This window comes from Echiichthys vipera, assembly GCF_963691815.1.
Source record: "Echiichthys vipera genome assembly, chromosome: 19".
In the NCBI taxonomy this organism is placed as follows: domain Eukaryota; kingdom Metazoa; phylum Chordata; class Actinopteri; order Perciformes; family Trachinidae; genus Echiichthys; species Echiichthys vipera.
Genome location: NC_139844.1, coordinates 17,444,907 through 17,516,995, shown reverse-complemented (window position 1 = coordinate 17,516,995; position 72,089 = coordinate 17,444,907). Strand labels below are relative to the sequence as shown.

Sequence of the window (72,089 nt, the reverse complement as noted above, 5' to 3'; positions counted from 1 at the left end):
CCTTGAAGTATTCCTGAAGTGCTGTTACAAGTACAGTTAAGTACAGTTGTATAAGTTTCCTGTCTGTTACTACATCATTTCTACATGCACAGGTCACCAGTAGGGAAAAGATAATGGAGTGTTTTATGACATCCACTGTATAAAACAGTGGTGTTCAGAGAAATTCCAGGCCAATAAGCCTGAAATCTCATACACTACCTCTGAAAAAATACGTTTTATATCCAATTTCAGATTTTTATTAAATTCTCAAGCAGTGAATTGTTACAAATATATTCAACTGTGTGTAAAAACACTGCTGATCCACTTTCACGGAGCTATTAAAGGGTCGGATACAAACATGACACTGAGGAATCAGGTAATATAAAATTCTCTCAGTTTATCAGTTCCTCAGTTTATTGATGTCTGTCCTGAGTCAACGGGACACAAACGCATTTGTAACATCACATACACACTGTTGCTGTGTTCCTGTTTGGTAAAGCTGGGACATTGAAAGTAATGCAAAGCACAGAAATTATAATTGCTTCCAATTCCACATTTCCCGTCCCCCAGCACCACTTATCTACATACCCGTTCCCTCTATCCTCATCTGCTCTGAAGTTGCCTGACCTCCTCCGCCCACCTGTTCACCACTTTCCCCTGCACTAACCTGCAGTATTTATACGCCCCATTTCCACTCATTACCTGCCAATTTATCAAAGCTGCAATGGTAAATGGTAAATGGACTTGTACTTGTACTTATATAGCGCCTTTCTAATCATCTGACTACTCAAGGCGCCGCACAGTGTCTGTCACATTCAACCATTCACACAGACATTCACACTGATGGCAGTGGACATCTACATACCATCTAGTCTAACCATTCACACCACATTTACACACCCATGTGCAGCACGGGGAGCAATTCGGGGTTCGTGTCTTGCCCAAGGACACTTCGACATGTGGACCGGGGGGGGGGGGTGGGGATCGAACCACCAATCTCTCAAACAGAGGACGACCCACTCTGCCACCAAGCTACAGCCGCCCACCAGCTGCTCCTTCCTTGCATTGATTTTCTGCTTTTCAGCTTCTGTTACCAGGACTTTATCTGTCTGTATCACTTTATATACCTTAATCGTGTCAATAAACAATTTAACTCTTCCCATTCTGCATTTATTGTCTGCTTTTGCCTCCAATCCTGCAAGAATTGACAACATGTGTTTGTGACAAACACACTGAAAGAATAAGAAGTGAATACATATTAGGTCCTGATTCATCTTAGAGTCTGTATAAGTGTGCCAGTTTAATATCAGTGTCACGGTAAAACGTCAGACCTCTACTTCCATTAGTGGCCGTGGGTGGGTTCATGGGGGGGGGGGGGGGGGGGGGATCATGACCTTGTGGCTGCACTGGCATCTCCTACTGGTTGGTCAGGACACATGTTGACAGGGGGTTTGATTGTGGAGACGAAGTGAGCAAATGTTCATGCTATGTGTTTCTAATGTAGGGTAAAGTGCAGGGGGATTAAAAATTCTGCAAAATGGCCATTCCTCTTTAAGCACAAAATGTCTCTGTCTGCAGTGAGAAATGAGAATGATTCAAACTGCTTTAAAACCCACTGCATCAACGTCAAAAGGCGCACTGGTCATTACGAATCTCTTTCAGGTCATGAAATCTGACATCTGGGATGGAGGTTTTCGCCTTTCTTCAATGTCATGCTAATTAGCAGGATGTTCGATAGATTGCTCGGAGCCTGCAGAGAATCCACTTCTGCTAATACAGCTGCTCTAATTCATCGTGGAAAACACTGAAGTGTGATTTAGCACATTAAGCGTGCGATTAAGTGTGTGATTCAGCATTTTCCTTCACAATACATACAATTACTTGACACTTGATTACATAAAAACTCTTTAAGTGTGAGTCACATTGTCACAGCTCTGCCCGGCTCCGAAACGTAACAAAAAGAGGACAAGAGTGATTTCACTCAAGTGGCCGAACAGAGTGACTCAGTGAGGTCAGTGTGACATCAGAGAGAAAGAGAGATCTGCGCAGGAAAGACTGGAGGACAGAGCACATCAATTAGTATGGAGAGACATTAAACTCACTATCTGTGACTAATGTGTGTTTCATGATCCACAATTGAAAACATGATTTTGAAATGTGTCGGAAGCATTGATTATTAGGTGAAAAAATAAAATAAAAACATATACAACAAAACGACAACAACAAGAATATAAATAAGTAGGAACGTCACGATTCTCCAATTCCATTTGATTTGTTTTTGAGGTCACAATACGATTCAAGCTGTACAAAATAAAACAACAGTTAAATTCAGAACAAATTCATGCACCGAGCAGAGGATTACGTTTATTCTCAGGGTGCACTTTCTCCACCATCAGTGAGTCCGTGCTGGGATCGAGGCGGCCCTATCATCTTTTCTCAGCAATCAGGAGAAGCCATGAAAGGATGGATAATGCAATTGACGGAAAACCACAGTCCCCCTTTACGTCATCAGCCTGGGTGAGAGGAGGGACACAAAGGAGGCTCCATATTCATAAAACATTAACTGAGCACTTCATTCTGCCGGAGAGTAGCTGTGAATAAAGTAACAATGTCACATACAGTATATGTTACTGTGTGCAGGTTGGAACATTTGTTTGGTTAGTAGCAGAGGCTTCAAAAATATTCCTTCAGCTGAGTTAAGTGCATGACACTGCGGAGTAACATCATTTTACAACAGCAGGTCATTTATTGTTAATTCATTGTGACTCACCAGTTCAGCTGCTGTAGTTAAATTAAGGAGCCTGAGGTCTAACATAACCTTTACAATTATTAAATCAATATTATTATCTGTCTTCGTGATCTAGGCAATACAATGTGCGTAAACCATTTTTGAGTCCCTTGCAGGCAGCATTTGTGTGCACGTGTTGCTCATGTGTGTAATTGTTTGTGTGTGGCCAAAGGGTAAGAGGACAAAGGGGGCACCAGGTGGGGACAAAAAGAACAATCAATCAGTCGTCTTCATCTAATTCCAGATTAGGAGTAAAAAACAGTTAAAGTTTGAAAAATAACTCCTTTATATGAATCAGAGTGGTGGTGGTGGTTTTTTTTAGCTGCGCTCGCCACGTGGCTGTTGGTTGGTCTGCTGTCTACCACTTTGTAATCCATTCGGTAGTTGTTGAGATTTTCTGGACCAGTGACATTTTGTATAGACATTCATGGTCCCCAGAGGATGAAACATATTCACTTTCTCCTGTGCCACCATGAGGTCCACATTTGTGGTTTTGAGGAAAATATCCAAACAATTACGGGTTGAGAATTACCATATGAGACTGTCCTCCCCAAGAAATGATTCCATAGGTAGTTTGTACAAAGCAAGCAGCTTTTTAAAACCAAAAATATTGTGGCAGTTAGAGCGGCGTTGAAGTGTCCAAAGTTATATATATATATATATATATATATATATATATATATATATATATATATATATATATATATATATATATATATATATATGAAGAGCTCTTTTCCAAAACGAGATAAAAGCCAAATTAAAAAAAATGAGTTCGAGCCACTTTGCTGTATACAGAACCTTTTCACTGCTTCATCAGTGTTTCATGCCAAATCGCTATATTTCCTTGTTTAAAATGGTCTCAAGATGCAGTTCCTTTCCAAACCGTGACAAGCGGCAAACCTATTTTTAGCCTAAATGCGATACGTCCTCTCGACCAATAAGAATCCAGTGAGCGTTCTATGCGATCCAACATGGCGGCGCTCTGAAGTGGGAGAGTTTTTTCTTTCGTCCGTCCGTTCAACATGTTCAGACTGAGCCATAAACCATTTTGACAAGATACATTGAATATTAACCAAATGTGTGGGTCTAGGTAAAAAAATGTAATTATCCTGAAAACTATTAAAAAGGATATATAGCGTTTTGGAAAAGAGCTCCTCATATATATATATATATATATATATATATATATATATATATATATATATATACAGTAAATACTCAAGATGTTTGGGTTAACATGTCTAGTTTCGCCCCTTTGCATCACTCTTTGGCTCGAAATCATCTGAATGGGAACCAGATGTTTTCTGTCCTTTCTTTGTCTGTTCGCACTATGAAGGCTAACGCTTTGTGCCATCCAGGAGATTTCTCATTGTGGCTGAAGGATCTCACAAGTCCTCTAGAGACTTGGAAGGACGCTGTACTTTTTGTTATCAACTTTTTTATATGCAACAAGAATGGCGTTTTATCTTGACTTTTTCTACATTACATCTTCATATCATCATCTGCACCAAGATACCACAACGTCTAGCAGCCGTCTTAATTAGGCAAGGGCACAAAGGAGGGAGTAAAGGACGTCAAAGTCTGCGTATGGTGGAGGTCTGGGTGGGTTGATAAATCAAGCAAACACTGGACTTTGACCCAGAAGACTGCCGTCCGTGTCCTCAGCTCCTGTGGGTCGTATTAGAGGGTCGGAACAAACAACCTAAATGGTCATGTAGGTTGGAGGACTTGTATGGATTTCTTATAATATCCCCTCCGTTTGTAGTGTGTCATGTCCATCACCCAGCAGCAAATGTCGAGTGTCCATTGAAAATGACTGTTGCTTCGTCTAAAATCACCATCGGCTGCAGACTCTTAGTCTTCCTTTTGCCTCTGTGAGCTGCTGATCTTTATCTCTGTGTTAAATTGTAATACTTTTCCTTTTGATTTGCACTTCTTCCAGAAAACTCCCAAGAACAAAACAACTTATGGAGGCAGTTTTCTGTCGCTGATGCAACCACTGACCTGAATATTACGTGTCAGCTTAAACGAAGAATGATTGCTTTGGTGTACACTTTGAGTGTGAACAGGAACAATATGATGATAAGCATCTGGACTATGGATGAAAACATCTGAAGAGTGCTACTGTTATCTGGTCATAACTAAAGCTTTGGTCTTCACTGAACACATTAGGATCAAATGAGTTTAAGTGATTACAGATACTCTGCAATTCCTGTAGTTTATGTTGTTCTGGCACGACACTCTCTAATAAATATGTATCTTCATCCGCCACAGTAAAAAAGAAAAAGGAAAAAAAGGAGATTCTCATCTTTGGAAAACATCACAACATCGCTAAATCACTTCCTAACAATAACAAATGAAAGGGGGATTTCAATATGAAAGCAGACACCTTTAAATAGTCATCATTTTCTCCTTTGAAACCTATTTTTTTATCTGTGTCTGACAATAGCCTCCTTTGATGATCTGTATCTATTATTCAGCTATTCTTGGTTTTTGTTGTTTATTTATTTATTTATTTCTTCTCTCAGAGAGATTCCAAGAGTGCTTTTCAAAAGAATATGGATTTTAAACCCTCAATTAAACATGTTGACCGGTCTTTTACTCCATGTTTTCACTTCTCCTGTCAAATATTGGGTGGTTTGATTGGGACTGGTCTCTCTCTCTTATAAATAGATTTTGTCCTATTCCTTCACATCTGCACTGAATATCACCTGTGTTTTTCTGTACTCAATCACTCTGTGGGTTGAACAAAAGCTGTATTATCATTATTATTATAATAACAATAGTGTTAGTGAACCTGTACCTGCAGAGTTAAAGTGGGTGTATTGATGTGAAGCCAGTGCCCAGCTTATACACAATTTGTCAAACCTCGCACACACACACACACACACACACACACACACACACACACACACACACACACACACACACACCGTGGTCTGTGGTCAGCGTGAGCTCTACTGTATTTGTGAAATGCTGTTTCTGTCTTGTGAAGGTGGAGGTCGAGGCAGCTTTATCCTCTAGAGACACGAACAACCCAACTAAAGGAGATGAGGGGAAAGAGCGATGGCGCTGGAGGAGGTTCTGCTGGGTTTATGATACATCTGTCAGTTTGATGTAAAACACAACAGACTAGCTTTAACCCCAAGATGTCTGGCTGACACAGTTTTATGAATTTTGCTCGCTGAAGGCAGTTTTTGGTATTAAAAATCAAATTAGTTATATGTATGGTTTCTGTTTAAAGCTGCTCTAATCAGTATTTTTGTATTAAATTACTATGCATAGTATCTTAAAGGTCATCCATAGTTACAAACCCACAACAAATTATCACCCATCATTTTGATTTTAGCTTATTTCAGCTTGTTGTTTTAGTTAACGTCATTCGTTAATGTAATTTCCATCCAAAAATCTTTAAAAAGCAAAATTAAAAAACCCACATGTCACTCAGAGCCGCCATACCCTTAACTATAAACAACTTTAAGCCTTTATGTAATTTAAATGGGCAAGTTATATAAAAATTCACGCCTGTACAGTTGTCATGAATGGTAAAATTAACTCTAGAGACCACAACCATCGTCTGTACCCGGCTTCAAACGAGTTTATTTCAGGGCTTTTTAAAATGGAGGTTTATGAAGACTCACTCACTCTCAGAGCCAGCCTCAAGTGGCCATTTGAGGAACTGCAGTTTTTATGGCACTTTCGCTTTGGCTTCATTTTTCATCAATGATCAACGAAGGTTGCAGATTGGTAAACGAGCAACTGTTTGCCTACATGTTTGCCTGGCAACTTCAAATGTCATGGCAGTGTTGAGTTTACAGTTTAAACTGTAACATCGTCACAGTCTTATAGGAGTGTTCTCAACCTTTAACAGTTTACATCTTATTTTTTTAACATGAATGGTTTATATAGTTATTAAGCATATGACCTAAAAAATGTCTTTGTCATGTAATAAGAAAATGTTTATCGACATATTCAACAAAATATTGTTTCGTAGATACCTGAGCTGAGCTACAAAGTTCAATGCATAGAGCACTCTGCATTAAAACAAATGAGTTATATACTCCTCCATGCTGCAATACGGAGGAGTAGGTTAAGTCTTCCCTCAGGCAAGGCAATAATACCATGCCCGTGTGCTTGATGGATCTGCCAAGACGCCAATGGTATTGTAAATGAGGGCACGTAAGATTTCTGAAGTGGACTGTAATTAGTACTTGCTGCAGAGGAAGGAAGAGCAACCTTGCCGCTGCATGTTTTTCTTTATAAATCCTTCAGAGATGCATTGGAGATAAATATATTGTGCAAGACCTCATGGATGACCTGTTAGGGTTCAAATTCCCATTAAATAATTGGAAATTGCATTCTTACATTTTCGAGGTAGAAGCAAATGTTTGTCAGAAAAATGGCAAATCGTGAGTCTCTTTGACTTTTCAACTCTCCATGTCTAAACAAATGCTGCGAGTAAGTGACCACATAAAAGGCACCGCACAGACTGACTCATCCATTTGCTTTATGTGACCCCCTTCAATGATGAGGATGATCTCGGAAACTGTTGTCATCAGTGACAGTACCTCTCTGAGCCACTTCTTCTATAGTAGCTTCTTCGACCTTTTTACTTACTTTACTTCAAGTCTAGAATATCCCAGTGGCACACTCCGATAAAATAATCCATGATACCAAAGGGAGTAAAGTGATGAATGGAGCAGATTAAATCCAGTGTCTCCTCAAATTTATTATAGCTTTCAGCTAGACCTTGAAATATGTGTGTGTGTGTGTGTGTGTGTGTGTGTGTGTGTGTGTGTGTGTGTGTGTGTGTGTGTGTGTGTGTGTGTGTGTGTGTGTGTGTGTGTGTGTGTGTGTGTGTGCGTGTGCGTGTGCGTGTGCGTGTACAGTATGGAGGCGACTGAAAGAGACCAAAGTCTGATGGAAATTGTTGCATCTTGATGTAACTGCTCGGTGAAAGATAAACACAATCCGTCCTGAGACCGGTGAACGATGAGTCAAATACTCCAGAGCATTCAGTGCATCACAAACAGGTGATGTTTTCTGTGTTAAAGGAGAGCTGAAGCGAAATCATCAAGCGTAAAAAAAGTCATTTCTGGCACTGATCAGATGCTAAAAGTCAATCTGTCATGTATGTATGTTCTGTATTTTTGAATCAAGCACCTAAGCGACAAAATCACCCTTTCTTTATGTTGCTAATGAGGACTTGTCACCTTGTTTCTTTTAAGAATGTCATGACGTTAAAAAAAGACCTCAGCCTCTCAACACACAATTCTGAACAACCAAGAAGTGAAGAATCCGATTCATTCAGTGTTTTAACAAAGAAAGTTGGTAACACCTGTGAAGACCACATGAATAGTTCATTATTAGGGCATTCATTGTACTTTATAATGTATTTATCTTGCTACACATAATTCTTGCTGATGCACTATATCGACAGTCATGAAACATTATAGGTGTGATTTGAGTGCTGAAGGGGCAGGTAGAATGGTTTGATTAGCTGTAGCATTTATACAACTTTATAGAGTACACATTACACTGTATTCACAATTACAATGACTTTTTCCCCCCCCTGAAGAACAAGGTTTTTACTAATTATAGGAAAATTGAGCCAATGTTCAATCTTCACACTTCCAATGAATCACTTCCAATTAACTGCTGATGTAACAGAGAGTCTTCTAATTAGTGCTCAGTGCAAAATGTCACATTTGTTTACAGGCAATAACTATATACTTCTGTTTAATGTAGCAGTGCTTTTAAGGATATTTCCCCTTTTAATTAGTACCAAATAACATAGGTCTTTTCAGGAAACTTCCTAGGAAATCACTGGGAGATTATCATTAGTAAATTATTCTTTTATTAAAGCTACTTACCCCATGAATTGGAAGAGATCCATTAAGACTACCTGCAAATTAACACATTATGTGAAGATACACATGCGCACGCACACGCACACACACACACACACACACACACACACACACACACACACACACACACACACACACACACACACACACACACAGGGACACACATGCACGCACACACATGGGGGACAAATTAACGTACAAACCAAATATATAAGTATCAGGCCAACATAAATGGCAAGAACCGCTTTAATGATCTTTGGCAGAGAGTCTCTGGAACGCTAAACACCACTCTTATATATATATATATAAACAACTTGTCTTTCTGTTTCCACATAATCAATATTCCAGTCACTGTAGACAATGGAGTTTAAGATGTTTGTCATGGTGAGAGTGCTTTGTGTAAGTCCCTGTTCAATTCAGAAAATATAGAGCGAGCTTTCGGATCAAAGGAGTAACATGCTGTGTGTGAGTTCAGTCAGTTCACTGGGTAGGATTCTTCCCTCTCTCAACACACTCACACACACACACAGACACACACACACACACACACACACACACACACACACACACACACACAGACCCACAGACCCACAACTATAAAATATACTGTACATTCATAAAAGAGCTTCTTTCCCAGGAAACAGTCGTATTTCTCAGAGCCTACTTACATCCGGAGAGTCACAACCTACAACATCTTTATTCCAGGTCTGTGTAGAGCAACAGCTGCTTCACCCTTCACGATGGACATTTGCTCCTTAGTTACTCATGAATGGTCTCTAGGTAGACGCATGCAGTTAGCCTTTGAGCGCCTGTATTGCTAGTCAGGGGAAGTGAGCTGGATCAATCAGTCCAAACTCTATTTTTTTGTGCTCTATGTCATGCAGCCAACGCAGAGTTAAATACCTTCCCCCTCGTTCTTAAACCACCAGCACTTGTCTGTCGTGCATGCAGTCGACCTGTCGCATCACTCAGCCTCAGCTTTTAGCTTCGTGTCAACGTGTTGAAAATGTTGACCTTCCATTTTTGCACAATGAATAATTCAGCAAGATGAAATATTTTTAAAAGCTAAGAATCCAAGGTTCATTATGTTGTCACTGACATGAATTTCAAAAGTAATGAATAAAGAATAGGGACTGACAAATGAGGTAAAAATGTTTAATTTACCTTTGCAGCAGCAGGCTTTCATTTTGAGTTAAATGTCCCAAAATAAACATGCCTTTCCACTTATGGGACTGATTGACGTCTTCTTACAAAGGTGAAGTTGAACTCATATGCAATAAAAGCCACCCTTGTTCAAGTCTATAAACATATTTGTGTTCACTGTGAAATATTTAGCTCAGGCGAATTTACAATAGCGGTCAATGTGCAAAACCATTATTTCCTCTGTGCCATGTTGTAAATGTAAAAACATTGAATATATTGTTTATATTGCTTGTTATAATTTATTGTTTCATATTGATGCTTCTTTTATGTTTGCAATCCACTTTTCTGCTGTTATAAGGAAATGTCCCCCTTGTGGGACTAATAAAGGAATATCTTGTCTTAATTGGAGGATTTTCCTGCTATAAGCTAACTTCCCCTGGTATGAGCAGTAGTGTATGTCAGCTACGGTTAACTGAGGTTAGCAAGCTTCACATAGCTGCTGTGTTTGTAATATTAATGAACAGTTTGCTGACGTGAGAGCTTCTTCTTTTCCTGTGCTCCCGTTACAAATCTCAATAAAAGAAATGATGCCTGGAACTGATCCCATGTATCAAATTGAAGCGATTACATTCATATAGCTCTCAATTCTCTTTACTAAATAAACATCCTCCAATCTGAGAACTCTACTGGGAGTAGAGTAGAACTTCATCATGACTGAATGATCCTTCAAGTGGCAGCCATTAAAGGAACCACTGTAGACTGGTGTTAGGTTTAAGCAACCTAAAACACCCAAAACTTAACAAAAGAGAGAAAGACAAGAGTTATTTTACTTGCAAGGAGAACGGACAGAGATGTGTTCAGCTACAGTCTCCTACCGCTCTGAGGTAATCTCTGCCAAACCCCTTGATTTTATTGGCTTTTGGTGGTTACAATGTTTACAATGAATTACCATTCTTAAGGTGAGGGTCACATAGCTGCAACACAAGACATATGGAAAATTCATAGTCTTTATGACTTTACAACTCTAAAGAAGCCTTAAAACATGTCTTGTCATTAATCAGTTGAGCAGGGTCTGTGTTTTCACAGACCCCCCCTTTTGGTGACTCCTCAACAGTCACGCTTATCTGATTTCCTTGACCTGCATCCACTCAGCACGAATTGGCTATACACACACACCAAGTAATGTTAGTTTAAATGTAAAGATAATTGGAGTAAATATGGGATTACTTTATGTACAATTATTCTAACAACTGGTTAAACCCCAAACGCACCAACATTGTAGTCATGGGTCGAGCTCTTTCGGAGATTCCGTAATATGTCTCTTTGACACTTCAGTGGGGTAGCTCCTTCATTATCTCTAAGGCCTGCAGGTAATTAAGTTGTTACACGGTGCCACCATGTGGCCACACACTCACACAGTTTGTCATACAGCACACACCAATAGCAAAACTTTGTTACAAGGGTTTGTATGTAGAAATAGATGTGTATATATTGTTTTTATGTATATATTGCCCTGTCCTCTGTGTGATGTGCAGAGTGCTTTTGTAAAAGGCAGGAGGATGGCTGCTCAGGCGTTTTGAGTCACAGCAAGGCCTCTTTACAGTAAGTGTCAGAGAGTTCCCCCAGGCAGGGCAAAGTGATTTTGTGCAGTCACAGTACAGAAAGCTGGTTTAGGAAATGTATTTTAGATGGTTTTGGTTTTCTTTTGAATAGCTGTGAGATTATAGTTCCATAAAAACAAATAATTGGGCTTTTATATAGCATTTAGTTGTGTTTTCAGGAACGAGGAGACCATGCATACTGATAGTCGAGAGTATAAAGATGTAAAGAGCGGCTCGGCTACTGTAATAGGATCAGCACCCCTCATACTCCCACTCACATCAGCCTTCATTACGACTAGCTTTGGCCAGGATTATTGTGCCTGTAGGTGATGCTTATTTTGCTGCTGATGTGCATTGGCGTCTTGCTGATGCATGTAATTTATGTGCGTTCAAGTCCAATTTGTTTATCTATTCCTTCCCCTCCCAGATTGAGTTTTGAAAATTCTGAAATTATCTCTATTTCTATCATTTTTCTATAACATAATCAGGTTATTCTTCACAATATTCGGTCAAACTTTTGTAACCATGAAAATTCATTTTGGTATATATTGTCACAGCATTTGATTTGATTTCAAGTTGTCTACTCAAGTTATATTATGAATAAAATGCAAATTTTGAAAAAACACATTTTGTAGCATTTTCTCTTGTCTCTCTTTTACCAATAATTTTATTATCGCCTTCCTAATTGTCTGCCTCCCTCCATCCCTGTGTCGTCATGAATCCTCTTACAGGTGGATTATGGGACTAAGATGTCTACGCTGTGAGGGAGAAAGAGGGGAAGAGAGAGTGAGGGAGGAACAGAAGAAGAGCATAAGGCACACAGAGTGAAAGAGAGAGAGAGAGAGCGAGAGAACGATACAGGAGGAAATACAGAGAAGGAGAAGAAGAAAATGGAGAGGACCCCTTGGCCTAAAAAGGGCCGGGAATGGGGTAGAAGGTGGACTGTAACTGGGGTGAGTACACTACCATACATTTGCTACAAGAGGACTGTAACTAGAAAATGAAAAATCTTAAATGCTTTGAAGGACAATAGCATATTTTCTCATCATATTTGTGCAAGTGTTAATGTTATGGAGCAAGACTTAACAAGTTAGAATACATGAGCTATTACCTGCCTCCTAAATAAGCTTAATTAAGTCAAAACCTTAGTTTGGCTTTAAGAGCAGGTGACATGCAAGCTCATGCATGTGCATGTGCGTATGTGCATGTGTGTGGGTGTGTGTGTGCGTGTTTATACAGAAGACAAACTATGTTATAGACTGAGGGGATCATCTTCCTCTGAATTATCCGAAATGATCTCACTTCCCTGAGTATCTGTCCTTAGTTGTTCTGAGACAAATGTGTGTTAGAGATAGTGAGAAAAAAAACTTTGCTTCTTGATGGCTTAATGAAACAGACTGATTTTCTCAGTTTCTCTCATTGTAGGGAGAGCCAGCAGAGCCTCACATGGTGAAGCACACACTCCAGTGTCCCGTCCTCACTCTCACTGACAAGGCAGGGACAGATTAATCCGGGCGGCAGAAATGTCTCTCCTGTCCTTAACCAACCCTCCCGGCTGGAGCGTGTGCTCTGCTTTCTGTATCCTCATCGTGTTGCTCCCAGAGGCCAAAGCAGACGATCTGAACACTACCACTCAGCGCAATGGCGGGGGATCTCAGTGTGGGGAGTACACTAACCAGGTAATTACTGTCAACATCCTGAATAAAAGCCAAGGTGATGTTTCCTTCTTTTAATCCAGAGATGGGTCAGCTGAGCATCTCAGCTATGCTGGAATCAGAATCATATTTCAACTACAAATACATTTACAGAACTGAAAAAGTGAATCTATGAATGTAATGCTGTGTCAGAAATACATAATTAAACATGCAAGACAGCAGTGGTGCTCAGATCTTGCACTTAAGTAAATGTCCTGCATTCAAAATCCTACTTCAGTAAAAGTACAAAAATATTGCGAAAGTAAAAGTACTTGTTTTGCAGAAAACTGGCCCCTGTTAACAGATATATTACTATATATTAAATTGTTAAATGGTTATACTGAAGTAGCATTTTACAATGTAGTTGGTCAAGTTGCAGTTCAGTTTGGTAGTTTGGTTCAGTGATTCCCGACCCGGGCGAGGAGCCCCTCCGTAGGGTCACGAGACAAATCTGAAACAATCTGATAAACAAAGTGCTGCTACAAAAATTTGGACCTTTGTCTAATTTTTCTGGTGATATTTTGGATACCTCTTTGGACTTTAAGAGTTCATTTAAAATATTATGTCCATACTATAGTTTGTCAATGACAAGCTAATTTAACTGGTTTGCGTACAGCACATACTCTTGAGTAGTTTAATCCAAAGCATTGTTTATCCTGCATTTCATAAATTGATCATATGAGTTTGTGTAAAGTAAATAAGTAAAAAAGAAAAGACAAGAAAAGTTGAATAGCAGTGTAAAGTAAAAAGAAAATGGAAATAACCAGGTAATCAACAAATTATACTTAATTATATGCTTAGGTAAATGTACTTATTTACTTTAAACCATTCCATGGCACACACACACACACACATACAATAAATACCATAAAAAAAATGACAAAACACACTCTACTGCAACTAATCATGGGTCAATTACTTTTTTCCTTGGATCAAGTAATTAGGAAGTTTACAAAACGTCAAAAATAATGACAAATGACCACTAACTGGAGTCCAGAATTATGTCTTTTAAGATGAAGCTGTATTAATATGATCAATTAATGTTATTAATGTGGGGGTTGGTGATAGGGATACAGTCTGCTGTACATGCAGTTTATTATCATAATATCAATATCAGAAATGTTTCTTTTTTAGCCAATCCAGTGAATCAAATACTTGAAAAATCCAGGTATTTCAGTACAATGTTACCATTCAATCAAAGCCCTGTTTATAGACTTGTAACATTGCACACTGTCCTTATACACACGGATATCAAAGGGATGGCTATCCTAGTAGAAAAAGGAAATATCTCTAATGGTTGAGGAATTTATCAAGATATATATTGTGATATAATAACGTTATTATATCGTCCTCTCTATATATCTAATATAGGAGCATGAGACCTCTTTGCTTATGGCAGGACCCAATGTTCTGCTGTTAAACCTTGATTCTGACACATATACAATTTATTTATTGAATAAAAAATCACAGAAGTTTTTGTCATCGCACAGGTGATGGAGGACGGGATGTGTCGGCTGGTGGCCACGCTGCCTCAGCTGGATGAACAGAAATGTCCAGATATGTTTCGCTGCACAGACGAGGTTTCCTACTGGCTGCATGAGAACGAGGAGAGGAAGCAACAGATAGTGGCGCTGAAGGAGACCATCTCTGAGCTGCAGGAAGAGCTGAGGAACCACCGACACCGCATCAGAGTCCTCGAGCTGCAGGTGAGATCTCCATATCGACTTAGCAGCCCTGGGTCAACTATCAGCAACAATCCTTTCAACTGCTTTGAGCGCTCGCTTTAGTCCACCTGCAGCTCACTGGACAATGTGACTGCTCCCTTTTTACAGACATGTGACAGAACTCGCTCTTCTGCTCATTTGGAAAATCAACTCATTCTGTTCTTCTCTGTGTGTTTGCCTGGCACTAAAAATAACTTTTCAGAGCCAGACCTTTTGTTAAATATTAACTTCCTTTTTCTCATGTCCTCTGCTAAGGGCCTTTCGGTTGTGAGACAGTTGAGACAATAAGTGATCAAATAAATCTTTGATGTGATTTCATTTAATATGTACTTTAACGTGTCATCTGAAAAGAAGGAGTCAGTTTTCCTAAGCGTGTTCTTCTGAAATAGATCAAAGTCTGAAATTCTCTCACTATTATTAAAAAAATACTCTCCTGTGCTGTATTTTAATTGAGGAAACACATTTCTGCGCTGTAATGTGGTGCCTGGTCAAGCTGCCCCCCCCCCACCACCACCACCACCACGAACATGTCCTTGACCTTAGTCACTAACAGGATTAGCCTCCTACTCTTCCACGTGTTGCCTCATGCGTCTCAGGAAGTGAGCCTATACAAACAGAGGCTCTTAGCTGAACCGTCAGTGGCCAAAGGTGGTGGAGAGGGTTCATGTGTTGTGTGTTTTCTGCATGAGAACAGGGCAGGGGAAAAGGGCTCCAGGGTTTGTGGTAATGGGAGTTAGTGTTATCCTCCATATCCAGGCTCAGAATAGATCGCATCCTGAAGTGTCTGGCTTCACTTTCATAAGAGAGGGCTCGTCCTTTTTATCCAGAGAGAACCGGGAAAAGTTGCGTATTATACTCGTTTTCAGGTTCATACTTGTATTTTGTGTTTCTACTAGAACATATCTACATGCTTTAATGTTTAAAAACACTCTTTTTTTCTCATACTGTCAGTTTGAATATACCTGTATTCACCCTCTATCCTTCACTGACCGTCTCTTAAAGCCCCCCTCTCGAGTAAGCAGTCTGTTCTGATTGGTCAGTGTTTCTGGGTCTCGGGCATCTGTGCTCTCAGTGTCCCTGCACCGTCATTACAGCCGGGGAATGACTGTAACTTTCTACCTAGTATATATATAGTATATATAGTCCTGCTCATTTAAAGTCACAGTGTCTGAATACGGGCTGTGTGCATTTCTCAGCTGATTGTGTGTTTTTACACTTTCACAGTATTCATACAGCACCTCGACCTGCTTTATGACTTAAAAAAGTAATGTCACTTTTTAGGATACGGGGCCTTTAAAGCTGACAGAAAGAAATCTAAGATGTTGTTCACCATTTTAAAGGCTTTCATATGTTTTTGTATGTGTGCATGCTTCTGGGATTGGGTGTTTTCATGCATGGTGTCAGGGTGACGAGAGGAACCACTTGAACATGTCCTTGGAGCAGCGTTTTCACGAGTTGGAGCATCACTATGTTGAAGCCACCACCTTGCTGCACCTACAGGGCACTCTGATCCTGGATCTCCAGGTATATCCATCATAGTACAATTTCACTTTCAGTGATTTAGGAAACAAAGCCATCAGGATCTATTTGTGCATACAGCGTTTTCTGACATTTTCACTGTCTTATTGTATTGCTGTTTAGAACCAGCTCCATAATCTGACACTTTTGGTGGATAAAGCGAACAGAAACCCCGGGTGCTTGATCAACATTGTCCGCCCCAACCCGCTGATGAGTGCTCAAGAAGCTCTGCACCCAGGTACACTCTCTCAGAAACATACAATACATGCAGTTTCATGTGCTATGATTCCCCCAGCAGAGGGTGCCAGTGTCCCCTCGTTTATTTACTTTTTCTCAATCCTGTTTTACATTCCCCTCCCTCAGAGATTCAGCATGTGAGGAACTGTCCCATAGACTGTGCTTCCATCTACTACAATGGAGTGAGGAGATCAGGCCTCTATACAATAGTGCCATCACTGGCTGGCATGCCTGTGCAGGTCTATTGTGATATGGACACAGATGGTGAGTTTGTGACACAATCAGACAAGGATACGAAGTTGGCTAGGCTGTGACTGCCTTTCGGCTGAATCTCCTCCTTCTTCCTTCGGTCAGATTAGATATAACTTCTTCTGTCTACTCAGGTGGTGGCTGGACTGTGATCCAGCGGCGTGTTGACGGCTCGTTGAGCTTTGACCGCAGCTGGAGGGACTACAGGGATGGTTTTGGTGACCTGCACTCAGAATTCTGGCTTGGCAATAACCACATACATGACCTGAGCACCCAGGGAGACTACAGCCTCCGCATTGATCTGGAGGACTGGAGCAACAACCACAAACATGCTCTCTACCAGAGCTTCAGGTCTGTGAATTGAACAAGTGCACAACAGTTGACAATCACATGCACTTATGTGTATGTTACTGCAAAACATGCACAACCATCTCTACTTCTTGCGTGATGTCCCTACTGTTCTTCTGTATATGTGTGTGTGTGTGTGTAGTGTGGAAGATGAGGAGCATCAGTACCGTCTCCATGTGTCAGGCTTCAGTGGGACAGTGCTGGACTCTTTCAGCTGGTACCACGACAAGCAGGGTTTCAGCACCCCAGACAGCGGGAACATCTGTGCTGAGATCTCCCACGGTGGTTGGTGGTACAACCAGTGCTTCTATGCCAATCTTAATGGCGTATACTACAGAGTAAGTGTACACAGATAGCCATGACTTCACCTTATGCTTTTTAAAGTCATAGGAGTGTTTACTATATGTCCTGATCCTGCAGGGAGGCCATTACACCCCGAAAGGCCGGGGGCCGCTGGGACCTGATGGGATCGTTTGGTACTCCTGGAGAGACTCTGACTATTACTCCCTACGCAAAGTCAGCATGATGATCCGACCACGTGCTTTCCGAGGCCGCTTGTCACCATGACAGCGGTTAGGACGCAAGAAGAATCCCAGCAGTACTAATGGATAACATTGTGGTATTGATGATGACATCCAGGGATGTTTTTATTGACAGAGCTCATCAAGGAGCAACTGAATGTCACTTCAACAACGTCAACAACAATGGCCTCTCTTCTGCTATTTTTGGACCACTTTACTTGCAAATATGGTCGATACAATATCCTCAAAACTGTGGACTCATTTTCTGGTGCATATTTTTGAAAAGCTCTTTTTGGGGACATGAATATTTTTTCATTCAGTCACAGGGAAGTGAGTTCTTCCTTATTTTCTACTTATATTTTGTACCTTTAGTTCGATACTTTGACACTTAAAACTGTTAGCAACCCAGCCAAAAGGAAAAAAGGTACATTTGTATGATGTGTTGACAGAAGAGTGAAAGGGTCACAGAGTAGGTATTTGCTACTGGCAAGACGATCATGTGAGACTGTTTATTGAGTGTTCAGCAGATGATGTGTGCTTATTGCATATTTATGATTACTCTATTATCCAATTTTATTTGTTTTCAATTAATGCCAACTATGAGTTTTGTGTAAAATTATATTGAAATAAAGGGGTTTTAATACTAACAAGTCAGCATATAAGGACACTGAATCATATAATATACACATATATATATATATAACCCTCTGATTTAAAAAGTGCTACTGTATGTCTCACAGTATAGGGTCAGGCAGAGAAGATAAGGACTGTGTTTACATACATACATACTGTATGGATTACTTATTGTTATGGAATAAACACTATATTTACACATAATGTGACAATGACACTATTTCATATAAAGCAAATGTTCTGCAAGAGCACTCTTGTTAAAAACTGAGAACAGTTCTCACAGGTGGATTTAAGCGATAACTCTTATCACAGTATACTCGCTGTGTTATCTGTGGCATCCATCTGTAAGTGTTACTTACATTCAAATTACTTCACGCATGGATTTCCCCAGACCTTTGACCTATTGGCAGGTTTCTGTTAATCTAGCAGGCATGTGTTGAGCTGTGAGAAGAAGTAAAGTCTGTGGGCTAAGAGATACCGAAATAAAAAGCTGCAGGTTTGTGATCAGTTTAAATGTATGCAACTTGAAAAACAACCAAGTATGAGAATGTTTTCAGTTTTAAAAGATTTTGCAATAAAAATACTCAAACGTTTTTCCAAGTGCTCTGAATTGACGCTCTGAACACACTGGAACACATACACTCAAAAATAAGTGAGAACGCCTGTACTGTGTGGTGTATAAGATCTCTACTTTATGTGGCCTTCACATCCAGCTGCACCTGATGGGGGCCGAGAGCTGAATGCGGGGGTAAACGGGCTCTTTCACTTCCTCTGCTACAAGACTGCACAAACACACTCTTTGACCCTTTGCACAGGCTGCCGACTCATTCTCATTCCTATCCATCTCTACGCAAGAATCTGCTCAAGTGAATAAGGGCTTTACTGTGAGTGAGTCAGATAGTGCGTAGTGTGTTGTGTAGAGAACAGGGCACAGTTTCTTTCAAACAAACACACACACAAACTCTCATGAGTACAAATCATTGTTTAATAAATCAAACAGAATTTCTGCTTCTTTGAGTTACGCTGTATTGCAAATACTCCTATACATAAAATAGCATTTCAATGACAAGAAGCACCCGATAAGTCAGATAGAATATATATATATATATATATGTATATTTTTCATGTATCAAGTGATAAGACAACAGAGAGTGAACGAGATTAGAGACTGATTGAAAACTGGGCGGTGAAAAGCAAAAGCAAAACTGCATACATGACATGATCCATGGCTCCGTCTCAAACTCTCTTAATAATACAGATTCTTACAGCTAATATTTCTGCTACACCTTCATATATATTACCGTAATCCGATCAAAAGAAAGGACAAATGTTCTTCAGGAGGAGGAGATACATTCAGTGACTGGTGGTTTTAATAACCAACGTTTAAAATAACGAACCCCAACTTGAGTATTATTTATCCCAATATTTTGTTATTTCTGCTGAAATGTAAACTGCAGTGTCATTGTACACCAGCGTGCTGGGGGGGGGGGGGGCAACTAAGTCAACCATTTCTATTTTACTCAAAGGGGCAGGACAGGAAGGAGGTGGGGCTTCCTGTTAGCTCTTGAGGAAGTGCGGGATGAAAGGGGGCTAGGGGACTGCCAGCAGTGGACATACAGAAGACACACGCCCTTCTTCCCGGACTCGGATTCATAAACAGAATGCTCCGCTGCTTTTACCGAAAAATGTTAGGACTCTAAGTGTTAACGTTGCTAATAAAGGAGGCAAAAATTATTTAAATATTGGCTAAGAAAAGAACAGTAAAGCTCAGATTTGTTGCCAATGTCATTCAGAAATCAACCCCCCTGCTGTCCCTGTCGACAGAGAGGAGGATAGCTTTGGTTTTTTCGGGGTCAGTACGTCACAAAATCCTTTCCTTTACCATTTTAAAATGAGAAAAGAAAAAACGTCAGAGTATTGCTTTAAAATAAGTCGATATAATGTGAGCACAGGCACGTTGGCATCTATAGCTGTACAAAACTTGCATCACATTAGAGAAACTCTCATGCAATGTAGCAATTCATGGCGTTTCCTTCCTGTGTCACAAGCTGCAAACCTTGGACAAAGGAAAGGACATGTGTAACAAGTGTGTCTTGTTCAGCAATTATTGCCGGCCCTAAAGAAATTGAAAAAACCTTTTCAGCTGCTGCACATGCTCTTAACTGTTAATAAACTTCTGAGAGCGGCAGATGAAGGTAACAAGCGTGAGCTGGGACTGTCGGCATGAGCAGTAAAAGAAGAGATGAGGAAAGAGTGAGCGAAAGAGAGAAGTGAAATTTAAATTAAAGGGAGGGAAAAGAATGCAGTGTTAGCACGAATATTTTGGATGTTGAGCTGGTTGAACTCTTTTTGTCTTGTAGTGCGAGACTGAAGGACGTTGCTTTCACATGGTAGTGAACTGACTGTGTGCTTGTCTCAGCTTTGCAGCAATCTGTAGATTTGGGAGAAGAAAAACAAAACAAAAGCAGAGGCAGGTGAGAACTATGCAACTGCTCCCCAGGTAATAAAGCAACAAAAAAAAGATTGACTGTTACGGACTCCAGTAGTCAATAAAAATGCTTTACCGTCTCATAAAACTTGACTTGCTCTTCCAAGTACAACTGCATGACCCTGTTGTAGTCATAGATACGGTTGCTATGGAAGTGGTTCATCTCAGCTGAGGGAGACAAAGCAGGATATCAGATGTCAGGTCACGATAAACTCCACCACTTGAATGTTTGCGAGTGAGCGTGTTACCTTGTAATGCGTACGACATGGTGCTGACTCGTTTAGCCATGGTGACTTTGTCCTGAGGAGTAATTTTACTGGTGGCCACCAGCTTGTCGCCCTCCTTCACCTTGTCTATGGCTGCCTGCAGGATTTAAAAAAAAAGACCATTTATCACAACTGCATCCAGATAAGGTGCAGGAATTTTAAAGACGTGAAATTAAAGTTTTACATGTTTACTATAGTTTGTCTCTTCTGAACCTGGTCGCACCAGCTGATCATAAATCCTTTACTAAGTGTGTGTGAGGTTCACAACAACTACTATCTACTTTCTACACTAGTGATTCACTAGATTGAGTTGCATTATCGAGATTTGGGGAATGTCTTACCCAGTAAAGACTCTAATAATGTGTAAATAGGTTTACAGGATCTGTAGTGCTGCCCAATAAAGAGCAATCGTGAAGTCTCTGTAACATGATAAGCTGTAACATAACTTCTTAATATAACAGTTTTAAGAGCCAAATGATTAGAAAAAAAATCAAGAGAATTATATTCGGTTTAAAGTTAAAATAATTCAAGCGGTTTCTGCGCTTGGTAAAAACTAAAAACTAGCTTAAATTTACAGCGGGTGCAACCAGCTCCAGCTGCAGAAAAAGTGTCCACTTGAAGAAACTGCCTTTACACATTTAGTTTAGGGTGTATAAAATAGGAAATCCCATTGAATTGCTTATAATAAACCCTTGTCTAACTATTTCCCAGCGTACCTTATGGACTCCAATGGTGTCCGGGAAGCATCCAAGAAGACCCTTATATTCATTGTTGGTCTCCATGACAAAGTGGAGGTCTTTTTTGGGCTGTAAAGGGAGCACAGACAGATGGACAGACACAAACACAGATAAATGAGACCTAAAATCAAAAACAGGAAATAACAGATAGACAGACCTGAAAGTGATAAGACAGAACACAGGGAAACATTACGTCAACTTCCCAAAGTTGAATTATAACACAGCAGCCTTTCTGGAGAGATTCAAATGTATTTATTGTCTTAGACTTCATCCATGTCCAGACTATCACAGGAATACCTAAACTAAAGCCAACAAATCTATCTACAGCAGCACTGACAAAAGGTGTCTGGGGCAGCATAAGCTTACCAGATGAATCCTCCCTCTGGAAGCTGCTGGGACATCAAAAAAGGCCCAAGTTTGATTTTATTACACAGCACACCAAATCAGACTACAGAGATTGGTCAGAAAAGCCACAAAAAGAAGTAGTTCAAAACAAGATTTAGGAAATACTAGAGATAAGTTTGCCAGTGGCTTCTTCCTTTACAGATACAGACTTCACCAACAGGACGGTGGGTTAAAAGGGTCACTACAAGGCCACATCCAGGATGTGAACACTGACTGCAAACAGGAAATGTTAGGAGACGTTGTGAGAAATTATGATTATTTAGAGAGTGAACGCTCTGTCACACACAATGTGGTCGATAATAAGGTCTAAAATAAACTCAAAGACCTTTGAGGAAACGGATGCCTCAAGTTCTGCTCGGTTACCTTGTCCGTGAAGGAAAACAAGTACAGTATCAACCTTTGTTGAATTTTAAGGCATGAACAGTAAAGGTAAAGATTGTTGGTCGGTTGGTTGAAAGAAACACTAAAGGTTAGTAAATAATGGCACCTACCTGCTCAGCCACCAACTGAGCTATCTCCTCATATGTCTTGCCTGCTGCCGTCATGGCGTCAGTCAGAGTTGACTCGCCTACAGTAGAGAAGGGGTTAAATATTACATCACCGTTTTTCTTAATAGTATCTCTGAAATAATTTGTTTTCTAACAGTCTTCCATAGAATGAATGGCTGCACAGTGAATCACATCTACTTCTACCATTGCGATGAGTTTCGAAGGAGCCATTCATTGTGTTGATAGTTACATACTGTAACTCTCTACGCTATTACATAGGTTTATCCATTGCGCATGTGCAGTTGTGGTGATTTTTTTTGCACCCTCAAGCCCTGCGAGGGCCTCACTTATGGCTGAACCAACTGTATATAAGAGCGCCGTGACCTTAGTTCTGTTCCCAACGACCAGCATTTTCTTCAGCTAATGTTGGTGGAACAGGAACAATACATAACTATAGTTGTATTTCGTATAGGCTTTGCCCTCTACTCCACTTTTTTTGGGTTAAGGGCAACACGAAGGGCCGCAAGCAGGAAACCTACATCATTTCTGCCCAGCTGCTGCCGCTACAACTACTCGGTTGGCAGCCGGGCACAGAACCGGCAGGAGGATTGCAGGGTGACAGCTAGCCCAGCATGGACTGTGCCAAGCAAGCTTCTCAGCTGGGGCAAAGGTCCGACAATAGGACTTCTTGACTGCTTGTGGTGCTGATGAAACCCTTGTAGCAGAACTAAGGTCACGCAGTTTTTCTAAACAGTGGATGCAGAAGTGAGTGCCCATGCAGGGCACAAGGGCACAAATGAAAACTGTGCATGCGTGAGGGATAAACCCAATAATGTAGCTCAGAGGGCGGCCTATACAGTATAGAATAAGTGTTGTACCTTGGTATCCACTGCTGGTGAAAACAGAAGAGAGGTTTTGGAAGGCTTTGCCAATTCTCTGGTATTCTTTCGGCAAAGCTGTGAAGGGGAAGAAATTAAATATGAACACGTGGAAACACACAGACACATACACACATATACACTATGTGAATTCATTTAGTTTTAAGTTGACAAAATACTCAACACAATAACCCATTCCCTGATATAAACAGTAATTACAGCTCAGTGAGGGTGTGGCCCGTGTGCGGTTAATAATTATTTAGTGTCAGTGCAGTGTGTGTACGTACGGCCTGTACATCTCTTCCAGTGCTCGTTGCCCACTGTGAGGATTTCCTTCACGCCGTCATCCATGGCTTTGGAGAACCTGCTGAACTGCTCACATTTCTGCTCCCTGTAGACGAGGGATGCATTTTACATACAATAAAACGTACACAGGTAAAAAATAGTCAGCCACACAATTGATGTTGGTGCTTTTTTGGTTTAAAGAAAAGTTTAATTACACTCACACTTCGACAAGATCCAGATCTGAAGCTTCAGGCTCTATCGTGGAGAAGATCATCACTCCCACTGTCTCATCCTTCTCTGCTTTTCTCTTCCCCGTCTTCCAGTCCTGTAAAATTGAATCATTTTCATGAAGCAATAATAATTAAAATAAAATGCTGCTAAATAATTCCGTAATGAAGGATGAGGGCAGAAGAAGAGGAGGAATAGCACACCTTCTCATCTTTGTAGGTGAGGAAAGTCTGGAATACGTCACTGTTGGAAACAACCGGGTGCCTGCACATCCTGGTCATCCAGCCCTGCAACCGCTCCATACGCATCTTTATAAACTCTTCCTCAAATCGCCCTGGAATAGAGGGGAGGACACACTCAAAAGAGTTTATAATTACTTTGTCGTACGCAATGTTCAACTTTTTTTGGTCTCAGTCACTTACCTGTCACCTGCTTGTCTGGTAAGGAGGGGATGGGGATGGCTGACCCAAATTTGTCTAGAAGCCTCTCGTACAGCCAATCAAAGTGCTTGTATCTGTGATTCACTGGTCGGTTTGTAGTCTGCAAACGTTAAGCATTATTTTAACCATATTCCATCATATTTATTAAGAATGGTATCAGATGCAAGTGGATCCTTACGTTGGGTGTGATTTGGTACTCGATGTAGCTCTTGAGGCCGTACATCTTTGAGCCTTTCTTGGGATCAGCCACCACACAGTCCAGCTGAGTTTCTGGGTAAGACCACACAGGACCAACTTCTCCAACCTGAGCATAAAACACAAGGTTTAGACTCAACTCGTCATTTTATGGCATACACTCATATTCACACCAGCAAAAAGGAAACAATGCTACTGATTATACCGTACCATCTATTACTGCAATAATGTTATGATACAAAATATTATATGTAGTTCAGTTAGGCAGGTGACATTGATGTACTAAAACCACTGTTATAACAAGACATCTAATGATAAACTGTAAACGATTTGTATGATTTCTAGAGAGAACCTACATAGATTGGCAGCTTCTCTTTGCCCTTAGCGGGCTGCTTGCATAGGAGGTAGAGCTCTGGGCCAGATTTGGAGAATCCAGGAAACCTGCTCAAAGAGAAAAAAAGTTTTAAAATTCACCATGATGTTTTATTCTGGGAGTGACATAAACCAATTATCTTTTAAAGTTTGGCTGAAACACATTGTTCAGCAGAACATCTCAATCAAATTACAAACCATCTGTAAAAGTTAAAATCACAATAGTTTTCTCTTCTGACACAGTGATGTTCTGTATTGTTCTTAGTGATTGACAAATATTTTAAAACCAGGAAAGATTTTACTGCTCCTTCATTTTTCTATAAAACTCGAGAATTCAAAGACGCCTCGTAACTCACTTGTTGAGGGAGATTTTCATTGAAGACGCATGCGCTCCTCCTCTCTGATTTGCTCCGCCGTCGCCAGATTCTGATTCGGCATAACCAGTGGACTTTATGTCGTCCCACTCATCATCCCACTCATCATCCTCTGCTCCTGAGGACAGATACATGCACAAATGGTTGTGTTTTAGGTACAGAAAATACTGTGTTCAAAAACCTGCTGTATAATGTGCAAGTGTTTAGGAAGCAAACTGAAAATCTATCACCACTGGGGAAGATTAACTGATACAAAAAGCAGCTTCTGATCTATTTGAACTGTTACATAGTAGCAGGGATGGACATTAAAATAACATCGCTGCTGTGTTGGATATAGAGACTACTACATGAGTCTGAGTAGTAGATGATATAAAGGAATATTTCAGTGTAATGAAGGTTTCTTATTCTTATTTTATAAGTGGAAAAATACTGTTTGGTCTTACTGTGTGGTCCTAAACTTTAAGATTAGAAAGAGATTTTTACAGAGGTACCAGATGCAGTTGCACTATCTTGAGGGCATGCAACACTCGCCTATGAGCTATCAAAGACATTGCATTTCTGTAATTTATTGACATGCATTGCTAACAGACGTGTAAGCATATACACAACAGTTGCAAATAGTGCACACTTGCCATTGTTTTGATGTTTAGTTAAGTTTAGTTAAATGTGTTCGAATGAAAAACAGAGAGCATGCACTCTGGTGTAAAATCATTTCTTCCATCTGCAAGTACAGATGTGACACATAAATAGCCAATCATTTGAATCAGGTTCTAAACGGTGTCAATTCCCAATTTCTGTCCCTAAATGCAACTAAAAATAATAATACATCATTCGCATAGCAAGATTTTTTTCTACAGTCATGCGCTCTTAAAATGAGGCGTTTACACAGATACAGTACATAGGCTGTAAAACAAACAGAACTGGGAGTGTGACTAAGACATTGTTGTGTGAGGCAGATCTTAAAGTCTGAATGTGGCTTCAAGCTATTAGAGAAAATGTTCAGGTGTTAGGAAATCCTCATTGCTCCATCACATCTGTCCAACAAAGCCAAAATGATATAACTACATATCTGGTCAAAGGACATTTAAAATTCAGATTTTCTGACATTTGTTTTTATCATATAACATATTATAATGCCATACAAACATATATCAGAGAAAACAGCATGTAAAGTTTGAAAAACTACAAAACACATTATTTGGTTAAAGCTAGCTAATGAGACAGAGACAGCTGGCCTTAGCTAAAGCTAAATGTAACTACTCTTTTCTACCCGTTTCCTGTAACTGAAGAATCAATTTTGATGATGCAGCATCTTAGTAATTCAGTTTGTCTTTTCTCAACTTCATTCTGTCTTTGGTTTCTGCTTTCTGTCTTTTTTAGGACAGACCTTAGTGCTGTGAAACATTATGAAACTCATCCTTAAAACATCAATCACAGTTAAAGACTGAAAGATGTCAATGTTTTCACAGTGACTTCACAAATGCATATATCAGATGCACAATATAATACAGCTACACTCCTCAGGTCAGTCACAAGTGGAACTGTCACACATCACAATATTAAGTTAATACGGTGTTAATATCAAGATACAAATGCAATGCTGCACACACATGCTTTTAAGGAAGTCAATTATTTCCTCTAACTATTTGCTTGAAACTATTTGCTGAGCACTTACTGCCAGGCCAAACACACAAAAAATGAGGAAAAAGCTTCCACCAGGCAGGTGAAGCACGGGATACCTGTGTAATCGATAAGGTAAGGATACGGGTAGATGTCTTTGGCAAGAGAGAAAGAAAGGAAAAGTCTGTTAATTCTGCTCCTTGAAATTGTATTCAGTTCTCTTTCTACAATAACAACTGGAGAATTTAAAAAAAATTGGTCCATTTGTCCTTCTGAGTCATGAGTGAGGCTAACTTTCCATAGTCTGGTAAAATCAGAGTCATGACTTGATGGTCCTGTCCAAATGCTTGAGCGTCTGTGGAAGCACGAGCCAGGGAAAGGCGGCTGAGCTCACTCAGTAGTGGAGTGCGCTCTCGATATACTGAAAGAAAGCAACACCTGCTGTGTTGTGCACAATCTGCACCAAGGTGTGCTCCCATCTCAGCCACAGCAAAGTGTTTTTATTTCATGTTTTTTTTAACGTTTCATTTGTTTCTTTGAGATGGTCATTAGTGTGCTGAAGAGTCTTTTTAATGCAACTTCATTAAGCAACATTTGTATCTCTGCAGAACACTTGTTTGTTTCTGTTTGCTGTCCTTCGATATATGTTATTCTTATTAGGTACTTCCATTCCTTTTTCTTTCTTTTCTTCTGTTGTGGGAGTTTAACATGACTTGTCAAATGTTAGTGGCTGTTGGTTTGTGGTTTGCACACAGCACTTTAGTCTGCTGCCCTTATTTGACTTTAATGGGGCATTTCCCTATGCTATTTCCAAAGTGCCTGGCACACGCATCCAATTTAAGATCAAATGCGATTCATCAACATACTCAGGAGGGTAAGGACAGACCGGCTGTCAGCGCATGTTTCATGATTCCAACATAGGAATTTCCTATTTTCCTCTTATTGCTTTGTGCAAGAACAAATATACGAGAAGAATAAAAAAACATTCATGCATGAGACCCATTATGTCTGATCCTTTAGAAATCTTAGATTCAAATAAACTTAAATTCAGCTGTCATACATTCAGCAGCAAACGAGTTTAATAACTAAAAAAAGGAAACCAGAAGCACTTTAGAATTATCTTCATTTCCTAATGTAAAGTATCATGGGGTTTTGATACTGTAGCAGTACTGAGAAGTGTAAAAAACCACAAGAATGAAATTCACAATTTCTCACTGTACTGACAAATATGGTGTAAGGGCCAACCACAGGTGACAATTGAAAAGCTGTCCTTACCTGGACCCTGGTAAGCCTGAGGGTGGCCCTGTGATACGGAGCTCCAGGGGTCAGTAGGATTCTTCCCAGTCTGGGTGCCCTCTGGATTGGATGCCCAGTTGTTGTTGGAGCCCCCTGAGGGGTCCGCGTTCCACACCGACCAGGGATCATTACCGTTACTAGCCTGGAAGAGGCAGAGCGAGAAAATGTGAGGGATAAAAGATGGACCGATCAAGTTTGGAGAGGGAGAGACAGAACACAGAGTAGAGTCAAGTTTGGATTCTGTTAAATGAGAAGCTGACAGTAGTTTTCAAACAACATGCTTTTTTAAAAAAAACACATGATGCAGACCGGCCTCTAACAGATAATCAACTTGACAGAGACAGTGAAGTCTGCTGTCGGATGAATGTGTGTTTTAAAAGTACTTACAAGCTGAAAATGCAACGTCATGCTGTGCTAGCAAGGCAGACACTGTGGACCATCATGAATACTTGTGGGCTTAAGCATGCACTAGTGTCTGTGCCCCTAGGTTGCAGTTAGCTACATGCTAACCAAGTACTGAGCTGCCTGACCACAGAACTAGTCCAGTGTTACTTCTTTATGCCACATAATGCACACAGACATAAAGAGAAGTTACAAAAAATTGCTGCAATGACAAATGAACACAGCAGTTCAGTGAGGAACAACACTCCAACAGCACCATCACTGTACATAAATAGATAACATTTTATACAACAATTAGTCAAAATGGCATTGAACGAATTTTGAGGATTATTTCTGAGATTCTGATCATTGTGGAGTAAATGTTTGTGTTCTGGTCCGATGATTACTCAGTGTGATTCGTCAGTTATATGTGATATAACGAAGATCACTGACTCTGATCTCCAAGTATTTAAAGTTTCGCTGTGGTGCTGATTCATACAATTGAGATATAGGGCGTGGGAGTCGATTGGTTGGCATGTGAGTGTGCACTGTAGTGCAAGTTGCACGGAGAGAGCGGATCATGCTGTCTGCAGGCAGTAGGAGTAGGAGGGGGAATTTGCCAAAGTGGACCAATCAGAGAGGAGGGGGCTGGAGTCAGAGCATGGGTGAAGGTGGAAGGCTTGGTTTCATGCCACTGGCCTCATCCACCGCCCCTACGTGGCGGGTTACCTCGTCAGGGGATGAAAGGTAGGGGGAAACTGGGGTGTCGGGGGTGTCCGGCTGGGGACTTAAGCCCCCAGCATCCACCTTGAGGGGGAAAGAAGGTGATATCATCACAAAGCGCCAGCAGTGAAGGTTTACACTCAGCAAGGGATGGGTTAAAGTGAAGCTGGATATGGATGTGTTTGTGTGGGTGAAAAGAGAGAGGAAGAGAGGGAGAGAGAGAGAGGGAGAGAGCATGAGGGATAATGGCTGACACATTTCCTGCCTTGACTCAACCACTTACCGTGCCTAAATTTCTACTGATCCAGCAGTACGCTCATACTTGTGGAACTTCCTGCCTGCTTAATACAAAAGATTTCACTGAACTTATTTCCACTTGGTTCTATTTTACTAGAGCTAAAACGGTTACATGACCACGGCAGCTGCTCTCACTTCTGCATCTCTGGGGATCACACAGGCGGCACGGACGTCAGTAAAACTCCATCATCTTTCCCCTTCTGCTTTTTAGCAAACGTCACTCCATCACAAATACTTCTGAGGGGACGGATGGGAACATGGCAGGTGCTCTGGGCATGGCAATGTTATAGGTATTTACACTTACTTCTCCAGTTCTGGTCTTGGCTGCTTAGAGAAGTTAAGGCTGTGCATTAATCTACAACTATGACAATAGGGCACCAGTATGAAATTCATAAACCCAAACCTTAATTAGGAGAGTGCATTACCTGGTTTTGTGCAGGTGCTGCTGCAGGAGCAAAGGAATCAAAGATGGACAGGTCTGGAGATGCAACATTTCCTACACTTGGAGTAGGCGCTGCAGTTCCTGCTCCGGGGAACGATGGTTGCGGCTTACCAAACTACAAATGAAAAGATAAAAAGACAGAGTAAGAGACAGAAAACAATCCGGTTAAGAGAACAAATCCAGATATTCCAGTGTTATTTAATGACTTTTAAAGGTACATTCTTCTGTGGTAATGTGATCGTGTCTCCTTGGCATTCCCTGGCTTTGCAAACTGGGTTTCAATCTGCTCCACCACTTGTGAATATAAGACACTACACTTAATTCTTCTGGCTACTTTTGTAGCTCATCCTTTTGGGTTTGCAAATTTTATTTTAACCAGTAGAGTGCACTGAAATAGAGAGTAGTTGCTTGAGGAACCGGCCGTATCCTGATGTTTTCTATTAGATGTTACGTAACCTACAAGTCATCGATGGGTTTTTATGATTTGGAAAACAAGTCTTAACAGTCTGGACGAAGCTGGGGAGGTAACTTAAGGTCAGATAAACAGACGGATAACATCAATCTCTCTTGTAAACACAGACGCTACATTGTTACATGTTGTTCAGAGAGAGGCCAGACTGGTAAATAGACTTCACAGAATTTACTTTTAATCAAACTCTGTCTGTTTCTGAAGGTCTTCAGTGTGAATCATATCCCCATGATGAGGTCAGGGGTGCTGAACACACACACAAAAAAACCTGAATCAGCAAAACCCCCGAAGGAGGCACATCCTGTTGTGATTGTAGTTTCACACAAGAAATAGCAGCACCAGAGTTTATAGCACAAAACCTCATAATTTACTATAATGGCGCTTATCTAACAGCTAGAGGCATTGAGAGGTTGAAATGTTAAATATTTGGTTGTACTTTGATATAGAGAGCACATACATACTGTGCATCTGGACCTCAAAGCCTGAAGCAGAAGGCTTCTGTGGTGAAATCACCAAAGTGACTGTCCGTCTTACCTCGATGTAGTCTTCTGGCACCAGTCCAACATCCCCTCTGGAGTTCTGTGCTTCAATCCAGCCGCCTCCAATACTCTGAAAGAGAGAGAGAGGAAAAAAACAACACGCTAGGATAAACACATCAGGCTAGCAGAGAGTAGGCGTCTGCATCACATGCACACTAAAGACAAGTCTACTGGAAAAAATGAACAGAAAGGGTTTAAATCCATTGAACATTGTAACCTGATTATTTTATTTGTGATTCCTGCCGCCACAACAATACTTACTAATACGGTATGAAGTTTTTGAAATGCACATGCACTCCAGAGAAATCTAGCTGTGGTGCTGTAGCTGTGTTTCTCTTAATTTGTCATTGCAATTAAGGATAACAAGTTTTCCATCTCCATGATATTTAGCTGACAATAACCAGGTTTCCCAAGTATCTGTAAACACACTGAAGCTCCCAGGACAAATTCCTCCACTGTCAGTTTATTTAGAGAAGAAAAAAAAACACTGTTTTCCTGATACAGTCGGATCTGATTGGCTTAAGACCGACTCTGATTAGAAAACTATGTAGGTCAGCACACAGTGTGTGACCTTTGAACTGTTGGCGACTGGCAGTAATGACATCAGGTTTTCCTCCTTCCTCTGTACACGTTTGTGACACTCCTAGTTTATTACAACCTGCGATCATGTGAGTTGGGCCTCGGACTGCTGTTATTCAATAACGACACTGCAGACATACGTACACATACACTTACTGAAAAATATATATATTTTTTTTCTCTTCCACTGTCAGTGGTGATAATTATTTTAGAAGATGTACACAAAACAGTGACCATCAAAAAAACACAAATTAAAACATCATGTTAATAAGCTGATTAATAATAACAATGAGTACTTAAAATAGAGCAGTGGGCAGTGGGATCTTGCACTTGCCTAAACCCAGTGTCCACTGGGCAGAGGAAAGATGGGGACAGAAGGAAGGTAGAGACATACTGGGATAGATTTACCTGATTGGTGATAATAAGTGTCTCGCCTTCTTTCACCGACAACTCGTTGTTGCCAACCTCAGCAGTGAAGTCATATAAAACTTGTGCCTGAACAATCAAGAAGAAAAAAAAAAACACAAGACTTACTGCATGTTTGATGAACACTTTTATGATGAGAGCACATTTACATACATTTGCATCTAAACACTATGTACTCAAATATATTACTAACACACCAAATATCACCCTCAGGTTTTAAACTCTTGTGGAGTTAAGTGAAACAGGCCAAACTAGTTGTTCTGGGTATGTTATGATGACTCTTGACTAGGCACCAGTATCAACCAAAAACAAGTCCAGAACTATCACGTTACTTGATTTAGTTTAATACGGGAGCCTTCTCTCTGACCCACATCTGCGTTTCCCCCTTAGCCCCAGAAACACACACACACACACACACACACCACACACACACACACACACACACACACACACACACACACACACACGCACGCACGCACGCACGCAGGCAGGCACGCACAAGAGTGAGAGGTAACAGTGTGAAAAACTATTCTACAAATACCGTTTAAACAGTTGACGTCATCGCTGATTTGTAGGCCTACCTACTCTTTTATCTTCAGAAATTTGTCTATCCAAACTCTGTTGCATTGTTAGTTCTTGTGCATATTAAATAAAAGTCAGCCTGCCATGCGTCATCAACAGACTGTCTAACTTGTTCATTAACCATCTATTTGAGTAGACTACCACATCCCAGAAGTCAAGGAAGCAGAAATAAATAAATGTTTGTTTCTGAACAGCCTCAGTTATTATATTTCCATGTACATGTAGTAAAAAAACAGTTTGTTTCTGTTTGACAGCAACTGGGCCAAGGATGATTTAAACCTTCTTACCTTGGTGGCATGATGTATATTGCAGATATAATCATGCGCATGTATATACCCTCTTCAAACAAAGAGGGGTTTTGGGCTACTTATTGTTTCTTCACTTGGATGTTTGACCTTTGACAGTTGACCTTAAATCTTACTTTAACATGTGTACTAATCACGGTCCAAATATTCAACTTTAACAGCTGTGATGTGGAAACTGAAACCCTCCAGTGCACATGTACCGAGAGTGCAGTTGTCAGTGTAGTAGAAGACATTGTGTGTGGCAGTGAAACTTTTGAAATGAAGAATATTTGTATATTATTCGTAGATTCTGAAGACTAGACTCTTATGTTGTTGTTTTTTGTCTTTAATTTATATGTATCGTTTGGGTATTGTTTGGAGGGGGTATTTAACTTCAGTAGGTAGGAATCTTGAACCACAAATACATATTGTAATAAAAATAAGCCTCAGACCCATCTGCATTCCCTGTTTTTAATAGGCCTACTCATATGCTGCTAATACTATTAATAATAGCATTAACGCAATGTGTGTATTAATAATACTCCAACTGACTGTATTAATGATGATTATACACTGTAGTCTATGGCGAATATTAACTATAATCACTCCTACATCCTGTACTGAATGGACACAGCCACACGCACGCTAAAGACTACATTTCCCAGCATTCCTTCGGGGTAGAAATGACCCGCACTGGAAAGGTAGTAAAATGTCACAAGACACTTTCTTAATGAGGCACATTTTCCATGTAAAGCGAAAAAAACAAAACATTCGTGTCACATTAACAGCATACAAGTGTGTCGTACGCGTCCATTAAACGCTTCATAACCACAGTGTTAAAATGTTTTGACGTGTTTTTGAATGTTTATCGAGTGAAGTGTTCACTGTGTGCGATAAACTACAACTCTGCGCGAGCTACAGGACTACATTATTAGTGCAAAAATGCAGCTGTCAGGGGGAAGTGGAGAAGACCATACCCCGGGGTTAACGTTAAAACAGCCTGGGGAAGTTGTCAGACTTACCTTTAGCGCCATTGTCGAAGCATTGATCAATCATTACAAAAACAGGCCCTGCGGTTTTCGGGATTTCCAACCCTCAGCTGGACATTTTCCCCCTTTCGCTGCTCTCACGGCGAAAAAGCGAAGGCAAAACGGCAATTCCTCCCCACGCTACACAAACTTTAACACCTTACTAAAAACACTTTGTTGCTTAAAAACTCAAAAACCTGGAAGAAGACGGTAGGAATGGACTAGTTGGTTCAGTGTGGCTGCAAGTTTGAACCGCGCAGAGGGCTGCTGACAGCGCGGAGGGAGTGACCTGCATCATGGAGAGAAACCGGAAAGGTATCAGACACGGCCCTCCAAGACACGAGCAGCCGTAAAGATAGCAGAGGGATATGGGCTCACTTGAAGTCAAATATAAGCAATTAATGAAATATAAATGATATGCGTTGAAACCCGGTGTTAAAATGTCAAAGTCTTGAAAATAAAACTAAAATGTAGCAATAAGGGCAGGGCAAGTTTATGTCAACAACAGGGTGATTCAAAGTGCTTTACATAAAACATTATTAGCATCGGAAAGAAACACATATAAAATGACATTTGGGTTTAAAAAAATATGACATTCAGATACAACAATTATAAAAAATAAATACAAATGCAAACAAGCGAATAAAATCGTTTTTAAATGGAATAAACCAAGAACTTCAAAGGAGTAGAAGTTACAGTTACAGTGCAGTATAAGCAGTTAATACATTGTTTTGTTTACTGAGAGGCAGAGCCATAAGAATAATTGAATAATAATAATAAATGTAATTTTAATTTAATAAATAATATTAATAATACATTTAATAATAATAATAATAATAATAATAATAATAATACAATGCCTAATTACTATAATAATCAGTCAAATTGTACATATTCCGAGTAATTATTCTATTTTCCAAAATGGCCTACATAAACAATGCTCAGAGACACTTTAGGCTTAATTGGTTTCATTCCAGTGATGAGTCCAAGCAATGGTTGAAGATCTGGTGCAGGATTGTAATCTCAAAACAGCTATTGTGTTTACTGTTGTTGACAGCTCACAGCTGTCTCAACTGCTGAAAGACAGGGAGTGACCCTGAACTTATTTCTTATGCTGGAGTCGGCCTCTGCTGGGCTCCATGTGCTATTACATTACGGTAATATCAGTCTCTGTGGTCAGGGTTATACACGCAAGTTCTTGCTATCAAATCAAAACCTAAAAACAAAACAATAACAGCAATAATAATGTGAATATGAATAATAGTAATAATCACTATTTTCTTTTTTTCTACAAAACTGGGAAAGGCTATACTAAACAAACTCTAAATAAAAAGTGAAGTTTAGGAGGCAAAAGCTTGAGTAATAATGACATATCCTCGTCTATCATGAGCAAAATGAGCAGTCAACACCATGGCTGAGCATTTCTTCCTTGAGACTGCAGTGTACCAAGGACGAGTCTCCAAATTCTCCAGAATCCAGGGTTTCAAACATCACATACCTAAGGAACAAATCCCTTCAACCTCTGGCTGGAGCGTTCCTGTAACTCTGCAGGGCTCGAGGCCAGAGCAGCCTGTTTAAATTCAGGGTTTTTTTTAGGGGAAGACATAAAATATTAATCATATCAGAGTATTTTAGGAGAGGGGACTTAAAGTGCATTTGAAAGCATTTGACATTTTTATTTCAAGTTTTAACCTCAGTTACATTTCCAGTATGTGTGTAAGCATTGAAGGCAGTTGCACTGTAAGTTGAGGTTCAAAAGATGAAAGCAATTGCAATTATATGTGAAAGTGCCCTGTAAATAATTTCAAAGTGTTAGTTATGGGCAACAATAGTCAGTATTCAAGCTGTCAATGTCAGGGGCTGAAAGCAGATAAATGCCACAGATAGCAGAAGCTGACGTGTGCACTGTGAAGATATACAGTATATGAGAATATGAGTGTGCAGCGCTAAAGGTATTCAACGTGATCTTTAGCGATAGAATGCAACATTGACTTAGTGAAGAGGATCTGAAAGAATGCTCCCAGTCCTATTCACATTCCTATAAGATGAAATTGTTTTGGCTGGGATCAAGTGTTTGATGCATGAGTAGGTGAGAGAGAGAGAGAGAGAGAGAGAGAGAGAGAGAGAGAGAGAGAGAGAGAGAGAGAGAGAGAGAGAGAGAGAGAGAGAGAGAGAGAGAGAGAGAGAGAGAGAGAGAGAGAGAGAGAGAGAGAGAGAGAGAGAGAGAGAGAGAGAGAGAGAGAGAGAGAGAGAGAGTGACAACCACTCTGCTTTCATGCCTGCTCCTTCCTCGTCACCTCCTCATATATCAAAAACCTGAGTCTCATTTGTCTGTCAGTGTGATGGAACCAGTGGAGCAGGTTGATATCAATGAGAGAGGTCCTGAGAGGGGACATTGTAAGTAGGCGAAGTGTGCGGCCACCTGACTAGAGCCCACTGACAGAAGCAGAAAGTAAGTGTGTGATTTTATGAAAAGACTTGACATGGAGGCTGAAGAACTTGCACATTTCCCACTAATCCTTGAAGAAGTTATTTGATTTGTAATAATGTGACTGAGGCCAAAGTTAAAGTGATAGTCAGTGTATTTTTCTGTTCTAAGAGGCCAAATGCGAAATGACTAAGCATTTTTCACCTGTATCACTGGAGTTCATCCAGCAACGCAGGTGTGTCGGTAGGAGGACGGGAGGGTGGTTGGCAGTTGCACAGTCGGTGAGCTCAGTTTGAAGGTCTCCAACTTCACAGAGACATCATGCGCTCTCTGTTTCCTCTCCTCTCCTTGTTCTTGGTCTTGACAAAAGGAGCGCGGGCGTCGGACCCCACCGTGCCCTTCATGGAGTACCTGGACCAGAACCATTTGGTGTGCCTGAAGTGGGGCTTTGATAACCTGAGAGAAAACATCACATTCAAGCTGGCAGTCAACACAACAGGCTGGGTGAGCTTTGGCTTCAGTCCAAACGGAGGCATGAGGGGGTCAGACATCGTCATAGGGGGAGTTGGACCCAGTGGAAGCTACTTCACGGTAAGCAACCAGTTACACCCATATATCTGTCAATATTACAGGCAAAATGCCTTTTTCCATGTTCAGCAGCAAACACGACACAGTGTTTGCCCGATCTGCCTTTCTGCTGTATGAAAGTTGTGTCTTTTGTCCATTAGGACCGTCACGCCACAGGGAACTCAATGCCTGTAGTGGACGAGCAGCAGAGTTACACTCTCCTCTCTCTGAATGAAAGTGAAGGTCAAACCATCATGACCTTTCAGAGGTCCATCCAGTCCTGTGACCATAAAGACTTCCATATAATTGTAAGGCATTCAAATAATTTGTCTCCCAATTTCAGCACCTCAAGCAATGTTGCATTGGTAAAAATAACCATTGTTACAAAATTGCTTGAGAATTTAGTGATTTATCCATTACTGTATAGTGTATATGATGGTAGACTACACATGCTGCGTCTTTTACCGCCTGGAAAAGGTGACAACGTGAAACTGATACCTGAAAGCGTCTAAAAAAGAGGCGCTTGTGTGGCGCGATGGTGTCCCTCTCCTGAGCACGCCTTCACGTTGACAACAGCAACACATTGAAAACAATGGATTTGAGCTCTTACAAAAATGTGACATGTCCAGGCCAGGGGCTCTATTGCTGTTACGCCAGAAAAAGAATAATTAATCAGTTGATAGGGAGAATTTCATATTCCCCGAATCAGTTTGTATTCATCAATCAATCGATCAATCAATTATAATTTGTTCATTCCCAAGGGGAAATTATTTTACAAAAGAGGTTACGAAAGGGGTACATCACATGAGGGTGAGGGGGGGATAAAAAAAGCACTGCCCACACTGCGCTCCTGTGGGGATTTGGAAAAAAAAACCCAGTACATAAAACAGAAAACTCGGAACAGTTAACAGAAAAAGGTCAGTGAGGTTTCCCACGCAGACAGGCAGCCCGCCAACAGCCGTCACCTTCTGTATTATGGCGGACAGCTCTTATTTACAGGACTTTTGTTAGATTACTTCAGTGTCATTTCATCTTACCTAGACTCTAGGAGGAACACCCAAGGCCCAAGATTCCATTGGTGCCTTCAATCTGACGCTTTGCAGGCTGCAAGATACAGCTGCAGAGTTAAACGATAACACTCACAGTCACTTCCTTCATGTCGTGTTCATGCATTATAGCCAATGAGATGTAAGCACATCTCCTCGTGCTGTCTTGGTCCACCTTTGTTTGTCATGCTTTACTCCTTTGTACTGCTGATCGAATTATTCTGTAGGCCTCAGGTTTCCTGCTTGTATCCATGTAAACTGTGCCATATGATTGCTTTTGTTAGGTTCTTTTACCATACATTGAATTGGGTGTTTTCATACATGAAAACAATGACAACAAAAGAAAGAACACATGAAATGCTATACAGCTTTGGTAATAACACCGTGCAATCGCTGAACACGCCTCCATGAAAGCCCTCTCATGCCGCTTCTGTATTGTATCACACTTGTTGTCTAAAATTGTCATTTCTCATATAGGGTCAACCCATTAAACTGATCTACGCCTACGGAATAACAGATGACATTGCTTACCATGGGGCCCGTAGAGGCACCAAGGAAGTCAACCTGCTGAACTATATGCCCCGGACGACCTCAACCAACCTCAACTATCTCAGTGCCACAGTGGACAATGTAGGAATAACTGACAACAGTTATGGCAATGACGATGAATTTGCAGAGAATCTATCTATCTATCTATCTATCTATCTATCTATCTATCTATCTATCTATCTATCTATCTATCTATCTATCTATCTATCTATCTATCTATCTATCTATCTATCTGTCTATCTGTCTATATATCTATCTATCTATCTATCCATCTATCTATCTATGTTTCTATCTATCTATCTATCTATCCATCTATCTATCTATCTATCCATCTATCTATCTATCTATCTATCTATCTATCTATCTATCTATCTATCTATCTATCTATCTATCTATCTATCTATCTATCTATCTATCTATCTATCTATCTATCTATCTATCTATCTATCTATCTATCTATCTATCTATCTATCTATCTATCTATCTATCTATCTATCTATCTATCTATCTATCTATCTATCTACCGTAACTACGATGAAGAGATGAAAATGAATTCAAAAGTCAAAGCAAATCCAAATAATTCTAATACGAGTAGTCGAACTAAGACAAAGACAAGTTGTGTTTTGTTTACCTTCATCTTTCTTTCTTTTTTGCAGATCACTATCCCTCACCGTAGTACCTATTACCACTGCAAGGTCATGAAGTTTCCACACTTAAATGCAACACATCATATATATCAGGTAATCACCCTTTCTTCATGTTGCCATCATCTCTCTTCAGTCACCTTTAATCCTGTTCTTTAAATGAGATGTTGGATTTACACGCATACTCCTGTCAACTTTTGAGTGGATTGGCGTTTCAAATGCAAAAACAAGTCTGATAAAGGTAGTGACAATAAAAATACTTTATTGATATGAAATAAGTAAGTGTCATTTATTAATTCTAGTAGTAGTAGTAACTCTCCCCACACCTAAAAAGTAAACATAAAAATGAACTACAAGTACTCCTTTTTATCCTGCGTTCTTTAAATCTTATCTACCAAATATCTTCTAACTTTACCTCAGATTGAAGCAGTGATTGACAACCTTGACATCGTGCATCGCATGCTGCTGTACAGCTGCCCCTCCTTTGTGACAAAGCCGTCGGACAGGCCGTGCTACATGGGTGACCTGGGGGATGCCTGCTTCGGGCTGGTCGCTGCATGGGGAGTGGGAGGAGGGGTGAGGGAGAATCAAGTGTCCGTCTCTGAATGCTTGGATTTGTTTTTGTTGTCTGTATTCTTGTGTGTGTAACCATGTCAGTGTTGTGCTTGTGTAAACTGATCCACAGTTTATTCCTGACACCTCAGGTATTTGAGCTTCCAGAAAATGTGGGTATTCCTATTGGAGGTGCTGACAGTGATCGATTCTATAGGCTGGAAATCCACTACAATAATCCAAACAATGAAGCGGGTAAATACTGTAGCTCCTTTTCACACTGTCTATCCGTCTGCTATCTGTTTCTTGAAATGTGATTATATATTATTATGAGTACACAAATAATATCTTATTAATTACAGATTAGACATTGATTAATTCTATTTTAATCCCATGATTCAACCAATACACTCTCTCCAAACTCTTTAACCCATCTTGCCTTTTAAATGCCCACTTCTTGTGAACGCCAAACAAAGCTAAATGACCCTGATGGCATCACCGGGGTGATTTAGTCACACTTAACATAGCTTGCTTAAACGGTAGTACTGCCATACAACACATGTTCAATAGGGACATGAAGTGAGTCACAGAGAGGAAAGTGGATGCAGTTCAGCGTCCTGAGCGGCGGGGATTGAGGCGGGGCGACCGTTAGACCCACTAGCCACCACTCCGCAGTTGGGCTCATTTCTTGTAATCGTGTAGCGTAAAAGCATGGTGGAATTAGTAAACTAGCTAACTAGAGGACGGCTAGCTGGTTAATTAGCTTGCTAATTTCACCCTGTTTTTATGCTACTGTACACTGGTTACAGAAAGTGAGGCAAAGAAAGTTGACCTGCCACAAGTTTGATCGTATGAAAGCCCATTGCAATGACACCAGTACACTCATTCTATTTCTATGAGTTCTCCCTATGATTGGTGATGAGTCCCTGTGTGGACCATGAATGGAGTGTGGGCTGGTGGCTGGAGAGGGGCCAGTTCATCTCCTGGGCACTGCCAAGGTGCTGTTGAGCAAGACACCGAACCCCCAACTGCTCGGGGCGCCGGTCACTGTCAGCTCCCTCGCTCTAACATCTCTCCATTAATTGCATGTATATAGGTCCTGTCTGTGCATGTGTGTGTATTTCGGGCTTGTGTGTGTGTGTAAAATGAAAAATAATAATATTTATATTAATAAAGGAATTCTTCTTCTTCTAAAATGCAACCAATGCATTTTAATAGGCCACATCTTCATACTAACACAGTGTTTCATACTGTAAGTACTGGAGCATAGATTCTATTCTTTTTTATATAGTCTCTTCATCACATGACCAAAAGGCAACATTTTAATTAAAATAAACGTTTTCTCTTTGTATAGGTCGGACAGACAGCTCAGGACTGAGACTGCACTATACAAAACATCTCCGTCAACATGATGGAGGCATCCTGTTAACCGGTATGCTGCCCTCTAAATATCTGCACTACAACATCCCTCCGAAAGCTGCTCAATTCCACACCTACGGCGTGTGTAATACCACTCTCTTTTCACAGGTCTGTAGCGGTACAGTATGTTTTTTTTTTTTTTAAAGTTAAGTGGTAATTATTTTGTGTTGTTCATGATTGTGTTCCTGATAGTGTTTTCTGTTCCACCTTTAGCTTGTGAATCCTGTGCCTGAACTGCAAGTGTTCGCTGTGTTGCTGCACACTCACTTGGCCGGGAGGAAAGTGAGAGTTGGCCACTACAGGTTAGAAAGAGAGATTTGGTATTTGCTTAATCACAGTCGACATCTAAGCTGAAGAATGAATAATATAAAAGGTTTATATTATTTGACTGATTTTGTATAATCACAGTCAGAAATTGTTGGTAATATTAATGCTATAAAACATAGGCCTATATATATATAAAATAGTTTAGGGTTGTGTTTTGGAATAAAGTCCAGTTCAGATGCAGGTTATGCATATACCATTGTTTTCTTGTAAACAGTTATTTCATACGTCTTGGTCTCTGTAGAAATGGAAAGCAGATAGACTTCATAAGCTTGGATGAAAACTACAACTTTAAGATGCAGCAGAGCATACGTTTGGGAAGCATCCAGACCATCAGGCATGTAAGTCTCAATTACAGGATTTTTTTAAAGCAAATTATTAGTTGTATGGGCTGTTAAAAACTATATAGTATTAACAGTGCTCTATAGTTTATCATGGCAAATTACTTGACTCCAATTACAGGGAGATGAGATTGCAGTGGAGTGCACCTTCAGTACTACCGATCGCACCAAAGTCACTAAGGTGGGTAAATGCTATGACCTCATGTCCTTATTACACATACAATCTGCTTTAAACGGAATCAGTGTCCACGAAATAGAAGAGATAACAAAAGTAACGTTAAGACTATGGATAAAACAAATGAGCAGTTTAATAGTACCTACAGTATTTGATTAATGTAATATGTATCGGTCAAATTGAAAGACCTAATAGAGGTGGGCACCTTAACATGAATAGAAAATTGATTGTCCCCTTGCTGTACAAAAGAAATACAGTCTATATATACCGTATAAATAAAGATAATCTAATTTCCTTAATGCCTGCCATGTCTCACATTTTGCTCCTTCAGATGGGGTTAGCAACTACTGATGAAATGTGCCTGGCCTTCCTACTCTATTACCCTGCACTCAAGATTACCCAATGTGTTAGTCACCCAAATACGAGGTATCTATCGATGAACACAAGCTGCCCGATGCAGTTCTTCACATGATATTTCTGCTGAGACTGAATCCAACACCAGTGCTGGTTTACAAACAGCTCACAGTTGCTTACATATCACATACATAGAGATTTATCTGGATATGCTCTTTTTGAAGTAGCTCTATATTCTCCTTTATACTCATTTCTGACAGCATGTCTGAGGACCAGGATGACATTGCTGTGCAGGAGAGTTTGCTAAAGACCCTTCCACAAATTCAACACGTCTCTGATGATAATGTAAGTAACAGTCAGAATTGTTCGTGTTTTCTTCTCTACCTCCAATGCAATAATGTCACACATTTCTGTTGAGGATTTTTTTTTCTTTTTAACAGACATTGCGCCCACCAATTATTGTAAAAAGAGGTGTTTCTATGTCATCTTTTTTCTTAGACCAACTTTGCATTTAATGGAAATGGCACGGTCAGGGAGATGATGAAGACGCCGACTGTCACATGTCAGAATAACAATGCAGCAAGCAGACTCTGCAGCTTATGGGTTGTGAACCCAGCAAGAAACATACTTCTGCTACTCTGGTTTGCAATAATGTAACATGGTTTTATGGGAAACATATCCAAACCTTTGCAATCTTGATAAAGAAAGCCTGTGTTTATTGTATCTTAGTTTACTTTACAGGACAGGGTGTATAACATTTTCCGTGTTTAAGTTTTCTCTCTTCATTGCATGTATTTTCTCTTCCGTGTTGATTATTTATTACAGATCAGGTGTCATTTCATTTAACAACTGTCATGTGGATTTTCTGTCTTACTTTAAACTTTGTTTAATAAAAGCACAACATGCTTGGCTGTATCTGGGTAGACAAAGTTAACTACACGCTTAATTTCAATTTTAATGTAACCGCACTTAGGTTTGTAACCATACATACAAAGTATATTTTATATACTCTATGAAGCATACACGATTCAATGTATACCCTTATACCTGTGGTGCTGGACCTTGAAACTAAAGTAGCTAAATAGAAATCAGCAAACAGTAATTTTATCATTTTTTCAATTGTGCCATGATAGAGGGTTTTATCCATGTCGCCTAACTAACATTATGTTATACATTTCTCATTTAGTCTATGCATATGACATGTGTGTACTATATGGCACTAACATTATATGCACGTATCTCTGTTTGTGTATGCGTTTTGTGATCAGTTCATGTATACTTTATGTTGACAATACTATTCCATGCATACTTAATTTCTTTACTTTATGTTTATATGTATATAATCATATAAAAGAGCCAAGCATTTGATAATTTCTCATATGACAAAAACCTGTATATCACAATCTAAAATAAGTGGATGCAACATTAAATAAGTGGATGCAAGTGACATTAAAGCATGCAGTTACACGGGTTTACCACGAGGAGGAGCTCTAACTTATTAGCCTGCCTGTGTCACTGTGCTGCTGTCAGGGGTGAATGTGTGTGGGCTAGCCGACTGGTAGCTTTGGCAATGTTGTCACTATCAGAATGATATCGCAGCGGGACAAAGGAGAACTGGCTCGGTTTTATACTGTCACGGATCCCAAAAAGCACCTGAAAGGTTACACTGTTTACAAAGTCACCGCAAGGGTAAGTAAAGGGAGGATGATGGGCACTCTGACAGCAAGGCTAATGCTAGCTGTCGTTAGCTGTCTAGCTTGAGCTAACAAAGCTAATATGATGCAAACACAAGAAACGTTACTTTTACCTCTTAGGGAGCAGCTGACAATGGCAACAGCGTTTGTGAACACCGTGAATGCAGCTAACAAGCACATTCAGACTTGTTTATGTTTTAAAATGTGGAGTTTTTTCCACCCCCAGTGGATTGTTTAGTTGATAACTTACATTAGCAATATTAGCCAGACTGATTGAATCCGACCTAAGCGGCTGTTTTCACCCAGTTTTAAACACTTAGACCAGAGAGCTTAAGCAAATTGAAAATATACATTAACATGAATGCAACTTATTATTTGCAAAAGACACATTTGTGAAAAAAACAAACAATTAATTCATATACACAGCCTTAATGCTAGGCTTACTGGCTAGTCACTAAGGTGGCCATACACATACAATTGAGCTGAAGGATTCAATGTGTCTTTCTTATATTAACCTTTATTTAACCAGGATATCCCCATTGGAGAGTCCTGGCAGCATAAAATGTACAAGTTTCACATTTAACACATTTAAAACAAAAGCAACACACAACTAAACATGATAAAATAACGTTAAAATAAAGAGGCCAGTGCTCAGAAACCGTACATGTACAAATTGTATTCTAAAAGTCATTCATCCTGCTTTTGAAATGGTCTGTGCTGATCAGGGATAAAATGATCCTGTAGTTTATTCCAAGATAAGGGTGCTAAATATTTAGGCACTTTAACCAAACAATGTTGGTTCAAGGAACATTGAACATAATAAGGCTGCTGGAGCGGGTGGTGCAGGTTCTGGTGTTTCTAGGATCCAGTAGAGAACACAGATACGATGGGAGTTGATGATATGATATATAAATATATGAATATGTTAATAATGATCATTGTAATATCTTAGTATATGCACCATATAAAGCTGTGTGTATAGGGGTTAGGCCACCCTAGCTGTTAGGACCAGTTTAATATGCAACTCAATTTAATACAATATTTATAATAGGGGGTCCCTGCTTCGTCTCTCTTTCAGCTAAGAACAAACACGTTGAAGCACTAGATGGCTAACTAGCTCGTTTAGTTTTATGTAGCCTAACGATAAACGAACATTAAAAAGTTAATGTCAGGCATCTTCGACCTGGAAAACAATCTGATGCTCAAACAATAACTAGATAGCTAGTTCATATCTCTTTATCTTGCACCCTAAAAACCACTTAGTTCCATTCTGCCCAGTATTTAATATTTAATATTATTAAATATTTATCTGGAACTGCTAAGCATCTTATTGTATATTGTATATAGTGTTTTAAAATGCAATACTGTACTGTTATTGCATTTTATATTTTGTATTTCTGATTGTATTGTACTGCTGACCTATGACCTAACTCCCCCTCGGGGATAAATAAAGTTATCTATCTATCTATCTATCTATCTATCTATCTATCTATCTATCTATCTATCTATCTATCTATCTATCTATCTATCTATCTATCTATCTATTTATACATATTGTCATTTATATTTTAGATGAAAGAAATGTCTTGAAAGATTCAGTGATCATCAAGCCAGACCCGGTTCAATAAGTTAGAACAAGTACAGGCTGAGTTTTTTCTGCCCGCCATCCTGCTCATCTGTTTGTTATGGTTGTTGGTGATGTCTCGTTCCTGCACTCAAGACTTCCGCCATTTGCCATATAATGCACTCATTGTCACACTCTGCTCTGTGTCCTTGCTCTTACTTTCGCCAGCCACACAAGATAGTCTTGAACAAGCCCTGTGCTTGTGTCTTGTACTTTTAGGAGGTTCTAAAGTCATAAGTTGTCTTCTCCCTTTACCTCACAGATCATCTCCAGGAAGAACCCAGAGGATGTCCAAGAGGTAAGACATGAAAATGTTTCTGTTTTTGATTTTGTGACTTTGTTCGTGTGCAAAGCATGTGCAAGAGAGTTGTCTTTCTTAAAAGATGGGAGTATGATAGGATTTTCCCTGCAGGTTAGGAAGATAAGCTCTGCTTCTTAATATAGTATAAAGTATAATCTATCTGTTATGTCATACTCAGTTGCTTGATACCTTCCAAGAACAATATAATCACAACTTGGGCTGTTTTACAGTACTTATTTGTGTGTGTAAATGTGTTTTTGTGTGTGACTCTCGGTTGCTTATCTAAAACCTTACACATTCAGTAGTGGAAATTAATTTGTATAAAAAAATAAACAAAGAATTTAGTTCTACTCAAGGATAATTGCTTATTTTTTTTAACTTTTCAATCTGACACTCTTTTAATGTCATAAAACAATTTAAGTATTAAAGACTACCTGTTGTGTCGGTGTGACCATGTTTTTTTTTTTTGTTCTGTCTTTTTACATACCATTTAACCATTCCTCTTTCCTACAATGTCTCTATGAACACCCTGTAAAAACTCCCATGCATGCTCTCTTACTCTTCTCACACACTGAGGAATGCCGTCCAGCCTGGAACCAGTGCTAATTCAGCAGGCATGATGTCAATTACTGCATGTGTGTCTAAGAGAAAGAGTGAAAGATGTTTGTCTGAAAACACATACCTCCTTTATAGAGCAGGGCTTCTGGCTGGGTGTGGAGCTCAGCCCAGATTGCCTCACATCAGCAGGCTTGGTAGTATTTTAGGACACCAGACTCACATCTCAACTTAAGGCCATTATGTTTTGCTTTATACTACAGAGAAAGGAACTACTTCATTCAGGTTTGTGCAGGGTGTAAATGTTCTGTTTAAGTTTTATTGCACAAGGTGCCTGCGAGATGAGAAATTGAATTTGCCATATAAATCAGATTGCTTCACGTGGTGGCAGAGGAGCAATAGCTGACATTTGATTTATTGTAGTTTCAGGCTATGGGGTGCTGTTGTAAAATGTCTTTTCTTTGTTGTATTTATGAATCACTCTGATATTTTAAAACAAAAGAAGGTAATAATGACATTACTTTTACACACAATTACAAAATTAAGTTAGTTCTTCAAGCTCCAAAATTTATATAATCCATTTGAAGCTTCACGTGTCTTTAATCAGAAGGAAAAACCTCCTCCTCCCTATCTTTATCCATTCCTCTTCTTTCTCTTTCTGTAGATAACAGTGTGGAAGAGATACAGTGATTTCCGGAAGCTTCATCAGAACCTCTGGCAGCTGCACAAGAATGTATGTAGCCAGTCGGAGCTGTTTCCTCCCTTTGCCAAGGCCAAAGTCTTCGGTAAGAAACAAATCTTCTTTGATTCCCCTGTGTCAAACGTTTGTCCAGATGAATAGACCAAATGTTCATCCTTATTTTAATCCGCTTGACCTTAAATATTTGGTATATTTCTTGTTAGCGACCTTCTCTAAAGTGACTCTCTCCATAAACTCCTGGATCATTGGATCACTGGAGTAGTAGTCAGGACTCTGCTCAGTGTTATTACTCTGTCAGGATGCACTAGGCTCACTTGTCTAAAGGCAAAAAAAATCACTGATCTGTGGGAGCGTTTCTTTCCCTCCCTGTATGCATGTGCAGGCCGTTTTGATGACTCTGTAGTTGAGGAAAGAAGACAGTGCTCTGAGGATCTGCTGCAGTTCTCCGCTAATATTCCCGCACTCTACGGCAGTCAGCACATCCAAGATTTCTTCAAGGTACCTAAACACACACGTGCACAAACACAAACGTACTCCCGGACTACTATGAACTGCAATGTTTTGGATTCTTTTCAAGGGAGGTGAAGTGCACGACGGCTCAGAGCTCATTGGACCAGCTGAGCCCTTTTCTGACTTCCTGGCAGACAGTTTTTCAGACTGCAGCTCTGACGGTAAGGTTACACACAACAGCTATTCCTCAGAACAGATCTTCCTCTTAATTCGCAATGACACACTATTCACACTTGCTCAGAGATGTACGGACATGTTTTTCAGTTCAAAGAGACATCAGTGGTGCAGATGATTTGACCATCACATCTGATTATGGAGGTATGGTTTGTTTATGCATCAAAATAACACCCACCTACATTTGAAATCATACAACTCATTATGCAGTTGTTGCAATGACCCTAGCATTGTCCTCCGCTCCAGGCCCATCCAGTGACAGCGACCTGACCTCCCTGGCTGTGGATACAGACTCTTTGGCGGGGCTGGATGATGGCATGGCCTCAGGTCGCACCTCCCCAAACCAGCCACAGGGGGGAGCCACCAACATTAGCAGCAGCTGCAGCCCTCGCTTGCCCTCCCTTCATGATCGCCGCACTCCATCCCCTGCCCCGGTCCCTGCCTCCTCGGCCCCTGACCTAGAGGTCAGCCGGCCACGCCGAACAGCACTCTTCTCCGGCAGTGTGAAGAAAGCCAGTGGTGGCAACCATAAGGACGTGAAGTCAGACTATCTAGACAGAGCCAGCGAGCTCATCTGTTTGGCTGTGCAGAAAGAGAAAGAGCAGGACTTCCAGGCAGCTTTCTCCTGCTATCGCAGCGGAGTGGACCTGCTGCTGCAAGGAGTACAAGGTCAGTGACACAACTTTATGACAGTGATCATTCAATTCACTGTAGACCAGAGCCTTGAGGAATAAGGTTTTAAAATCAGCGGTTAAATTCATTTATTTTGATTTAACTGTGTGAATGGTTGGTTCAAACTGTAGTGCGGCGATTTTAGAGTTGTATTCAATAAAGTTTGGGGACAGATTCAAATCATAATAGTTAAAGGTTTGAGATATTCGGACTTACTAACTTCAATACTATACTAATATAAAAAACACATTATTAAAAAATCAAAAATCTTTAAATACCACGTCAAAAAGAAAATAATCCTTGGCACACAACATAGGATCACTGTTTTTTTTTTTTATTTACAACCTGCACACGAAGCCGGTGCAGAAAAAGTCACTGAACACCAACCAACACACAGTTGATTTTCTTCCCTGTTGTTTCTTCTGTGCAAAATTCGATGCTCAACAAAAATGTGTTGTGGGCACTTATCTAAATGCCTATTTATGCACACAGTCATTTCTGATCATCTGGCTATCATTGCTCACACTGACAGGCCGGGGGCAGAGGGAGCAGAGAGAGAGAGGATGGATGATCAGTTCTTATCAGATACACTGCGTACTTCTATTGTTAACAACAAAAACAAAGAACCGTTCTGACCCTTCAAAGGTTCATTTGTTTTTTTTTTTATACATCAAAGTATATCAAAAGAGCTTCACAAACATGCTTTGTATGTTGTGCGTATTTTGCCAAAGAACATCCTACCTAATGTCAATGCATACTCAATATGTCTTCACTGGCGTATTGAAAACCATGTTTAAACCGATATATGCATTTTGCATCCATAATAACATTCAACATTACAAACTAAAGTTTTGTTGTTAATCTGTCCTGCTATCGTAGATGAGCGATTGTGGCTGTATTACATCATTGACACATTCTAGAAATTAACATTGAGAGAATAAAGAAAGAAATCAAACATCAGTAGTGTATGTTCTGTATTTGACAATTGCAGACCAGGCTCTGCTTTTAGAAACGATGAAATGGCACCGTTCATGAATCACGCCACACAAAGTATTTCCGTATTGGACAACATATATGCTGATATCCATGAATACCAGCATGTCTGTGATAATTTATCGCTACAAATATATATCATGCATCCCTAATTGATATAACTATCTAAGCTCATTACTTTACAATAGATACTGTCCCGACCAGCAGCAGAGTTGCTATTCTTTAGTTAACCCTGACATTGCCAAAAAATACATCACTTTTACCTTGTGGTTTATTCGCTTGTCGCAGTACTAACATGCTGTTTTGTCAGTAAATAGGATGCTTATACAGACACTTTTAACCTCACACTATAAAAACGCCCTTGTTAAGAAAACTGATTGATCTCATTCAACCCTTTTTCAGGTGAGCCCAGTCCCACGCGGCGAGAGGCAGTGAAGAAGAAGACTGCAGAGTATCTGATGCGTGCAGAACAGATATCCAGTCAGCATCTGAGAAGCAACATGGGTCAAGGGTCAACACAGACAGTGGTGAGTGGGAGGGATACGCCATTAGCCCCGTACGCTGTTAGATAATGTGAATGTGCTTTATATGGGCGCATCTACCAGGTCCTCAAACTACTTGAGACATTATATCAGAGTGCAGTCGGGTTTATTACAGATGAAAACATCACAGCAAGTCTCTGTTGAAACATATTAAACCCTATCTTTTTATAATGCACGTTGACTGTCTGAAATAATCATTTTTGGCCACAGCAGGCAGCTGTTTCCAAAAAGCTCTAAAAACCCACTGTACATTACCTATCTGAAAATCACAGTTTGGAGTTGATATTTTTATATTTTCCGCAAAGACATGGACCGTTGCCTTCCCTCACATATTACTTGGGTCACATTTTGCAAGAAGTCACGATACCTAATGAGTGTAACTATGTTTTAGTGATAAAATTGCACCCCATGAAAGTACTATTAAATGTTTTTTTGTCCAAGGCTTTGGGGGCACAGTGTTGCTCATCCACCAGCAGAGGAGGCCAGCAGAGTCCATCCGAGGAGCTGAGAGCTTACAGGGTGTTGGGGGTCATAGATAAGGTCAGTTTACTAATGACTCAAGTCTCACAGCCACATTTTACAATAGTTTACTATAACGTTGTTTCTTTTATAATCAATCATTTGACCTTTTTTCTATAACAGTATATATAAATGCTCTTGTAATAAGCGTTAATTGATAGGCAATAAGGTTCTTTATAAGATGCCTATTAGCATATTACAAATCATAATGTGTTGAGACTATAAAAGTGTTAATAGCATCAAAAACACACTTATTGTTAAATGATGATATTTATAAGTACTCATGACAAGCGCATTAGTATGCATTTATAAGCAGTTAACTATTCTTTTTCCTTTTTTATCTGTATAATGTTACAATCTCGGATGTTTATTAAACATGACCCTAAACGTCTATTCATGAGGTAAAAGTAATCCCTGTGAGCCAAAACTTTAGATTTCAGGCTGTTGACTGTATTTTCCAACAGTTTTTCTGCTCTCGTGAATCCCAATTGACGGTGAACCGGTTCTTCAATATGTAGCCAAGAAAGTTCTTTCTAGTTTGCGAGGGAACATAAATCTTGTTTGCCTTTCCTAAAGAGAAAAGAGGCAGGCAACTCTTGATTTTTTTGGCAAAGCTAATGCTAAAAGACGGAGCTGTTCCCTCTATATGGGGTATGTGGGTATACAACATGTAGCTTTAAACAGACAGGCGCTAAAATTGAGTGTTTCAAGCAGAGGATGATTACAGGTGCAGCAGCCGTGGGCAATTCGAGAAAAATAATGTGTTTTTAACGATGCACCAACAACGTAGTTGGCAACCCTGAGTTTATTAAAATAGTGTTTTGAAAGATTTACCAACTGGCCCCGGTACCAGCTCCTCTCGTAGTAAATTCCATTCAAGTCGATTACCTAATGCAATCCAAAAGGAAGGAGCCCATTGGTGCTTCATTTTATGTGTAGGTACACTTCTCATGCTACTGCAGAGGTTTGGTGTTATTTTGAACAGTATTAGTGGTTAAAAAAGACGTTTAATGCGCTCACCGTGCTGCCCCGAGCTCATCAGCATTCGCCACGTCCGGCTGTTGGCGACTCCAGGATTTCTCTGTTAATAGTTGTTACACACAAAAAAAAAACAGTCTCAATGGCTTATCTCATGTATGTAAGTGCTGAAAAAGACTTTGCGCCGGAATTACACTTTAACCTGGCTTACAACAAGGACTTTAATATAAAGTGTTACAGATTTGATGTCAGAAGTTTCTCTTTGAATACAGAAAAGATGAGAAAGAGGACGATTCTTAACAATGTTTGAGGTCCTTACAAAATAATTACACTTGGGTCAGGCAGACAGTCATTTATAAAATAATTTCCCCGGCCCAGATAAATGTGGATGTGTCAAATTTCTCCTCCTTGTGTCCTTTCCCTCTTCGACCATCCCTCTTATCCGAAGCAGTAAAGCGTAATAGATTTACTGAATGGTATGGTAAGGGCTGAGTGTGTGTATGTTCAGCGTCAGTTATGACTACCACAAGGTCAGTTTAGGTTGCTGGTCCTCTCAACCAGCTGCCGGCGAAGCAACTTCACCACTCAGCCATGAAATGACTTGGCAAGCAGCTCAGAGAGCTGCACACAACATTGAATCAATGATGCTCGTCCTCCACACACACACACGTACACACACACGTACACACACACACACAAAACCCCAAGGAAAATGTTGACACAATACTAACATGTGTTACTCTACAGAGGTGCATGCAAAATCCACAATATGTCAGAAACAAATCAGACACAGAGGAAGAAAAACATGGCTTTAGCTGAAAGTACGCTATCCCCAAATTACCCAGCTTTCCTCTCCTCTTTCTCCTCCTCCTCCTTCCTCCTTTCACTTTTAATGGGAAAAGAGGGGACAGATGGAGAGAGCTCCTCACCCTACTGCCCCCCCATCCCCTCCTCTCCACCTCCCCCCTTCCCTGATGTTTGTGTCTTAATTATATTAGCGCCCTGGCTAGCACTGCCACTCTGTTTACTCACAGCTCCATTCATATCCATTTAGCCTGCACCTGTTTGGTCCCAGCCAGGGTCACACGGAGAGAACGCACCCACAAAGCATACGCGCCACACTGCAATACGCACAAACACAGACCAGGTCACGCACATATGCTCTAGCTCTCCCCTGAGATGGTGAGGGAGCAGCAGAGCAATGGAGACGTCAAAGAGATGGAGGAAAGAAATAAAGTTAGTTGGAAGAGCCCGGAGAGAAATGAGAGATAGTAGGAGCTCTTTTTTTATGGTGGAATTGGGGTACAGATGGAAAGACAGGTAGTTATTTAGAGATGGCACTGCTAGTGATTACTGTTTCTGCCATGAAGAACAGCGTGGATCTGTAGCGACATATTTTTCAAGCAACACATTCTCCAAAATGAAAACATTTCGGAGCACAGGAGAGAAATGTACGCACCTGATACATGAGCAAAATTTAAATAACCTGCATTTGCCTGCAGGGTGCTCATATGTCCTTTTTTGGTGTGTGTTAGGACGGCAACTAACAGTTATCTTCAATAATGTTGTTTGTCGGATTATTTTTTTTATTCTTAAATCTATAAAAAGTTTTCCATGACTAAAGTAACCTCTTTAGATTTATTGTCCAAATTCTAAAGATATTCAATGTACAGTATTTTTTTAATGTAATGATGAGATTATGAGAAGTAGTTGTCAATAAACAGATTGATTTATAATGACCTAATTGATCCAGTTATTCAATTATACTGTATGTGTTAATTCTGCCACTTTACATTCTTCTTAGTTTTTGCTTTTCTTGTTGTTGTTTTCCTTTTTGCTAATATACTCCAGACATCTATAGATTCCTTTTAGTCATTGTCATGTGGCTGGGACTAGTATAATTTAGGAACCTGCATTTATCTTGCAGTGACCCTCGTGTGTGCTCTGACCCAGTCGTTGAAAAAACACTGATGTGGAGGACACAACCTTATGGTCACAACCACTACATCATCTGAGACTGTGTATGATAATATCTGGCAATTAACGTCCCTTCCATCCTTCTCTTCCATCACCAGGTTCTTTTGGTCATGGACAAGAGAACGCAAGAGACGTTCATCCTGAAAGTAAGTTAAATGTGTGTGTGTGTGTGTGTACCCCGCATCGTCGTCGTCCTGACTGTAAATGTAAGTGTGAAGTGTGCCAGAAGCCCCTGTGTGTGACCGGTGTAATTGATTCTAATGGGCCTGTCCCTGTCAGCTCCTCTGCTCTCAGGTGTGAGACGTGTGCCAGATGCCAACGCACAGCGCAGGCACAGATGAATACACACACGTGTACGCGCACACACGCATATCTACATGCACACACACTTGCCAATGTGAACTTTACGTGTAGCGCTGATAGATTTGCGTGGCTCGTTTAAAAAGTCACGCACTGTATGTGGCTTGATGAATTCAGTGACTTTGGGTTGCCATGGGGCAAAGCTGGCACATCGTTAATAGGAGGTTTCTCCTTTGCCCCACATGTTCCTCTTTTTTTTTTTTGGTTACACCTTCTTCTTCACACTAAAACTAAAACGCTCACCTTCCTCCCCACCCCCCACCCCCACTTATGCCCTCTATATTTGGGTTAATTAGTTTTTTTTCATCTTGTCCTTTAATTTCAGATTTTACTACATTTAACTACTCGCCTCATCTTCCTGTCTCTTCTTATCACAGGGTCTAAGGAAGAGCAGTGACTGCGGGCGGACTAAGAGGACAGTAATGCCTCACTCCGTACCCCACATGGTGCAGCTGAGAAAGTTCATTGTCTCTGAAGACACAGTTTTCCTTTTGCTGCATTATGCTGAAGGTAAGACGCCTAAGACGTATGTTTCATCCTAACTCTCTTTTTTATTATCACCTGATCTCTCTCTTTCTCGCTCTCTCTCTCTCTCTTTCTCGCTCTTGCTCTCTGTCTCTCTCGCTCTCCCTCTCCCTCTCTGCCCTTGTTCAAGGCAGATGTTTGATATAGATGGTTGTGTGTCACAGGTCATTATTCTGAATACCAGGTGGCGCCATGCTTCATTAGCTATGCCAACACCTGGGCCTCCTTACATCCCACTCACTCTAGGATGTGTGTGCAGCCCATGTGTGTGGTTGAGTGCATACAATGAAATGCAGCCATATTTTTGTAATGCCCTGTAACCTATTCAATCTGCTGCACTCTATAACCACCCTGCGCTATTATTAGCGGACAGTATTGAATATCATATGAACATGATCTAATAAAGCTAACCAAATGCCAGAAAAGGCATAGTTTTACAACAGTTACACCCAAGCTCTGTGATTTACAAAATGCAGGGTTCCTCCTCATGCTTTAGTATGCCGTTAGCCGCCGATGGGTTGAACGACAATAGACAGGCAGACAGAGGGAGGCAGCGACCTGAGTGACATTGGACAAAACAACATGTGGATGGTTTTACTTTCTAAGCCATCGAGTTGCCCCACTATCATTATCATCACTGCAAACTCCCTATCCATTCTCATCACACACAACAGATGCTGGCTTCCAATTTGTGTGCGTGCGTGCGTGCCTGCGTGTGTGCGTGCCTGCGTGCGTGCGTGCGTGCGTGCGTGCGTGCGTGCGTGCGGACCGTCAGGCTCTTTAAGGGCCGCAAAAGATCTAAAATTGCCTGTGAAGTTCTGCAGGAATGAGTCATAAAACCTGGAAACCAGTTATCATTTTTTCACTTCTGGTTCCCTCGTTTCAAAGTCAGTGGGGTTTTTTTGGTTAAAGTCTGAAATAAGTTCTGTGGTTAACACAAGCTTAATAGATTTTCACGTTTTGTTCTATGACATAAAATATGAAATTCTCCACTCTCATTCGCTTTGGAAGCTTTTATATGCCTCTTCTAATGGAGTCGCCATTACCCTGAACATGCAAAATCGTTGGGAAGCTAGCGGTGTTGACTTAGCCCTGTGACTGGTGTAGTTCACTTGTGGCATTAGCTTATTTACTTTTGACAATTGCATTTATGCTTCAAAATCAGAAAAGTAATGTTGATTTGTGAGGATTATCTTACTGAATAAAGTATCATACGGTTTTATTTGAAATGTGTTCAAAAATCATGGCAGCCTTGAGGCATGTGTTTCATTTCTGCTACCCCGGGAACAGGGCGCCTTGGAAGATGGAAAATATGGCCTTGGAACTAAACTAAGTTCATGCCAATCTTCCCATGCTTGAGACATGGGACATTGCTGTGTTGCTAAAAACATTCCTGGAAAAGAATTGTGGTTGAAATGCTGTAATTATCCGGACATTGCACAGATTTATCTGTAATACTTAATTTGTTCTCATAATACCTCTTCTTTTTTCTTTGTCTTTGATGCCCTGTTTCCTTCATCTCTAGGTGGGAAGCTGTGGTCTCATGTTGGAAAGTACCTTCAAAATTCCAGCCCAGAGGAGAGCTTTGACATTCCTTTCATCCAGAAGAGCCACACAGCGGCTGTTCACTCCCCGCAACATGCTCTGCCACAGCTGAACGTAGATTCAGCCAGTTCTGGTTCTGGGCCGGTCGCTTGTTCAGATTTTGTCTCAGGGCTGCAGAAAAAAATTTGAGAAACTTATCGCGTCGCCTCAGAAAAGTGTTCTCCCTCCCAGGCTTATCGGACAAATTGGGGCCCAGTCGGACTCCGGAGCCACCTCTGAGGAGGAGTGCACCAACAGTTATTTGACACTTTGCAATGAGTATGAACAAGACAAAGTAGAACCAGACGCACTTGAAGAGGAGGAAGAGAAGAGCGAACAGGAAATGCCGTCACTGGAGGTGCCCATCGAGACAGCCACCACTTCTTTGCGTACCCGCTCGCTTCTTAGCAACGACAGCCTCTCTTCACCCATCAGCTCTCAGGAACTTGGCTTTTTCACAGAGGCTTCCGACAAAAGTGGCCACACCCTTGACATAGAGCAATACCGTGGCGAGGGACAGGAGCACAGTGAAGTGTTCAGTCCTTTGCCCTCCCCTGCTGCGCCACTGTCTTTGGATCAGTCCAAACACACGCCAATGGAGTTTTTCCGTATCGACAGCAAAGACAGTGCGAGCGAGGTGACCTGTCTTGACTCAGGAGAGCAGCGCCCCTCTCACAAGCAAGTCCCACTCTTTTCTACATCCGACCTGGGCTCAGATGTCACTGAGGATCTTCCAGAGCTGGCTCAGGAGGTCAAGGGTCACAGCTCAGAGCTTTGGGGGTTGGACTGTAGTGATAAAGGCTCCAATGAGTCAGTGCCAGTCATTTCATTTAAAGAGGCAGTAGTGGAGGATGAGGGTCACCCGCCAGATCTTTTGGTCAACCTGCCTGTAACGGACGGGACTGTAGACTCTTTACCGGAAGAATTAGACACTTCCGGGGTGTATCTTGGCCTTGACACAACAGCCTCTCCGCAGAAGTCCATCCAGCCTGATGTTTTACAGCTTCCCAGCCAGCCAGAGAAAGAGGAGGAGCAGCCACTGGAACAGGAGCTTTCATCCCTGTGTATAGCCTCTGCAACTTGTGACACCAGCGTTGCATCTTCCTCTCCCTTCAACTCACTGTGGGAAGACTGCAGCGTGGCTTTTGGGCAAGAGGCCTCTGACAAGATGGGGGTTCATCCCACATGCCAAAATAACGACCTTCCCTTTGACCTTCCAGTTACGGACTCGCTAAATGAGAAAATAGAGGCTGGTACAAGAGTAAATACAGACTCAGTTCCAGACCCCAGTGGCAACGTCACAGACTCTATCACAGCCACAAATGGAACTGAGGCATGCGCACTGGTCGAGAGTTTATTAAGTCTTGATGGCGAATCATCAAGAGTTATTAGTAATACAGGTGGCAGCGAATTTGATAAAGAAGTATCGCGGCTGTTTGCAGAGCTGGACGAGCTGTCGCTGGCTGCATCCCAAGCTCGTATCCCGGAGGAGTTTGTACGATGCTGGGCGGTAGAGATGGTGGCAGCCCTGGATTCTCTGCACCAGGAGGGCATCATCTGTCGAGACCTTAACCCCAACAACATCCTGCTCGATCACCGAGGTTAGACACCCGTTATTAACCACAGCTTCCTATAAAGTTTTGTTCAGTAAGATCCCACAAGCTTGTTATCTGACTCATAGCTCTCTGAAATTCTGTACTAGGTTGTTGCACAAACGGATTACAGTATATATCTAGAGTATAGGGGAAAAGACCAGAAAATTTAAACAAAAGCTTTTACATTACAATATTTACCATTACAATATATGGTAGTTTGGTTACAGAAAGTTTACAAACAGGTAGATTAGCTAACGTGAATGGACAGAGATAATGCAAACATCTGCTTGCTGTTAAACCCCTAAGACATGATGGAAGCCGTCTAGATGACTTTTAAAGCAACGATGCACCCAATCAAGACACCAGGGAACTTAAAGTAAATCTTTTGATGGTTTGTTAAAGAACAATTCAACGGAAACTTCCAAGAAACATATATTTGAAAATCCACACACTGAACAGAGTCTGCAGCAGAAGCAATGACTTACAGACTATCTGGTGGCCTTTCAACAAAGAAACTTCAATAAAGAAAAAAATCAGATCTCATATTTCTCCTACAGCAAGCATAAAACCGTATCCCTCAGAAGCTGCTGTACTGTGTGGATGTCATATTGTTTTGCTTTTTTCTCAAACTAAAACCAAATAACTTGTATGAAGTTGAGATCTCTGCTTACTCCTTTCTTAAAGCAGATAGTATTCAACTAAGAGCCCTGTCACTGTCAGACAGTCAACCATGATGTAATCTGTTTCCTATCACGAAGGCTCTTCCAGAAGCCAAAGTGTTATTTTACCAGGAGGTCACAGATTCCCCCTCAACTTCTTCCTTTGTCGTCCTACAATCATCTCTCTCCACCTCGTTATCAACAAGCGTCTAATTAGCTGAGTGGCTGTTTTCGTCTCCCTGGTGGTAATTATTGTTCTAAAGGGCCCATCAACGGCGTAGTGTGGTGCATCAGTCTGGCTAGCCCAGGCTAATGGCCACGGCTACCTAATGACACCATTAGTTCTAATGATAGCGTTAACGGGTAGCCGCTAAACAGGAGTAATCGCCAGGGCTGTGTGCTTGAAAAGCTTGCGGAGGGTTGTAGAGAGGCAGACAGGAACAGGGGAAGGAAGTGCTCCAAAGGTGAGTAAACAGTCTGGAAAGTAGCAAAACTTGACTGTGCGGGATTGACCAGGGGCCAAGCATTAGATGAATGTTTCGTGCTTAGATTTTGAGCTGAACACTTTCCCTCTCTCCCTTAGGTCATGTCCAGCTTACCTACTTTTGTAGCTGGAATGATGTGGAGGAGTCCTGCGACAAAGAGGCCATTGCCAATATGTACTGTGCACCAGGTGAGACATACATGCCTACACACTTAATCTGCCTGATTTTCTCTTGTGCACTCATTTTATACTTACTAATTGGAAGTCTCATTTTGTGTGTTTGCGTGTCAGTGAGGAAGTTTATGCGGGGTTAATTCTATGCAGGCATGCAGCGGCCATAAGTAGGCCACTTTCCCATGGTCACAAAAAGCTCATTCATAGCCAGACATGAATAAACAATCCAAGTGTAGACAAACCACTCTTGAGAGCGTAAAACTGATGAACACAGATTCTTCTTAACTCCTCAAATTGACAGAAATCCATGTACTGTACTGTACGGTGCCCTTTCCATTATGTTTTTTCCTTTTTTTTGCCATTAAAGGAACCCTATCTAAAGGCTACATACAGTAATCATCATGTCAGTGCTATTTTACAGTGTGTTTACAGTAGTGTTATTTACTCATGTTGTGTAATATCTGGAGGATACATCAGAATTACCTGGTTGTTTTTTTTTTTACTCTTGCAGTGACAGTTTTGAGAGGCTGGCTCTTGTAGTAGTTCTCTCGTTGTCCTGTAGAGTGTGTTGTTGTGCAGCCAGCAGTGGGTAACACAGTGTGTTGCCCTCAGCAGGATTGTGGCAGCTCTGGCATGCTGTTTACAAGCTGCCTAAAACAAACTGCTGCTAGACTACAGTACCATGTCCCTACTTAGCACTTCTGTGTGAGTGTATGCGTGTGCGCGCGTGCATTTGACATCTACAGGTGGATGCATTTTCCAATATGTTGCTACTCTACGTTTTTTGCATCACACTGGAGCTGCTGGATAGAGTCTGTGTGATTTGTTTGATTGCATCTTTCTAAAATATGCAGGATGGATGACTGTTAAAACTCCAGACACACTCCAAGACACACAACGACCCTCACACCCATTCACTCTCCCACTCGCTTCTATTAAGCTGTTCTCTCATATTCATCCTCTCTCTCAAGCCAGAAAGGTCACTTCAGATTTAAATCCTCCTTGTGACTAGGAAATACAGTGTATGCCACTATTGTAATAAATCTGAAAGTAACAAATGCTCTATCTAATATCCAAAGTGTGCGTTTTTTATTCCCTTAGCAACAGCTTATTTAAAAGCCTCCTAATGGAAATAGAAGCACACAGAGGCATGTGTTCAGTTCCCAGCAGTAGATGACCTAAAGACACACAGGAGTAGAGCTCCGCACAAGAAGCTTTATGCATAATGTAGCTTAAAATCTAAGTGCCAAGCCGAGACATGTTTGCCACTGAAGTCATTCTGTAATTAATGTAGTAATTTTCTTGTTAATAAAAGCAGTGAGAATTATTTTTTTACACTTGTTTAAGAGTGTGGATGGAAGGTTTGAAAGGTTACCTGTAATATGCTGAACTATCTTGTCTATTCAAAAATGAATTTGGTATTCAAATATCATTTGTAGAGGTAGGTTTTGACAAAATGTACATTTTACTTAGTTGGTTATAACAGTGATGTTAAGCCAGTTCTGGACCAGTCAATTAAAGTAGAAGTTTAGGGCTGCAAACAATGATTATTTTCACCATCAAATTATTGATAAACTACCTTTCAAAAGTGCTGCACTCAATGTTCGATTGACTTAATTAATTCAACACATATTCATGCAGTCTTTGGTTTCTTAACTTGACAAATTATGTAAATGATTAGTTGACTTTCAAAGTCGTCGTTGAAGACGTCTGAGTTAATCGACTAGTCTTTTCAACACTGTAGAATATAGATTTAGTTTAAAAAAAAAAAAAAAAGTTTAACCAACGTTGGACACAGTGTTTGTGGATGACCAGAGGAGCAATACAATCAGAAGCTTTTATGTAAGAGTTGCACATCATTTATCTTCCTGACACATTAAAAAGAGCGCTGCGTCTTTGGATCACATTGGGGAATTCAATTTCCTTTGCGGGAGTCACCCCAAAGGGATCATTAAAGAGAAGTCTAAGTCTAAGGGCTGGTGTTTACATTCAGCTCAAATAAATATTAAAAAATAATTTCCGAGAAAAGAGATTCCCACTGAGACATGTTAAATGTTGGGGATAAACGCCAGATCCTTAGTGGAATGAACTGGAATTGAACTGACTGAGCCTGGCTGGTGAGAGGTCTTGTTAGTTAAATGAATGTTGATCCCATGTGCATTAATGGATGTAAAACATATTAGCAGCCAGCAGGGGGAGTGTTTTGCTATTGTTGAGCGATAATAACACTTCCACATCCATTAATTGTCCTACTCTAACACTGGCAACTTTTTGTCTTTCTCTTCTGTGTCTCTCATGTCCACCTTTCTTTCTCCATGTGTCCATGTCTTCATCTAAGTAATGCCTATTTCTTATTTCACATGCTTTTATTTCATACCTGCAAACCGCTACTTTTGGTAGATGTATGTATCTGTAGATGTATGTGGTTGTTAACACACACACACACACACACACACACACACACACACACACACACACACACACACACACACACACACACACACACACACACACACACACACACTGTAACGCAGAGGTTAGTGAGTGTGTGTCTCTCCTGCCCTTGTTATGTATTGCTGTTTATCCAGACAGGGTCAGCTCTAGCGATGGCTTCATTCCTGATGACAGATTTATGACTATTTGCCAGAAAGCTAGCAGGGGGCCTGCTTTGACCGTATGTGCGTGTGTGTGTGTCTGTGTGTGTGTGTGTGTCTCCGTGTAAGACGGAGGGAAACATGTTTTTAAAATGCATACATTCACACCCAAAAAAACACGGGAGGGGACTCGGAAAAATACAGTGGCAGCAGGGTATTAATCTATTTATTCTGCACTTCTGCTTATTTACTTTCTCACCATTGTGTCATTATTGATAAACATCAGATGGCTTGTGTTTTGTTCTCTTATAATAAAAGAAAACAAGTTGAATGACATAGTGACAGTATGACGCAGCCTGGTTTGATCAGAAATGGGAATTGTTTATTGTTCTGCTGAGAGGGAAGCAGGGCCAAAACTGATTGTCTTCAATTCCTAAGAAAAGGGAAATCTAATATTCTTCCCCTCTGAGGTAACAAGTCAGTTACTGGTGACTCCCATCGTCATGCTCACTGTTTGTGGTTTTTTTTTTTACCTGCTCTGTCCCCGTGTGATCGAATGGAAGATAAAGTTTAGTTCCCCTTTCTGACACAGAGCTGTAATCTTGTTGTTTTGGAAAGCTTTTCAAGGAAGGAATTGTACACTGAAAGTACTTCTGCTTTATTATTTAAATATTTTCAAATACCCAGTCCCTATAGTGAAGATGAAACATAAGATTGTTTTGTGTTTGAATATAAAACTTCAGTTTTATCACCAATTGGAACCATTTCAACAGAGCCTCCCTCAGCTCATAAGACACACCCACAAACACACACACACACACAGTCAGTCAGTCTTGGAACACCGTGCTCCTTACTTCCTACCTGCTTACACTTTACTTCCCCTTTAGACAATGACTGTCTGTTAAGTTTTTAGAGAAGTCGGTCTAAGAGGAGAAGAGCGAAAGTTCCTTATGGCCCTCAGGAGAGAGGAGATGGGGTGTGATTAAGATACAAAGCAAGAGGGAACTGCGTTGTTGAGGGGAAAGGGAAGAAGAAGGGGCCACGAGGTGAACACACTGTATTGTTGTACCGGTGTATCTGAACTCCTCCCTTTTTTGTTTTCTTAGAATTGTCATGATGGATTTTTGAAGGGTTTCGTGTACTGTCCAAGAAAGAAAATGCCAGCTTTAGTGGAGGTATGGTCAAATTTGAAAATGTACACATCACACAGTGTAACAGTGGGGTTCAAATAACCCATGGCCTCTGGATGCAGTTAATTCCCGGTCCCCCCCCATCCTCTTTCTTCCCTATCTCTCTATCCCCCTGCCTCGCTCTGACAGAGCGGTAAGTGTAGCCAGCTCCACTGTACTCTCCCTCCAGCTCCTTAGACATTAATCCATTGTGATGACATCGACCTTGCTCTGAGACGTGTGCTGTGTGTGCTGTGTTTGTGTGTGTCCACTATCTCCCCTCCAGCTCATAACTACGCAGGTATCACTAGTCCATTCAATGACGATCTTCTCTCCTTGGCTGTCAAAACAGTAGTCCTGGGGAGCCCTGAAGACTGGTTGCTCAGTTGGCTGTTTGTGTGTGTGTGTGTGTGTGTGTGGTTGTGTCTCTATACGAAACGTGTAAGTCGTATCATAGCCCTCTCTAACCTTTGCTACGAGAGAGCCGCACAGGCCCCTGGAGTTCCAGGCAACCTCCGGGAGATGAGGGGTCTTTGTCTCTTATGTTCCCCAGCTGAGGAGCCTGGTCTCTGGGCACACACAGCCGTGACCCTGGGTTGGGGCCCTCTGGAGAGAGCAGAGCAGAGAGAAGCTGAGCGGCACAAGAGGCCATCTGGTACCCAGTGGAGCTAGCACACACACGCGCACGCACGCACGCACGCACACACACAGACACACACACACACACACACACACACACACACACACACACACACACACTTACTTTTGACTTTAGCAAATGAGTATCATTCTTGATTTCACGTCCAGTGGAGACCCAATTGCCCTCTATCAGACTTCTGAATCAGTTTCTCACACAACGTGGCTATGAGCTACACAGTTGACAGACTTCCCATGAAATGTTCACCTTGAGAGAGTTTTATAGTCTTCACATGTGTGTAGATGCAAGTGTATTAAAAATGAACTCCATTAAAGACTAACAGGAAACAGAAGTGGAGAGCCTTTTCCAAAATGTAGCAATTGTAAATTATGTTAAGGACTGTCATAGGGGGTCCCTGTTAAGTTTATTAAGTTATAAAGTAAGTTATTTTTGAAACAGAAAATCTTTGGAGTTTGGACTGTTAAACGGACAAAACATTTCATGAAATGACTTTAGGCTATGGTAAATTTACATTAGCCACTAGAGAAAATAATACATACATAAAATAAACCTTAATTTTCAGCCTTAATCTGCAGTGTAGATTTTTAGATCACTTTGCAGGAGCTGCAAATGGTGCCGGGTAATGAAAACTGAACAAAGATGTTTTACTATTTGTTCTCAGTTGTTCCTGCTTTACATTTCTTGGTGTGTGTGTGTGTGTCTGAGGTCAGGTCATGCAGATGGTGTGAAGTTGCAGCAGACGGTTTCCTCAATTTAACTGCTTTTTTATTATGCAAATTGCCCTTTCATGAGACACACACTTGTGTGTCTGTGTGTGCGGCTGTGTCCATGTTTTTGTGCTCATTTGAATCGATTGTATCAATTCAATGTAATATTGAATAATCAAAGATGTCGGTCTGAAACAGTGTTTAATGTCAAGGTTTTTTTTATGTCGTCAAAGGATCCTTAAGATCAGTAAATGATTTGAATCATACATATATTGTTGTAAAGTGCCATACAAATAAGATGTATTATTATTATTATATTTGGTTATTTTCCGATTTAACATCTATCATTAGTTGATTATTCTTCCCAAACACGTAGGCTATTTCTCTTCTTGTTGATGTATTGATTAATTCAGTGTCTTCCCTCCTTTTTTGCTCTCGTTTCAGAGGTGGGAGGCATCAGTGAGGAGACGGTAGCGTGCGATTGGTGGAGTCTGGGCGCCGTCCTGTTCGAGCTCCTAACAGGCATGGTGAGTCAAAAAAGTGTGAAAAATGTTTTCTTTGTTGCTAAGGTGTTGTGGGATGTCTGTAGGTGTCTTGGCTTTCAACTCCCTCACACTCTTTATGGTTGTGCCAGGTTGTGTATCATTCTGCACGCGTGTCTGTATGTGTTTGTAGGTGGAGTTTGTTCTTTCAGTGTTTGTGTGTTTGTGTTTGTGTATGTGTGTGAAGTGCGTCTTGGCTGCCGTCTCCTACTCTGGTTCTCGGGGAGTGCCAGGGGTGTCGGTGTGACTTTCTCCCCCAGCCTGAGCTCCATCTGCTTGGCCAGGGGGTCAGCTCTCCCCGGGTCCCTTTGCTGGCTCCTGGAGCAGCGCTGGGCTTGGAGCACGCCGGTCCGAGGTCAGCGTGGAAGGTGAAGACCGTGGCAGCTCTCAAGGTGCCGAAGAGCGGCTGGTTCAGGTTCAGAGCTGTCTGAGGGACAATCTTTTAAGACAGCCTTAGGAAGGAAGGGGAGCATCTTTTTGCTAGGGAGACAAAAGATGTATGTTCAGCTGTTACACTTCAGCTGTACATGCACAAGTTGCTCCTCTCTTGAAGGACAAACACAGTCACATGCACACCCAGTGCCGGTGCAGGTGCAGAGAGTCCCTTCAATTTGTTATTGTCTATTAAATTTGAATAAATTCTAACTGATTGCCAGTGGGCAATTGTAATATCAGCTATCAGTGGTTTCCATCAGTGGCCCCAAACATGAGTCGTGGTGTTAGGTTAGTGTTCCTGTGTTGAACAATACACACCCACTTACCTGGAAAAACAATAACTCATTCACACAGATGTCTTCTTTGATGATTATGTCTGGGTACAGCCCTGGCGTGACACACACACACACACACACACACACACACACACACACACACACACACACACACACACACACACACAGGCGTACATAGTGTCCCTTGATCCTTGCAGGATAAGATCTTGCCTGGAGCATTCTTGACTGCTGCTAGGAACCCAGCCAGAACTCCTGCAGCATGTATCAGGAGAGAGAGAGAGTAAGAGTGAGAGAGGCAACTGACCCAACTGATGGAAAAAACACACGGGGTCCCCCAACGCAAACCGTTCACAGGCTTTTTCCTGCTGCACACGTTCTGTTCTAGCATTTTCAATTTGTAGGTGTAGATGCACTGAAATATGTGCTGTTGCAGAATACAGTGATTATGATCATTATTGTCAATTATTTTGACAATGGGGCTACATTCTGTGGTTGGAAAAAAAACGTACTTGCAGGTCTTGCGCTCGCTTTCTCTTACGTCTGAGATTTTTTTTTGATTATTTTTTTTTCCCTGAGTGCAACAATTTCTTGTAATTGGCATTGGTTTGACCTGGTCATGTTTTACTCTGAAAACAAATAAAGAAGGCTTTATATTTACTGCTGCTTAACTGATGGTTCTTCTGGTAAAATCGTTCTGTATACGTGAAGAACACACTAACTAAAAACAAGTTTTTCCATGTCATTCTTTCTGTCTGACACACACACACACACACACACACAGCAGTTCTAAGAAAGAGCAACAGAAGTTGAATCATTACGTTGTTGTAGTTTTTGGGATCAGTGTTTTTTCAGGTGCTCTGGTTCTTTGGTCTCCTCCTATTTGTCCTGTCCTGGTGCTCTCACATTGACCTAATGCTCTGCGGGTGTCAGGGTATCTGTCCCTTTAGCGCCCAGTCTGTCAGGTGTTCTTTGTTGTGATTGATAGTTATCTATTCTTTCCACCCCTCCTTCCCTCTGCACAGTCTCTGCTGCGGTGCCATCCAGCAGGAATCGGTCGCCACACCGCTCTCAACATCGCCGAGTCTGTTTCAGAAGAGGCCAGATCTCTGCTGGAGCAGGTGAGAGTCTAGTGTGCTACTGGGAACCCGTATATTTGAACTGTAACTGTGTTCATTTTGTGTACAGAATTTGATTGAGTGTCCTACATATATATTTCCTTCATGCAAAAAGATGTTTTTGTAAATCTGTATTTATAAGCTATTCTTTACAAGAAAGTGCAGATAGAAGAAACAGGAACATGACTAATGCCACATTCACTGAAAGAATCTTTCTGGTTGTGTGATGCATTTTTATATAGATCGAAATTATTACTTTCTTTCACTGACACAAAGACAGTTAAAAAAAAAAAGAAAAGAAAATGTGCGTAACTGTTTACTCATAATGAACTCCAGACTATCTCAACCGAATCAGGTGAGGACATTGCCCAAAGTTTTCCTTTTCACACACCAGGAGATTTTCCGTGTCGGTTTGGGCAGGGGTGGCGCCTGGGCAGTGTGTACAGGAGGCAAGACATGACACATTACGTTACATCACAGTCACGTAGCCGGTTCGTGATTTGGTCAAAACAACCGAATCTCTTTCCGTTCCTTGAATTTCATGATTTCGGTTTTTGAATCTCATCGTCTCTCCAGTCGGACATTTACGTTGACGTACTCATGTAACCACCCTTCCTTTTTCACACTCGGATGTTTGTTTTCTTCTGTTACCGCGGGAGCCGCATGATACAAACGTCATCAATACACTCGTTTGAGAGAGTGAGCTACTCTAATAACACATGGGCTCAATCGGACATTACACAGAGTCTGTAATAGGGAGCTGGCGGGGTAAAGTCCTTTAGGCGTGCAATCCAATTGATTCGGACATTTGCGTTCTCACATACAGCTCCGCCGGGTAATGTCTAGATAATTTAGGATTTGCATTGCAAGTGTGAAAAACGCTTATACACATATTCCCCCCCATTTTTTTTAAAGTAATTATAGTAATAAGTAATTCTCTACAGCAACAATGGTGGTATGTTCAAAATACTTACAGTAATAGAAGGAGCTGGGTCAGTATAACCTCCTGCAGCCGCTTAACAGGTTCAAAAAGTGTTTGTGTGTGAAAGTAAAAGGCATCACTCTACTGATAACACCAGACCTCACTATAACCGCTTTGAATGATTAGGAATGTATGTATTTTTCTGACAGATTATAACAGATAAACACGCATCCTATACAGTACATAGACATATCCTTAATAACAGCTTGCACCATGCTAATATCTTAACGCTAATTGCAAATCCTCAACACTGGTAATCTTTAAATGTATAATAATATGGTTAGCATGGATTTAGCTCTGCTTAATGTGGCACAAATCTGCCATAAGTCCAGTGTAGTTTGTCCTGGCCGGGAGTGTACATGCAGACACTACGGCATCACTTATAATTACTCGTACTGAATTTCAAATGTGTGTTTCTTTTGGTCCTTCTGTCTTGTCCTGCAGTTGCTCCAGTACAACCCAATGGAGAGACTGGGGGCAGGTGTAGGAGGCGTGGATGATATCAAATCACACCCTTTCTTTGCCAGAGTGGACTGGCCCAAATAGACGCTGTGCATTATGGGACCACGGAAACCAGAGCTGCACGCCGGGAGACTGGCTGTCCCGAATGAATTCCTTTTAGACTGAACACACAAATGAATAAATACAGTAAATACAGATTATGCATCTCTGCACACATTTCCCATTTTGTGCACAGCCATTCAGTCCCCATGCACTGTTTACATTTTTTGTATGGAGTTTGCCAAGAAACAGTGTTACCTTCCTTGTAAAATGCTCATTTCTTTATCTCATAGAGGGTTTACTGTGTAACATTTTTGGTGCAGTGGACACTTAACATGTGTGGTGCAATAATTTATACAGTCAGTGCTACTGAATGATGGTCCACTACAACATTGTTGCGTGTGAGAGTGAAAGGGGCATTTCTTGTGTTTTCACTGCATCAAGTTCTGTATGTTACCCATTCAAACTGACACACACACACGGCTATCCTAAAAACGTGCAATGCACTCAGTTTGTTACCACCTATAACATTTTCATCATTCCTCACTGAGCCCGTTGAGATAAGCTGTGATTGAGACACGTTGAGCTTTTTATTTGATGCTGGGTTTGTGTTGCTCTGATCTAGAAACAGGTGTGATCTTATTTCCTGCCAGCCCACATACAGTAACAGAAATAGACACTATACAAGGGGAATGATCAAAATATGTTTTGAGTCAGGAGATTGTCGTGTTATTGAGTGAAGTACTTAGTTATATGAAGCTTGAATTATTTAATATATTATAGCTAGAATAGGGGTCTCCCACCATGGACAGTGAATGCGTTTCATTCATTCACAAAAGAAAGAATAAAGAAGGATGACACACTTATGAAACCAGCCCTTTTACAGATAGTTGTTTTTATGGATAACAGAGGAAACTCTGCATTCTACAACACTGCATTTCCTGCATGGAAGAATATAATTTATGTAATATATTTAATACTATGAAAAATCTATCGAACAATAACTTACATGTGTCATGTAAATATACCTTTTTAAAGGATGTTGTGCTGAGTGAAAGGTACACCCAGGTCTCTAAGCCTTGATTGTGTCCATCTCGTCAATCACTCACTGCCTCACCAATCATATCCTTTTTTAAGTAATTGTGTGTGTGTTTATTTTTGAGCAACGCATCTGCTAACTTGCCACACAGGTCTTAATGCTAATTTTGTAATATCTATAATGACTGTGTTCTATGGTAAGCATTACCATGGTTACACTACATGCCATATATCACTTCCTGCATAATCAAATGAGACTTTTGAGAATTATTGGAGCGTATATCATCGTAATACATTTCTCTAACGACACAAAGATAATCACTCCACTGCACTGATACATGTTAACTGACAGATGCTGTAAATTACCAGGTCCATATTCCACCTATTAACCCTTTCTATCAGACGTAACATCACCATTAGATAACATTTCCTTTTTTCAGTTTTCTATTGAATGCTCACTCTGTGCTGTATGTCTGTACTGGTCTGTCAGTGCACTCTAAAACAATAAATATACCTGGATGAAAACATGATGCTTCTTTCATAGATTCACTGAATATAAGGAGCTGGAGTGTGTTTTGTTTGTTCTGAGGCTACAGCCCCGCTTATCAGCAGGACCGATGATGCTCCTAGAAAGCTGCTGTCACTCCTGCTGACTGTCTCCGTGATGGTGATGTGAGCCAGCACGCATGCCTGCATGGGCCCATTTTGGGTGCAGTTATGGTAGCTATTACCATTTTCAAGTCTTAAACAATGTTTGGATTGTTTGAAAATATGTTTGGGAATTGTGACAAGTATAATAGGTAAGAGATTTTGAAGATCATATCAGCAGTTTTCCATTAAGCAGTATGATGCAGCAGGGTACATGCAAGTACACAGAGTGTTTGAAATACTAACAATGCACAAAAGTTATCACAAATATGTAACTTTGTACTAACCAACTAGCCGCAGCTTCATATTCAGCGGACGTGGGAGTGGTAAATCTTCAAACTAATTATCTATCTAACTCTTGGCAAGAAAGGAATAAGTCTATTTCCTAAATATATATATACTTCTAAAATTAGGAGGATTAGATTTTCTGATTGATTCGCTGGACCTGCCTTACAGTTAGAAAGGTTTCAACTAAAAATGTGAGTTGAACTTGAGGATGATAATGGTTATTTTGAAAGGAACATTTAAAAAATTAATCAGATACTTTCTTTGCATTTCAATAAGACCACTAAATGTTATTTTCTTCCTAATAATCTCAAAAATTAATCTTTAAAATGATTCAATAACCTTTTTTTTTTTATATCAAACTACTTTCACAATTGGAATAAAACCCACACATGGGCTTGATTAAACTGAACATGAACTCATTTCTCTATTACCTGCACACACGCTCATCTAGACACACACAGGTGGGGGGAGTTGTCAGCAGTGTCGGAGTGTATCCCCTTGTGTCAGCCTCACTGCCACCGGGTCAAGAGTCTGGCTGATTAGTGCTTGTCATACGACCTGTCTCTCATTACACACACACTCAGGGCGAGAAGTTCACTTCAGCTCAGAGAAGAAACCTGTCAATCTTACTCAGTGTACATGTGAGATGTGCCTCCAATGTGTTCACAAAAGGCGCAGAATCCCTCCAGGCATATTTTACGCTGCTGTACATGAAGAAGTTCTTCAACTAATGGTTCAAACTGCTCACACATGGATTTAAAACGGCACATAATATAAACCTAAAATCTATATTTTTGTATATTATGGTTCAGCACAACATGATGCCCTGCCGTAGTATCTCAAACTCTCAAACCTGACTTCTATTTTCTAGAGTAGGCTACTGCACTTGAGTACAGTTTTGTCGTATTTGAGTATTTCCATTTTCTGAGAATGGTATGACCATCTCATCTCACTCCCTGCAGAAAGTATATGTCTGAAAATGCCAAACTATTCCTTTAAAACTCGCTTCACCTTGACCAACTATGACAGCAAAATGCCACTTGTGTATTTATGCATCAATACTAATTATCTAGAAATACTGTATATACCACCCAGAACAAGTACTTTTACTTTTGATACTTTTTTCTGATAATTCTGCCATTTTACTTAAGTAGGACTTGAAATTGAGTATTTTTACATTTTTGTACAAGGACTTATTTTTCTGAAGTAAAGTATCTGAGTACTTCTCCCACCACTGTCTGTTTGGCTCCACACACACAAAGGAACAAGGTGCATGTGTTAGGCTCTATATATATATATATATGTTTGTGTGTGTGTGTGTGTGTTTGTGTGTGTGTGTGTGTCTTTGTGTCTTTGTGCTTGTACTAACCCACAGGGAAGGATCCGTCTGGTCAGAGGCAAGATTAAGAGGACACGCCAAGGACTCCCATGATGCAATACAGGCCAAAACCCTGAAAGCGTCACCCAGGCCTGCAGGCTGAATTGACCCCTGAACCCCTTCTGCAACTTCCTGGACCTCCCTCTCGCTTTCTCTGTAGTCTTTTTCCACCTCTCTCCCTCTCCTCAAATGCGCCTCCCCTCAGCCCTCGCACCCATCCCTTTCACACTGAGGCACCAGCGAGCGGGCAGCAGCCAAATGGCCTGCCCTCTGCTTCATATTGCTGTTGGTCAGGTTTTGTTTTTGTCTTTGACGGTTTGACTTTCGTTCACAAAGCCCAGGAGGACCCCTGTAGCCCAGGGACAGACACACAAGCACACACACACACACACACACGCACACTTGCGCCAAGCTGAAGAGTTCCGCTCTGTGACCCCGGGCATCTTCTCCAGCTTCTGTCAGAGCCATGATGTCATTATGAAGAGACACAATGCCTCTTCATTATCCCCCCCATACACACACACACACACACACACACGCACCCTTACCACTGCACAGATGCACAAGCAACCTACATGGTCAACAACAT

General features: G+C 40.8%; 4 protein-coding genes across 7 annotated transcripts; 3 read left to right on the top strand and 1 right to left on the bottom strand.

Annotated features, from left to right (window-relative positions):
- Positions 1–12,907: 12,907 nt before the first annotated feature.
- On the top strand, positions 12,908–17,721 carry LOC310962087 (techylectin-5B; the record flags this gene model as incomplete). The annotated part of the gene is made up of 8 exons (XM_083934443.1): positions 12,908–13,063; positions 14,569–14,784; positions 16,207–16,326; positions 16,444–16,558; positions 16,684–16,821; positions 16,941–17,157; positions 17,297–17,492; positions 17,575–17,721. The coding sequence occupies 8 exons, from the start codon at positions 12,908–12,910 to the stop codon at positions 17,719–17,721; spliced, it is 1,305 nt and encodes a 434-aa protein (XP_083790569.1).
- Positions 17,722–19,272: 1,551 nt separating this feature from the next.
- On the bottom strand, positions 19,273–34,439 carry snx9b (sorting nexin 9b). Of its 4 annotated transcripts, XM_083934032.1 has the most exons (20): positions 34,125–34,439; positions 32,219–32,305; positions 31,227–31,301; positions 30,207–30,338; positions 29,491–29,568; positions 28,360–28,522; positions 27,204–27,239; positions 25,447–25,582; positions 25,075–25,159; positions 24,702–24,827; positions 24,506–24,623; positions 24,287–24,417; positions 24,077–24,180; positions 23,858–23,961; positions 23,571–23,648; positions 22,696–22,772; positions 21,779–21,868; positions 21,045–21,159; positions 20,873–20,964; positions 19,273–20,739 (listed from the first exon to the last, which is right to left on the bottom strand). In XM_083934032.1, exons 1-20 carry the CDS (start codon positions 34,134–34,136, stop codon positions 20,692–20,694), a joined length of 1,887 nt encoding a protein of 628 aa, XP_083790158.1. In that variant the 5' UTR covers positions 34,137–34,439; the 3' UTR covers positions 19,273–20,691. The 4 variants fall into 4 exon arrangements, with proteins under 4 accessions (XP_083790158.1, XP_083790159.1, XP_083790160.1 ...); XM_083934033.1 differs by lacking the exon at positions 27,204–27,239; XM_083934034.1 differs by lacking the exon at positions 29,491–29,568.
- Positions 34,440–36,879: 2,440 nt separating this feature from the next.
- Positions 36,880–43,818, top strand: moxd1l (monooxygenase, DBH-like 1, like; the record flags this gene model as incomplete). The annotated part of the gene is made up of 13 exons (XM_083934618.1): positions 36,880–37,149; positions 37,287–37,433; positions 38,649–38,801; positions 39,377–39,460; positions 39,785–39,940; positions 40,069–40,171; positions 41,271–41,443; positions 41,549–41,637; positions 41,904–42,000; positions 42,122–42,181; positions 42,507–42,601; positions 42,790–42,874; positions 43,798–43,818. 13 exons carry the CDS (start codon positions 36,880–36,882, stop codon positions 43,816–43,818), a joined length of 1,533 nt encoding a protein of 510 aa, XP_083790744.1.
- Positions 43,819–44,068: 250 nt separating this feature from the next.
- rps6kc1 (ribosomal protein S6 kinase polypeptide 1) lies at positions 44,069–69,596 on the top strand. Its single transcript, XM_083934159.1, is given in 17 exon segments — positions 44,069–44,218; positions 46,110–46,145; positions 47,368–47,488; positions 47,786–47,901; positions 47,981–48,074; positions 48,178–48,231; positions 48,334–48,756; positions 50,155–50,279; positions 50,736–50,834; positions 53,867–53,914; positions 54,506–54,638; positions 56,179–56,375; positions 56,377–57,838; positions 59,075–59,164; positions 64,722–64,804; positions 66,573–66,668; positions 68,092–69,596. Coding segments are annotated over 17 exon segments (3,381 nt in total). The 5' UTR covers positions 44,069–44,116; the 3' UTR covers positions 68,194–69,596.
- The last annotated feature ends 2,493 nt before the right edge of the window (positions 69,597–72,089 follow it).

Excerpts from the sequence above, each read along its gene's own strand:
- snx9b (XM_083934032.1), bottom strand. Across the intron at positions 23,649-23,857 it reads CTGGAAGAGATGTACAGGCC|CTTTGCCGAAAGAATACCAG; the intron begins GTACGTACACAC and ends TCCCCTTCACAG. Across the intron at positions 20,740-20,872 it reads AAGTCAAGTTTTATGAGACG|ATTGCTGCAAAGCTGAGACA; the intron begins GTAAAGCATTTT and ends CCAAATCTACAG.